Source organism: Salvia splendens, chromosome 15 (assembly GCF_004379255.2).
Source record: "Salvia splendens isolate huo1 chromosome 15, SspV2, whole genome shotgun sequence".
NCBI lineage: Eukaryota > Viridiplantae > Streptophyta > Magnoliopsida > Lamiales > Lamiaceae > Salvia > Salvia splendens.
Genome location: NC_056046.1, coordinates 24,467,231 through 24,536,134, shown reverse-complemented (window position 1 = coordinate 24,536,134; position 68,904 = coordinate 24,467,231). Strand labels below are relative to the sequence as shown.

At 40.0% G+C, this 68,904-nt stretch overlaps 2 protein-coding genes and 5 long non-coding RNA genes across 7 annotated transcripts in view; 4 read left to right on the top strand and 3 right to left on the bottom strand.

The window, feature by feature from the left end:
* The first annotated feature begins 10,064 nt into the window (after positions 1-10,064).
* LOC121767574 (endo-1,4-beta-xylanase 5-like) lies at positions 10,065-11,892 on the top strand. The gene is made up of 3 exons (XM_042163876.1): positions 10,065-10,219; positions 10,314-10,412; positions 10,724-11,892. Exons 1-3 carry the CDS (start codon positions 10,163-10,165, stop codon positions 11,861-11,863), a joined length of 1,296 nt encoding a protein of 431 aa, XP_042019810.1. The 5' UTR covers positions 10,065-10,162; the 3' UTR covers positions 11,864-11,892.
* A 3,556-nt stretch (positions 11,893-15,448) lies between these two features.
* LOC121767575 lies at positions 15,449-16,719 on the bottom strand. The gene is made up of 4 exons (XR_006043139.1): positions 16,633-16,719; positions 16,132-16,203; positions 15,723-15,829; positions 15,449-15,458 (listed from the first exon to the last, which is right to left on the bottom strand). It is a non-coding gene; the product is annotated as an uncharacterized LOC121767575 (long non-coding RNA).
* Positions 16,720-21,579: 4,860 nt separating this feature from the next.
* LOC121766906 (protein MID1-COMPLEMENTING ACTIVITY 1-like) lies at positions 21,580-37,605 on the bottom strand. Its single transcript, XM_042163137.1, has 2 exons — positions 37,198-37,605; positions 21,580-21,693 (listed from the first exon to the last, which is right to left on the bottom strand). Exons 1-2 carry the CDS (start codon positions 37,603-37,605, stop codon positions 21,580-21,582), a joined length of 522 nt encoding a protein of 173 aa, XP_042019071.1.
* An 8,767-nt stretch (positions 37,606-46,372) lies between these two features.
* LOC121767268 lies at positions 46,373-47,058 on the top strand. The gene is made up of 2 exons (XR_006043058.1): positions 46,373-46,511; positions 46,617-47,058. It is a non-coding gene; the product is annotated as an uncharacterized LOC121767268 (long non-coding RNA).
* A 6,506-nt stretch (positions 47,059-53,564) lies between these two features.
* On the bottom strand, positions 53,565-56,621 carry LOC121767310. The gene is made up of 3 exons (XR_006043071.1): positions 55,777-56,621; positions 54,157-54,224; positions 53,565-53,627 (listed from the first exon to the last, which is right to left on the bottom strand). It is a non-coding gene; the product is annotated as an uncharacterized LOC121767310 (long non-coding RNA).
* On the top strand, positions 54,961-55,775 carry LOC121767309. Its single transcript, XR_006043070.1, has 2 exons — positions 54,961-55,364; positions 55,457-55,775. It is a non-coding gene; the product is annotated as an uncharacterized LOC121767309 (long non-coding RNA).
* Positions 56,622-67,744: 11,123 nt separating the features above from the next.
* Positions 67,745-68,904, top strand: part of LOC121767907 — a 1,850-nt gene continuing 690 nt past the window's right edge. The window contains exons 1-4 of the long non-coding RNA XR_006043237.1: positions 67,745-67,866; positions 67,961-68,088; positions 68,167-68,511; positions 68,772-68,904. The exon at positions 68,772-68,904 is cut by the window's right edge and continues 690 nt beyond it. This is a non-coding gene — a long non-coding RNA (uncharacterized LOC121767907). The remainder of the gene's footprint in view (positions 67,867-67,960; positions 68,089-68,166; positions 68,512-68,771) is intronic.

Here is a 68,904-nt window from a genome sequence, read left to right as displayed (position 1 = left end):
ACTTTATTATATATATACATATAATAAGATCTTTCGTACATATATATATATATATATATTAATGAACCATTCATATATACTTATATATAATTATGATATATAACATCATAATATACTTATTTCAGAGGTAAGAGCGGAGGGTTATCAATACACCCGATTCTAATTCTTTAATCGAAACCGATCCATCAAGGTATCGTCTATTATATTAGAATCTATAACATTTAATATGAACTTGATCCTTATAATTAAACCGATAGACACATAGGTCATATAAGAATATAAATATTCTTACACGGAGAGCATCTGAGCGGAGTACTTGAGAGCATCCTTCAAATTGTTGGAATCCTGAAAAATGAAATTGAGAAACTAGGGTTTAAGTGAAAGGAGGAATGAGATGAAAGAATAAGAGAGATGCAAGTACGAGAGCGCGATGCATGTGGAATGCGTTCTGTTGCAGGCCGGCGATCCCAGCTGACAGCCATTTTTCTTCGTCTTCTACAACTCCGTCACTGATCATCGCTCTCTCACACACACACACACACACACACACGCACACGCACAACGCACACGCACACGCACTATGAAGGACAGATTATTCAACTAGTAGTAAAACTCTATTAAAACTTAAAACAAGGGAAAATAAATAAACAATCGAAATAATCAAAATAAGGAAATGCAGAGGTATAATAATTATAATTGCATCGTTTTTTACCATTTTGAAATTAATACTATAATTTTATTTAAAAAATCAGAAAATAATTAAAAATTACTACCTCCGTCTCATAATAAAAGTCACATTTTGCTATTTCAGTCTGTCTCAAAATAAGAGTCACATTTCACTTACATTTTATTTTATTATAAAACTAATATATATAAGTGGGACACATAATCCATTAACTTATTCAACTCACTTTTCTTTACACTTCTTAAAATTCTCGCCCACACTAAATGTGACTCCTAATATGGGACGGAGGTAGTATAAAATTATCTCACTTTCCAAAATATAATAGCTATATTACCTTTTTTCTCCTTTTATTTTTATAGAGTGAACTATAAAAATGGTCCCTGAACTATGGGTTTATCTCGTCAATGTCTCTAGATTTTAAAAATATCTCCAGTAGTCCCTGAACTAAGGGTTTATTTCAAAATTGGTCATTTTGCATTATTTTCTCCCAAAAATGTCCTTTTGGGTTGCTGGGCAATTTCGTCTTTTCACATTTATTACTTTTTCAATCTGATATTATTTTAATGAAGCACTAAATCTGATATTATTTCAAAATTATTTTTTTCTTCCCTTTGTTATTCTTCATTTTGTTTCACTTTTTAAATATCAGATTTAATTTTACAAAATTATATTTAAAATTTAGATTTTTAAATACCAATAAATTATTCTTAATTAAAATTATTAATTTTTTAATTTGTTTGCGTCACACTAAACAAATAACAACAATCAAAACTGTATAAATATTAAGGCTCGCAATGAATAAAAATGTGTATGTAGGGTTTAGATATTTTGGGAAAATTCTTTATATTAAGTGATGTGGTTTTGATGGTTTTATTTAGTTGATGAAATTGCTGATTACGCAATTAATAATAATATGGGTAATTTTTTAATCAGGTTTTATATAGATAATTGGTTATGGTTTTGATTTTCGTTTATATGACTGTTGATAAAGTACATGTTCATATGAATAAATGTCTAACTTTAATTTGAACAAATTTTATGTAATTTTGAAAAAATGAATAAAAAAATTAGTAAATATAAATCTAATTTTTATATACTAATTTTTTGGAGAATAAGGTACTAGTTGAAATATGAAGTAAATTTACTAAAAATAGAGTAAAAGAAGATATTTATGTGTCACGACCGAGGCCGATTAAGGATAATCTAATTCTGGGATACCGTGACTTGGGGGGATTGGGGAATGTAAGAAGAGGGGAAAGAAATTGGGGAAATTAAGAATAAATCCAAATCAGATAATCAAGATATATTAAAGGAAATAGTACTTAACACGCAAGAGGCACTCGATCATGCAGGCTCGAGTGACTGCTCATACGTATTCAAATTATCAGAGTTTTAACGAAATAAACGTTGTCTGCCTGAAGGCACAACGGAAGCCAAAGAACTCGGTTTCATGTATGAAGACATGAACCTCCAAGATTTTATTCTTGATAGGCTAACAACACTCACTCCACCCGTCGCGACTCAATCTGCACATTTAGAAATATATGCAGGGCTGAGTACAAAATTACTCAATGAACACGTTGCCGAAAAATACAAATATACATTTAAAAATATTGTCAAGCCATCATCACAGTAACACTCAGGGGATTTATTAAAAAGGCTTAAGCTTACTAAAATCTTTGTTCGACTGCGCAGTCTAAGTTCTTTCTGCTCTTTGCCATATCTGAACATCTTGTGCCGTAGAGATGGTGTTCTCCTACGGTCACCTTAACATTCATGTGCCGGGAAGGTGGCCACCTCCCACGGTCACCAGACCCGTCATTTGGCCATAGGTCTCGTCTCCTGTGTACACTAATCCGAGTAGGGACACCACCCTCACTTGAACCCGAATTCGATCCAAACGAAGAATCGAAGAACCGGATTTGAGGACAAATCCTTTCACAAAGAAGGAGAGGATGATGTGAATCTGGGTATTCACAATCATAGAATACAACTATGTCGAAGGCCATGGGTTGATTGGGGTCCGAGAAGAGGGTGGGGACATAATAAGGAGCCAAACCTAATGTGGAGGTCTTATTCAAACTGGAATTTTCCTATGAAGATAAAGTCCAAATGCTCTCCTCAGACCATCATTGTCTTCATCGTCGAAAGGGCTTCGCGTGAGTATCTTGCATGCCTCAATCGAAGCTTGAATGAGGAAGTTATGGTCGTTTTACAAAAGTCATGCAATGCAGAAAGAAACACGCGGCCGGGTGTTTTGCCAACCAGAAAACACCCGGTCGGGTGTTTTAGTCGCAAATCCGATTTTTTTCCGGAAACTTCACCCGAGCGGGTGAGATGAGCCGTGGGAAACACCCGGTCGGGTGTTTTGTCCGAGATGTGACTTTTTGACCAAGACTTATTTTATTTTGCTCATTTTTCACTTCTAGTATAAATACTACACTCGGGTTTGTTCTTAGCAGCTTGGAACTCATTTGTAAACAAACAAAGTCTCAACATTGAGCATCCTTCTCCATCTTTGAAGATTTATCAAAATCCTTTGTGGTTACACTTAATCTATTGTCGGGCTTAGATTAAATGTTAAGGTATGCAATTCTAGTTCTTGTGTTGCTAGTTTTGTGGAGCCATTAGATTTTTGATTTGGTGAAAGTTGTCTTGGGTTGTCTTCATTGGTTTGTAGAAAGTCCATAGGTTCCAAGCATCTATCTAAATCATAACACCTTCATCCTCTTCATTTTCCACCATTTTTATTGTTTCATTTCTTGTTGGGTTTGTTTGGGTTATTGAAATATTTACAAGACCAAGTCCGGGGCAAATATATGTGTCTTGAATCCTTAAGATTCATATTATTAGTCAAACAGATAGGCATCACACATAAAATATTTATGGCAAGACAACATCACTTGAAGTAAAAAACGAACATAAGTTCGAGTATTCATAAAATATCATTTCAAAAATAATTTGCATTTTATTCCACATTAGTATGTAGGATAGAAAAGTTCACCTTGTACGCTTTCCAAAATTATAGACTTTAGTTTCTCGCTTCTCGATAAGATTCTCTTCCCCTTTTATTTGTAAAAAAATCAAGCTAACTTCAGCCTCAGGGCATCCACAATGGGGCGCCCTAAGGCGCGCCACGTCAGCAGTTTTATCCGCCTACCCCCCACCTGCAATGGGGCGCCCTAAGGCGCGCCCTATGCATTTTATTTTATTTGAATATTTAAATAACAAAAAACTGGGAAAAAACTTTATTTCATATATAAAAATTAACACATTACAATACGAATTTAAAGAAATACGCAAACTCAACGACAGCGGTTACTGGCCCACACTTCTTCAATCATGTCGTTCATGAGTTGCGCATGGTCTTGTTGGTTGCGCGTGGTTCATTTTGGTATGTGAGATAGGTAGAAATGTGAGAGAGGAGCGAAACGAGAGAGGCGAGATGTTCGTATGAACAAGTGAATGAGAAACGAGGTTTTAATAGGAAAAAAAATAAAAAACGCGTGGCATCGTTCGCGACCATCGTCCGACAATCCCGCAATGGGGCGCCTGATGGCGCGGACGATGGCCTATCGTCCGCGCCCATCGTCCGCCGAGCCCACAATGGTGCAGACGGTAGGCCATCGTCCGTGTTTCAACCACGGACGATGCATCGTGCGTGGGCGTAGGGCGCGGACGATGGCGGGCACCCACAATGGGGCAGACGATGGCGCCCGCAGACGATGACACGCATCGGGCGTCCCATTGTGGATGCCCTCATAGATGCATTTACTTTACTATTATGCATTCTATCAAATTCTTCTTCTCCGATTAACTTGGTCTAAAAATTAAGAATTTACTTCGAGGTTTTAATTATTTTATTTCCCTAGTATAAGTTGGTGAACAATTTTTATGGTATGTCTTGTCTCTATTCTTATCTAACTTTGAATACCGGTTAACTTTACGAGTAGGGCATTTCTTTGTTATCACAACGAATACTAATTCATAATTATTTATTAATGAGCTAATTTTAATAATAATCATACTATAAAGTCTTGGGTCATTACATTCTACCCCTCTTAAAAGAAATTTCATCCCGAAATTTTGGGGGTGGCTTTTCTAAACAAACAACTCGGGGTATTGCTCCTTCATTTTCTCTTCTAGTTCCCACGTTGCTTCTTCTTGTCCATGGTGATTTTACATAACTTTCAATGTAGTTATTGATTTATTTCTTTGTAACATCCCCTATCCAACCATCTGCAAAACCATATCTTTAACTCATTTATATTTACAATTACAGCAGAAGTAACTTAGAATAATATTTAGTGCTAACATGTCACAACTAATAATTCGAAAGATCTTTCTCACTAACCGAGCTCAATGACCCGGCGAGGATGCAGCGCTGAGACATACATTAAGAAACATCGACCAATACTCTCTAATGTCGATTAACCTGTAGCATACTCAGCACTTCAGCCAAAAATCTCTTCAAGCAAGCTTAAATTCTCGTTTACATCTTGTTTGAAGCATGCTCTGTTTTTCTTTGTGATGATTCATCATATGCTCTATTTTTACCTTGTTTTATCTTAGTTACATGAAGAAGATGAAGTAGGAAGTAGTTAGAGATCCAGATCTGAGTCTTTGCATGCTTTTTGTTTTAACAGTTTTTTCTGCCACCTTAACCAGTTCAGGAAAAATGGTCTCCACTTACTTTTCTTGCTTTTTCTGCCTATTTTAGGAAAGTTTTCAGCATGATCTTTTAGTTGTAGGTGTTCTTAGGTGTTTTAGTTTAGATTTAAATGTTTGTTCATGTTTTAGTCGTTATGCATGTTTTTCGTACGTCGTTTGTCTTGTTGACCAGTTAGGTAGAGTACCCTATTTAGTCTTTCGAGTCCAGTAGATACTTAACCCACTTAATTTGTTTGATAGCAGCAAAAAATCCTCCCAAAACGTCCTTAGCACATGTTTAGCGTCTTCTTCCTAGTGGGATTCGACCCTTACTTCCCTATACTAACTAATAATATTTGTGGGTTAAGGTTTTGAAAGCAGCCTCAGATTGCGCATTCGACGACACGTAGATAGGTCTAGAGATTCTACATGGTCAGTTCATGTGTTTCCCATGCACATGCACGGACGCGGTTTGGTCAAGTCAGTCTGCTTGGTCTGTCTGCGATTTTACTTCATCTTATTTCTATCTAGCACGCATTCGAGAACCTGCCTCTTCAAACACGTGCAAAATCCAAGCTTAACAGCACGTGCGGTGAGCTCTTTCCATTTGCAAAAGAGGGTGGAGGAGACGACATGCAATGGATAATGATGGATCCGCGAATTTCTGATGTTAGTAAATGCTGGTAGAGAATAAAGACTACGACACTATGAATTTACGTGGTTCGATTTACTGAAGTAAATCTACGTCCACGGGAAGAAGGGAGGGCAAGATTGTATTGCTTGATCTGGGATTACAGCTTACAACACAGACTTGCTATATGCTATTTTATCTCTAGAGAGCTTAACCTTGTCTATCTGATCTAAGTCCTATTTATACATTGAACTAGGATCGTGGTTTGCAGCCCCACTAACAAGATCGTGGGTGAGCAATAACTGCTCAATAACTGCTTCGTACCACTAAATAGATCGTGGGTATAGGGGAGGTCGTGGAGGCCTTTCATGAGTCCACTAACTCCTAGTTCGGTCGAATGCTGAGACCGAACTGCTGGACTTTACCGATCAGCTCTTGCCGATCTGAGAGGAGAGCTTGACTGGTCGGCTTTTACCGAGCTGTAGGCTGAGTCCGAACTCTTTGGTCATGCCGAACTCTTTGGTGCCGAACAGATACTCTTTCTTGGGCTCTGGGCTGATGGGCCGTCACTGTTATTGGGCTTGCCATTAGGGTTTAGTTCGTACCCCATCAGATAATGTTGCGGCGATAGAGGTGATGAGATGGGAGAGGTTGAGGGGCGGAGGTTGTGGCAAGGAGGAGGGAAAGGTTGGATGGGATGCGCGCACCTAAATTTTTATCTTATAACCATGGGTGAGTTTTCAGCCTCTAGGAGGATGCCCATTGTGATCATTTACCCATAATTTGAGGAATTTATTACTCTCTCTGTGTGATCGTAGATCTTATATCTTGTTTGATTTAGATCTTTCCCAAAATGTGAATAATTTCTTAATTGGAAGAATTAAGGCATTAAAATGTTTGTATTTTGGAAAGAGTAAACTATATATGTAAATGGTCCTTTCGTGGTTCTTGGAAGAAATATCACGAAAAGTCTATGGACTTTTTTTTACTTGTTTAAGATACTTTTGCACTTTTATGAATTTTTTAAGAGTAAAATGCCTTTGAATTAATAAAAGATACTGTTTTCATTTTTGAATTAACTACATTGCCTTTTCGCAAATATTTTATTTTTCTCTCTTTAATTTTTGTTTTGGTCTCTCTTCTGCCCCTTATTTGTTCTTCTCCGTCTTCATATGTTCTCTCTCATTATATATTAGTACTTCACTTTGCAAAAGAAGTACCCCCTTCATCTCAAGTTAATAGACTCCTTGCTGCGTGAGCTTTACTTGCACCCCTACATGAACAACATTATAATGTGGGGTGCCATGTATTCTGATGGAGGGTGTTAATGAATACATATGGGTGGATGATTGATTGTTTTTATTTTGACAAACATTGCACGTAAATCCTACTTCTCCACTAAATATAATCCACATTTGACTTGGCGAAGGTTTTAAAAAATGTGAACAAAAGGAAATTGAGAAAGCTTAGTAGAATGTTAGTACTAATTTTATATTGAGTACTCCATCGTTGATTTTTCTGCACTTTTTTTATAAAAATGATACTAATAAATAGTTAAAGTGGAGAAAATGATATTAATAAATAGTTAAATGAAGAAAATTGTATCATTTTCTCCATTTTAACCATTTATTAGGGCATTAGCAATGGGGACCCGATCTCAAGGGCCGAGCGATGGGCCCTCCCATTGTGGAGAGGGAGCCGATGAACACACCCACTCGCCCCCGCCCAAGACCACCCCATCGCCTCAGCCGATGTGCCATCGGCTCCCATTGCGAGGCACCAGAGCCGATTTCAATTTTTTTTTATTAAATTTCTTCCCCTATTATAAATACCTCACAATCCCATTCATTTCCCATGATATGATTGAAGAACTATGGTCACGTAGGCACTAATGTTTTATTTTAGTTTTATTGAAATTTGCTTCTCGTTGTATTCTTTTTTCCAATATTGTAATACATCGAAGAATTAATTTATTAATGTATTTGAACTTAATTAAATTATTTAGACATTGATATTAAAAATAAAATAAAATAGTGATGACGTGGAAATGAGATGGGCTCTGAGATAGACTCTGGGATGGACTCTCATTGCAGGGTGATAGGCTTTGAGATGGGTCTGCTGGCGTGACAGGAAAAAATGGAAATAGACCCTGAGATGGGCTCCGAAGATAGGTGTCGTTGCTAATGCCCTTATCATTTTTATAAAACGAGTGCAGAAAAGTCAATGGGACTCCTAATGACGGACGGAGGAGTATTAGTTTTATAGTAATAAAATGTGAGTGTCTTGAGTTAGTGGAAAGTACGATTCATTTACGAAAAATGAAAAAAACAAAGTGGACAATATTTTGTGGACGGATCGAATGGCAAATATGGATAACATTTGATGGACGGAGGGTACTTTTTTATGAACAACTGCTTAAGATTCAAACTATGAAGAAAGTTGATACTCCCTCTGTCCGCGAATAGGAAATCCATTTTTGCATTTTAGTCCGTCCGTGAATAGGAGTTCCGATTCATTTTTACTATAAATGGTAGTTGAGTTGCACATTCCACTAACTCATTCTACTCACATTTCATTTAAAATTAATAACTATATACAAGTGAGACTCATATTCCATAAAAAAATTTCCACCCATTTTTTGGAATATTTCTTAAAAACTCGTGCCGCTAAGAAATGAGACTCTTAATAGCGGAAGGAGGGAGTACTTTTTTTGAGGAACAAATACATTCTGTAAAAAAATTTGATTACATCATTATTTTTTCAAGGAACAAATAGATTCTTTAAAAAAATTTGATTACATCATTATTTTTTCAATTATAACTCAAAACGAATGTCTATATACACAACTCTACACTCCGACCTGTTTTTGAAGAAAAAACATTATGCTAATAAGTTGTGTTTAATCCTCAGATTAATCTTTCACGAACTAAAAATCAGTTTTTTCTATAATTTCGTTGCATCATACTATTAGAAATTAAAATACAAGTTTATTAATTTATAATTTAAGAATAAACCAAAAGAGCAGTTAATTATTAACTTTTCCATTTAATGATTTATCATTTTTTAGTACTTACCATTTGTAATTATGGGAATGAGGATTCGATCCATTTTTCCCGTAATTATGTCATATTTATTTACCCATTCAAGAAAATATTGTACAATCATATTTAATTACAGTTACCACAATTTCAAGAACTATTCTATATATACATTTAAAATCAAGAATCCGAGATCTCCTCCTTGCCAATTTGAGCAACGCCTTACTCTCAATTACAGCTCTAATAATTATACTTACTCTATATAGTATATTTTAAAAAGTATCTATATATCTCCCAAACGTGATTAACTGCATTATTTAGTCAATTCAAATTAATTGTTTACTCACTTTTGGTCAAATTGCGAATAAATGTCTCTAGTTTATTTCTATACCTCCTAATAACTCTATTTAAACAGAAAATGTGGAGACAAAGATATTATTAAAAACAATGTTGTCACCAAAGCTCTTATGCAAATCTATTTTCTTCACCATTTTTACCATAATCATATTCTTCGGTACTAACTTATTTCGTTCTTTGTAGTATTACAAAAATAAACAAAATTTAGTAATAAACTGACACCTCTGCTCTAAAACAGGACATGAAGCTCATGCAGTGCCTTATGATTACACATACACAGCTGAGGCAAGTCCTGATTCTAAATTTTTAGAATGTGACAAAATTTAACTAATAGCAATTCTCATTAATTTTATTTTATTTTATTTTATTTTGAATTTTTGGTTTAGTGTTTGGCTAGACCTCTAAACCCTCAGTATAACGGAGGAGCAGTGGTGAATCCAGAATTTAACAAAGGATTGACGGGATGGTCGAGTTTTGGAGAATCAAAGATAGAGCATAAAGAGTCTAGTGATGGGAATAAATTCATTGTTGCTTCCACTAGAAACTTGTCTTATCATAGTTTTTCTCAAGTGTTTGATATAGATAAGGAGAAACTCTACACTTTTTCAGGTATATATACAGTATACACATTGTTGCTACAATAAATATATTTATTGTGGATTTAGGAGTATTTATAGTGAATATATTTATGCAGGTTGGTTTCAGGTAAGCCATGGGGAGGCTGAGATAGCAGCAGTTATAAAGACAAAAACAAGCTATGAAATTGTTGGTTGGGTTATTGCACAAAGTGGTTGCTGGTCTATGCTTAAGGGTGGTTTTATTGTCAATGTTTCTGGCCCTGCAGATCTCCATTTTCAGGTTTTGTCACACTATTTTATTTTTATTTTTGTCAAAAAATGAAATCATGATGATTACAATTCTCCTAATCCATCTCTTTTTAAATTTTTTTTAGAGCTACAATACAGCAGTTGATATTTGGGCAGATAGCATCTCATTGCAACCATTTTCAAAAGATGAGTGGAAATCTCATCAAGACCAAAGCATCCAAAAGGTGCAACATATTTTTCAATCAATTAATATTAATCGACAGAATCAATCCTGCAACTTAAAATTTTTTTACAAATGGCCGATGGTATTTTAACTTTGACATTTTTTATTGACGAAACGTGTATGAATTTATTCACATGGTACATATATATGCAAAAGTCAAAGACCAAATAGGACAGTAGTTTAAGTAGCTGAATGTTTTGTCTGCATAATTCTACTACTTACTTTCTATTTGTCACATCATACATGCGTCATCAATTTTGAAAACTGTGAAACTTTTGATAAACTTGGTGATTTTTCCGTCAATTTACCTAGGCGCGTAAGACAAGGGTACGACTGCAGGCAGTGGACCAACACGGCCAGCCTCTGGCCAACGCGACCTTCTCCATAAGACAGCAGCGATCCGCCTTCCCCTTCGGCTGCGCGATCAATGCAAACATCCTCCAAAACACGCCGTACCAAAACTGGTTCTTCTCCAGATTCCGGTACACCGTGTTTGAAAACGAGCTAAAATGGTACTCCAACGAGAGATCCCGCGGCGCGGAGGACTACTCCACCGCGGATGCCATGGTGAGCCTCACGAGATCCCGCGGCGTCGCGATCCGCGGCCACAATGTGTTTTGGGAGGACCCGCAGTACCAGCCGTGGTGGGCAGGCGGGCTCGCGCCCGGTGACCTGCGGACGGCCGTGGACCGCAGGATCAAATCGGTGATGGGCAGATACCGCGGGAAGTTCATCCACTGGGACGTCGTCAACGAGAACCTGCACTTCCGCTTGTTTGAGAGCAGGCTCGGCCCCGACGCTTCCAGAAGATTCTACCAGATCGCGAACAAAATCGACCCGATGGCAACACCGTTTCTCAACGACTACAACACCATCGAGGATAGCCGCGACGCGGCCTCCTCTCCTGCCAATTACTTGCGGAAGATCTCACAGCTGAGAGCGCAGGGGTATAAAGGTCCTTTGGGGATCGGATTGGAGGGCCATTTCCCGTCCTCCAATCTGAACCTGCCCTACCTTCGATCCGCCATCGATGCCCTTTCTTCCGCTAGGTTGCCCATCTGGGTTACGGAATTGGACGTCCAACCCGGGCCCAATCAGGCAACTTACTTGGAGCAGCTGCTGCGGGAGATTCACTCCCGCAGTAGTGTGCAGGGGATTCTGTTATGGTCCGCGTGGGGCCCGCAGGGATGCTATAGGATGTGTTTGACTGACAACAATTTCAGAAACCTGGCCACGGGTAATGTTGTGGACAAATTTAGATACACTTTAAGGCGCGTTGCGGATTCCGTCGGGACTGCGGATTCTGGTGGATTTTTTGAAGCTAAACTGTTCCACGGCGAATACGAAGTTAACATTACCGGAGATGGGTTTTCGGATTTCCGGACATTTGAAAGTCGCCCAAACGAGGAACTAGCGACGATGCAGTTCAAGCTTGATATCTCGGGATATTGAATATACTACTACTACTACTTTTGCTATAAGATGCAATAAATTTTATAAGTTTTAGGGTTGAAACTGGCCTTTACGATTCCATGCATGATGCTTATTTAGTTTTCTTGATTTTGAATTTCTATTTGTAAATGATAAAGTTGGAAATTGAGATGACTTATACCGAAGAATGTCAAAATTAATATATAAAGGCTATAAAACACATCCTAAAAAAAGGAAGAGAAAAGTAAAAATGTAGGACATGCATATAAGAGCATCCACAATAATGGACGAGCAACCGGCGAGCCGCTCGTCCGTCGCGCTCGTCCACTATTGCAATCGGCGAGCGTGCGACGGACGAGCCAGACGAACGAGAGGTCGTCCGTCGGATAATGTGGTCGTCCGTCCTCTAGTCCGTTCGCTCGTCCGCTATTGTGGGTGCTCGACGGACGAGAGTATTTTTTTTCAAAACTCTATATATATGGCTCGTTGCACTTTGTTTCATTTGCACCACGGACGAGCGACCGACTAACGCATGTATTATCATGCACAACATGATCGTCGAAAATGAAGGCCTAAAACAAAAATATATCATATCGTCGGACATCGGCAAACTATACAGATTCAAGGCATAACATGAACTTTGTTTGAATTGTTTTTTGGTTTGGGATGGTTTTTTTGTAAACTATGTATTTTTTTAAATTTAAATATGTATGTTTTTAAAAAAAATAAAATGGTTGCATTTTCTCCGTATTCGTGTCGAAATTTTAATTCTGTATTTGTGAATTTGTTTATTGGGATGTCCTAGTACTTGTCCACTATTGTGCAGTGAGATGTCCTAGCGATGTGACAGTGTAGTGGGATGTCCTAGTGACGTAGCAGGAGATGTTTATGGGATGTCCTAGTGCTTGTCTGCCGGGATATCCGCCCTATTGTGGACGCTCTAAAGGAGAGCAGTAGCTGTGAAAAGAGCAGCAAAGAGTGGACGAGTCGGGAGCTGCTCCTGCTCTTCTTGCTCAAGTATATTTCATTTAGTGGAATATCTACTTCCGCTTTTCGTTTTAATAGTGATCAAGCCGAGGCTCTAAAGCAACGAAAGGAGCTTAGGCATGCGAGGATGGAATGGGGAGTTTGAAGAGAGAGAAGACACGTGGCATCACATGATTGCACAAAAATAGTGGATATTAAAAAGAAAAAGTTTTTATAAAGTGCAGATGTACCTTAAATGAGTAAAACTTAAAGGCCAGGTGTTGGTTGACGGGAAAGTAAAGTTGACAAGGAAATTGATTTCTAAGAAAATGAATCTCAGGAATATGATTCCTAATAACTTTACTTTCTAGTGTTCGGTAAATATCAAGATTTTATATTTTATATTTGATTTAAACACCAAACCTAAAATATAGTACTACTTATTATTTTTTATAATATTTTATATTTATAAAAAATAATAATATAATTTTTAATAAATTATTAATTACAAATGATAATAATTATATTATTATATTTATTATTATATTATTATCATTATAGTTACATGGAGTATCATAATCATAAATAATTATAATAATAAATATAATTATTATTATCATAATTATAATATTTACGGATATTATAATTAAATAAATTTATAATTTAAAATTGCACTACAATTTTATTGATTAATTATTAATTTATAAAATAATAAGTATTATTTATTATTATTATTATTGTATAATTATATTTTATTTATTTAATAAATTATTAATTATTATTATGATAATAACAATTATATATAAATATTATAATATATATGATCAATTTAATTATAGTTATTTATTATAATGAAATTAAGTATATGATTTATAATTATAAATTATTTTTAAAACATTGTATTTAATAATAATTATTATTATATTGCATTAAATATGTAAGAATACTAATACTAGGAAAAATAATACATAAGAAAAGCTAAGATTTGGAAAGTTGTACTAATTTTCCTTGTTCTCGTGATTCTGATTACTTTCACAGTTTGATTAAAAATTGAAATAAACACAAGAATTTAAAATATAAGGAATCAGATTACTTTTCAAAACATAATCCTGGCAATCAAACATGGCCAAAGTCGAAAGATTTTCCATGATATTTTTTTTAGGGACGCAAATTATGTAGTTCACTTTTTTGGATAAATTATTGGTAAAAACAACAATGATTTTGGTCTAGTAGTGTTTTCATTAGTTATCTCTCAAACCAAATGCACATTTGCGTCCTTTAATCTTGTGTAGTTGTCAACATAGCATTTTATGTAAATTATTTATATTTGCTCTTAATAAGAATGTCTAAAGGAGTTTTAATCTATGATGATGACATAAACCATCAAGAGCATTCTCTTAACCATCTATTCATTTCACTAGAATCTCATATTACTTTTTATTGTATCCCTTATTCAAGAGACATCATCCAACACCCCATTCATTCTTTAATTATCATTTTCCTTCACTATTCATGAATCCCACTATTTTATTTCTTCAATTTAAAAATACAAACAACATTTCATTAATAAAACTTTATCAAAAATCAAATATTATATTACAAATTTACTAAAAAAAATAAAAACCACATAATTAAATACTTAATATTTACATTAAAAATTACATAATTTAATTTTTAGAGAGAAAAATGAGTAAGAAATAGTTTTTTTAATTATGTGATGAATTTATAGATGATTTTGGGATGAATTTAATGATAAAAATAAAATGGAAAACAAACGGTAATAGAATGGTAATATTTGGGAATTGGAAATTTTTTATTAATTATGAATTTTTTCTGATTTATTTTTAATAAAATAAGCTAAGGAACAGGCCGTGTCAACCCACTACACCGAGAAGCCCCACGGGACGAGAGACCCGCAATGGCATCCCTTAACCATCCCGCCTTGGCCGCACAAGTCCGAGCTGGTTAAGGGATGTCGTTGTTGATGCTCTAAAATTTCACGTTCACACGTGAAAGGGTATTTTACCGATTATCATAATCTGGGCTTTTTCAAAAATTCTCTTTGTATGATTACAAATTTATGGAGAATCAATCTTGGAATGCTATATTCCATGTTTCCAACTAAAACAACACACATAATAAAACAAACGACAAACATAAAACAATGTGGTATAATAGCAAAACCATATAGTAAACTCTTGATGAAAAAAATTTGTCCTAATTAACATCAAACTGTAGCTGCTATAATTTCCATGACCTGAAAGAATTATGGCTGTAAATTATAACTATACAGAATGGTGAAAACAAGAACATCTAGAAAAAAAAATCCAAATTTCTACTCATATATGGCTGCAAATTCCACTTCTATCATACTATGAGGTTCTGATTCATACAAGTTTTAACCTTCATACAACCACACGACGCTTCCATTTTCCTCGTCTAGTATTCTATGTATTGTATAGCCGGTGGGTTTGTTTCCGTAGTCTTGACATCTGGAAGTTTTGATCAATGATGAGGTTGATCTAATCCTAGAGATGACTATGCGTCTCCAAAAATTTTGATCAATGAATTGCTACCTTTAACTACGCAAGCCTCAACTTCTCGCCATTCTTGGACGACGGCGCAGCCGCAGCACATCAGCTAAGCCTCCCTGCAGAATGCATGTACTTTTGTGAACATAGGCGAAAAAAGTCATTGGTGGGGGCTAGATTTTACGAATTTTCAGTTCAACATGTCGATAAGCCAATTTCACACAAACTACCGGCAAAAAATTTAAAAAAGTATATAAAACTCCTCCTGCAGCTCAAAGTCTTAATGTTCGGGAATCTTCTCCCTACTTTATAATCGGACCTAAGTGTTGAATTCTTCAGGCACGGTAAAAAAAAATCGCGATGCTAGGCAAGAGAGAATTTACCTTGATGTTGAGTATTTTGCGGAGTTTCCTTCTGATGCAACAAGTGTAGCAGCAGCATGACAATATTAAAGAATACGCCAACAGGTCGTTGCATGTCTCTGCAGCAGCTGCAGATCAAAAGCATTATTACGCAAAGGCGGGAACTGAAACTAACAATTCATGTAAGCAGTTATTGGTGAGTTTAAGATGATTGGTCAGCTCAATTAGTTAGATGTGTAATCGAGTGAAGCTGAGTCGCATAGTGTTAAGTTCAAGCTTTACTCGTGTATTTCGGAACAGTGCTCAGGTTTTATTTATCGAATACTTATTCTTCTTATTTTGTTATAAACATAAAACTACTAGATATTTAATATATTTGCTACAGTTTAGAATACTAAAAGTGTATAACAGATCGATACAAGCAACTTACATATGTGTCTATTAGCTGCCACTGAAGCAATTCTCGACAGTGTGCCACAAGGAAAAAATAAGGTTTTCATGCCTGCAGATTCCGAAAGCTAACTTAGCATACATATGAGAATAAGAATGAACCTCTAGCGGATTTTTTTTCAGCGAAGATACGAAAAGGCAATATTTAAGCAAAACAAATAGCATATGAAAGAGCACCAAACGTCTCGTCAACTGAGATACACCTCAAAATATACCAAGTAACAACACACTACAAATTTACAAAGTGGTTTTCAGGAGAGGTACTAAGAAAATAAGAATCACCCCATCGCATTTCTCAAATTATGATAATTTTGAAAAAATGTGATAAATGCATAGTTTCCTAAAAATTCCAGACCTTCACTCATCCAATTACTTAATCATATTTCAATTGCAATGCACTAAATTCATGATTCCGTACGGATTTGGCAATGAGCAAAAGCAAAACACATGCGACTACCACAAGCGGAAGAGGAGTAACTACAAAGAAGAGGTTCTGAACAGCAGCCCAGTAAATCTGAATGCCATTCGCCAGGTGAACCTTTATATGACAGCAACTCATGTGTTGAGGAAACGGAAGATGCGTTCCTGTAAAACAGGAACAGACATATGGGTAAAATTATCGAACTTTCATATATAACAACTTGCTGAAATGCAAATTAAGGTCTTAGCTGAAGAATATGAATGCTGGTTTATGCAAGATTAGGGAATATATGTCAATATCCATCGTGCTACTTGCATCTCATATTGCTAAACTAATCGCTGATACTATTTATGAAAAAACACATTAATGAACTAGGCAAAGACATAATTACAGACATCAAATGAGAATTCAAATTTGTCAGGACAGAAAAGCAACCTTGAAGGTGGTGGATTTCTGCTGTTATTAGAGTAACTACGTTTCTTCTCACTGTTGACATCCGAATGAGCCTTCTGTTGGATATGGGAATCAATAATAGTGCTACGGCACTTTTATATTTGGAGAGTAAATATGATATGGATATATTTCACTAAATAGTGAATATGATCTTTTTTCATTTTTTTTTAAAATGGTAGAGATTACAATGATATTTATAGATACATATATGACCCTTCATGAATGTACATGACTCTTCATGAAGGTATATGACTCTTCATCAAGATTCATAACTGCAAATTACTTTTTCAACACCTCCTCTTAATTTGCAATCTTGAGCATATCACGAGACTTCTCAAATTTCTCCACTGGAACTGCTTTAGTGAGGAAATCTGCAAGCTGCTCTTTTGTTCCAACAAATTCCAAACTGATTTCTTCTTTATTCACCATATCTCGGATGAAATGATGACGCAACTCAATATGCTTTGATCTTGAATGGAACACAGGATTTTTTGTCATTGCTATTGCTGACATATTGTCACAGTAGATTGTTGTAGCTTCTTTCTGACCTTGCTGCAAATCTTCTAGTAACCGTCTCAACCAAATACCTTCACAAGTAGCATCTGAAGCGGCTATGTACTCCGCTTCGGCAGATGATAATGCCACTGTCTTTTGCTTCTTTGAGCTCCATGAAACTATATTAGTTCCAAGAGAAAATAAGTAGCCCGAAGTGCTCTTTCGGTCATCCAAAGAACCTCCCCAGTCACTGTCTGTATAGCCAATCAGTTTCAAATCAATTTCTTTCACATATTTGATGCCCATCCTCTTTGTTCCTTGCAAATATCTCATTATCCTTTTGGCTGCTGCAAAATGAAGTTTAGTTGATTCATTTAAAAATCTTGAGAGCATACCCACAGCTTGGACAATATCCGGCCTCGTGTTGGTGAGGTAGATAAGCGAACCAACAAGACTTCTAAAGAGTTGTGCATCAACTTTTTCAGACCCATCATCTTTCTTCAATTTATCATTCGTTGCCATCGGTGAGAAAACTGGATTACAGTTCTCCATATGAAATTTCTTCAAGAGATCTTCAATGTACTTTTCTTGTGATATGACTATTTCTCCTCCAGATTGCTTCACTTGGATTCCAAGAAAATACTTCATGATTCCCAAATCCGTCATTTCAAATTCCTTCATCATTCTTTTCTTGAAATCTGCTATCATCTGCATGTTAGTACCCATATAGATAAGATCATCTACATAGATGCAAACAATTATGATATCATGATTTTCTTTCTTCACATATAAAGAAGGCTCATTGGGACTTCGATGAAAATGCTCTTTGAGAAAGTATCCATCAATTTTGCTATTCCAAGCTCTTGGAGCTTATTTATGCCCATATAGAGCTTTCTTCAACCTGTACACCTTTGTTTCTTCTCCTTCAACACAAAAACCTTGAGGTTGTTCAACAAACACCTCTTCCTCTAGTTCTCCGTTTAGAAAAGCCGACTTGACATCGAGTTGAAATACATGAAGCTTGAGTTGTGCTGCAAGTGCAAGTACAACACGAATAGTTTCCATTCTCACAACTGGTGCAAAAGTTTCTGTGAAGTCAATTCCCGGTTGTTGCGAGTATCCCTTCGCAACTAGTCTAGCTTTATGCTTTTGAATGCTTCCATCTTCTTGATATTTTGTTTTATATATCCATTTCAATCCAATGACATCTTTATGCCTTGGTCTATCGACCAACTCCCAAGTGTTGTTCTTTTCTATCATGGCAATTTCTTCCTCCATAGCTTTTCTCCAAATATCTTCGCAATTAGCAACTTCAAAATTTTCAGGCTCACTAGTATAGAGAGCAAATTCCGATACCTCATATATTTCTCGTAATGAACGAGTCTTTCTTATTGGAGATTCTGAACTTGAATCTGCAATATGATCAGGAGGAATTTGTACAGTAGGATTTGGACTTTGAGGTGGAGGAACGCCATGCTCTGTTTCATCTTCTACATTTGATGATTCATAAAAATCATTTTGAGATAGATGCTCGGCTGATTTCCCTTCCCAATTCCATAATGTTGTTTCATCAAAGATAGCATCTCTTGCAACCACGAGCTTTTGAATGATTGGATGGTAGAGACGATAGCCTTTTGACTCGTCACTGTAACCGACAAAAATCAGTTTCTCACTTTTCTCATCAAATTTATCTCTATTTGGAGTAGAGATATGAGAGTATGCAATGCTCCCAAAAATCTTCAAGTGATCGACAACAGGCTTTTTCTTGTGCCAAGCTTCAAATGGTGTTTGGTTCAAAACAACTTTTGTAGGACATAAGTTCAGAATGTAGATAGCTGTATGAATAGCTTCAGCCCAAAAAATCTTTGGTAGTTTTTTTTCAATCATCATGCTTCTGGCCATTTCGACGATTGTGCGATTCTTTCGCTCGGCCACTCCATTTTGTTGGGGACTCCTCCGAATAGTGAGCTGCCTGTGAATACCATTATTCTTGCAATAATCCATGAATGGTGTGAATATAAACTCACCTCCACGATCAGTTCGGAGTGTCTTTATTTGATGATTGACTTGCTTTGCTACAAGGATTTTGAACTTGAGGAATGCAGAGAATGCCTCGGATTTTTCATTTAGAAAATGGATCCACATCATCCTTGTGAAATCATCAACAAATAAAATAAAGTACCTTTTTCCTCCGAGAGAAAGTGTTCTTGAAGGACCCCAAATGTCTGCATGAATGAGTTCCAAGGGTTGCTTAGCTCTCCATGAAGTTTTCGGGAATGGGAATCGATGCATTTTCCCATAGATACATCCTTCACATACTTGAGTTTTTGATTCAATCTCGAGAAGGCCAATCACCATATTATTTTTCTTTAGAAGTTGCAATCCGTTCCAATTGAGATGTCTATATCTCAAATGCCATATTTGAGATTGATCAACGCTTTCTCCAGCAAGAGCCACCTTTTCTTCTAATGGCATGATTAAGGGAAACACCCTGTTTGAACTCATTGGCACGGTAATAATAGAGGAACTGGTTTTCTTATCAAATATGTTGCATTCTCCATCTTCAAACACGACGGAATAACCTCTTTGTGTAAGTTGTCCGACACTTAGAAGGTTGCTTGTTAAATTTGGAACATAAAGCACATCGCTTATAAATTTTTTGTTACCTCCTTTGGTGTGAACAATAATGGTTCCCTTTCCTTCGCAACGATGGATTTTCCCATCACCAAGCCTTACTTTCGAGGTGAAATCTTGATCGAGTTCGACAAAGATTTTTCTATTCCCTGTCATGTGACTGCTACATCCGCTGTCCATGTACCATTTCTCTTGTGATTGATGTTGGGAAATCATACAAGAGAAGAGTTGTTCACCTTCATCTTTTGAAAAATGTACTTCATTTGTCTTCCCTTCTTTCTTTTGATGGTAGTAATCTCTGTTAGAATGATTTGGATTTCTGCATTTTTTGCACTTAAAATAACACTCATTTGTGTTATGATTAGTCTTTTTGCAAATTTTGCAATAAAGACTAGAATACCTAGATTGATCTCCTCCTCTTCCTTGGAATGATCCACCCTTATTTTGAGATATATGCTTTGATATGTGTCCTTTGAAAGAATTTCCTCTGCTTTGTCGTTGTTTTTGGTTCGAGAAATTCATCGACCCAAATGCTTGCTCTAGAGGCTGATTTGAAAACCTTCCAATTCTTTCTTCATGCACTTGAAGAGAGCATGTGAGATCATGTAGAGTATATGTTGATAAATCCTTAGACTCTTCGATAGCGGCAACAATGTAATCATATTTTGGTGGAAGACTTCGAAGGACTTTCTGAACAATTTTCTTTTCTTCAATTATTTCTCCAAGACTTCTAATTTGATTCACGATCTCTGCAACTCGAGTAAGATAGATTTGCATGGTTTCGCCATCTTTCTTTGATAAATTATCAAACTCTCTCCAAAGAGATTGTAGTTTGATAGAAGTTACTTTGTCATTGCCGTGAAATCCTTCCTTCAATATATACCAGGCCTCTTTGGATCGTTTGACACCATGGATTCTTGGATATATAGATTTGCTTAGCCCTTGTTGAATGAATCTCAATGCACTTGCATCTTTCTTCACATTTTTCTTAAAGTCATTTTGTTGATTTTGACTCCATGCTTCTGTATCAGTTTGTTGTTGTGGTGGTTCTGAAAATCCATCTTCCACAACATCCCATAGATCTTGAGATAAAAATATAGTCTCCATTTGATTACTCTAGTAGTCGAAGTGCTCTCCTTCGAATATCGGAACTTGATTTGGGGTATAAGAAAACATGGAATTGCTTGATGCCATGTTTAATAATAAGGCTCTTGATACCACTTTGTTGGATATGGGAATCAATAATAGTGCTACGGCACTTTTATATTTGGAGAGTAAATATGATATGGATATATTTCACTAAATAGTGAATATGATCTTTTTTCATTTTTTTTTAAAATGGTAGAGATTACAATGATATTTATAGATACATATATGACCCTTCATGAATGTACATGACTCTTCATGAAGATTCATAACTGCAAATTACTTTTTCAACACCTTCTCCACCTTCGATTCTTTCTCAAGCGAACTTTTTTCTTGCAAAGAAGTTGCTGCAACAGTTTCAGTAACTTCTAGCAGATGCTGGATTACTCCACACTGGCCAACGTCCAAATTAGCTTGTGAATGTTGCAGTTGTAATTGGAGCTTCTGGTTTTCCTCATCAATGGGCATATTTGGGTAGGAATCATATTTTATTTATAAATAGTAGTGTAAGCTACTTTCTCTCCTTAAAGCTGATTAACGGCCGATAACTGCCAGATACTTTTAAGTACAATATTACGTGTCGTTGTTGTATATAAACTATCCTAACAAATAATGTTGGGAAGGCATCTGTTTCTCAAAGTGACATCTCAACCATAACCAACTGTTGGATTTCCAAATGCAGCAGAAAGTTTGGTAAAGAGTCGGACCATAACCAAAGACAGTGAAATAAAACTGATCTATCACTATCAAAGATTTGTACATGGCACCAGCACACAGCAAGATTAAAAAACAAAATGGACCAAATCATGTAGTAAATTCCCAAAAAATACCCATCAAAGCTTTTTATATACCCCACATTATTACCAAAGATAACTCACCAAACACACACACACATATATACAATAAAATTCAGCCTTTTTGACATAACCTTGCAAGAAACATAAATGTAGCATAAAATCCAGACAATAACAACATAGAAACAATCATAACACTGATCAAATAATGTCACGACCGCACATCCTAAGGATAGGAAGCACGGGAAAAATCGTGACTAGTGGGGGAACTAAGAAGCGGGGAAGAAGGGGGAAAAATCAACTCAAGGCAATACAACATGACAATCAAAGACGAAATGCCGTTTAAGTCAACTAACGTTTCAATCCTGAAGTTTACAAAATGAAAGATAACAGAGTGCGACCATAAAGGAAGTAACAGAGTTCAACAGTTCAAAGAAAATAACAGAAATTCTGAAAACATTGAGTAGCGGAAGCAAATTTTGAGAGTGTAGCTACTACTACGTATGAAGACATAATAGTAACCGGAACAGTGATTTGATACGTTCTTGGATCATCGCTCAACATCCTCCGCCTCCCGACCTCGCTCAACCTGCACATAGGGAAAACATATGCAGGGGCTGAGTACTTGGTGCACCCAGTGAACTCATGCCCAAAAACATTCACCGTTAAGATATGTCAAGCCATCATCGAGTGAATCCCGGGTTTTACTTTTAAAAGGCCGAGAGACACTAAAGTTCATTTCCTTAAAAAGTGTCCGCGCGGACCAACATCATCCTCCATCATATACCATATCTGAACCATCATGTGAAACGAGACTGTGGCCACAATCTCGATCACTGGACCGGCCGACCTAGGGGACGGCTCACGATCCCCATCAGTGCACTAGTCTAAGTAGGGCGTAGACCCTAGTTAGACCCGAATTCGTTAACCATCAAAGTCTAGCAGAGTTTCATTCTAGTAGACAATCAGATAGGCAGTTTCAAAACATAAACACGGCATGACATACTTATAGAAACATCCTTATAACATCGTAAGCATATTGATTCAAAATAAACGTTAAAGAATAAAGCCCACCTCAAAAGCTTAAGATTTCCGTAAAATTCCTCGTTCCGACTTTTAGCGTGCGTGCGAACCACCTTTTCGGAAAACACATAAAATTCATATCAACCTCTGTAACGACGATAATTAGAATGCATGCACTCTAATTAAAATCTTTTAATTCTCTTTCTCGATTTTCGCACATTTTCGGTTATTCGGTGGCCGCCCAAGGCGTCGCGTGCGACGCCGGTCGGCCGCTTACGCTCGTTCTTTCCTCCGTTGGCTCCTCGTATTTCCATAACGTCGAAAATAATTTTTATAAATTACTTACGCGCATACTTTAATTTTCGTAATTATTTACCGTTGAAAAAAGTATTACTTCATACTTAGGTAAATTATTCATCTTCAAAAAAGTCTTCCGGAAATTACTGAAATAATTTCCCCCGATTAAATTTTAATTATCGGCCCAAGCGATTAAATTTCTTAGCCACCTTATTCCTCCAAAATTACATAGTGAGCCCCATCAAATTAGTGAGCCCATCAATTTATTTAGACTTCCATTTTTAAAAGGCCCAGCAATGAAATAAACTATTCCAAGGCCCAAATTAAAAACACATGGCCCAGATTTAAATCTCCCTCTCTAACATCTTTCTCTCTCTCCGTCTCCTCTCTCTCTCGGCCACCACACAACAGCCGCCGCCGCCGTCGCCCTCTCCGGCTCGACGACGTCACTGCTGGAATAGTCGGCGGGTCGTGAAGCCACCGTTGCCTTGCCGCCTCCACTCGTCGCCGTCGCAGGGTCGCCGGGAAGCTGCTGCCGCGGAGGGACTTCGCACGGCGTCGCTGCCAGCTGGAGTCACCGGCCGCTGCTGCCTCCCGTCGCGTTGCTGCTGCCGCCGTCGCCACCGGGAGCCGTCATCCGCACCGGGAACGTCGAGTGCGGCTGTCCGCCGCTGCCCGTCGCCGGCGGCGACTTCTCCTCCTCCGAAACCACTCCGAACCTGCCCGAAAATACCCCGCAAAGGCTCGCAACACGTGTTATTAACATAAAGCTAAGTTCTTTCTAAGCTTCGGCTAAGTACGACGATCGTTTGGAAGGTTCTACGTTGAATTCTACTTAGTTTGATTATGGAAGAAAAGCTATGGAACAAGGATGTATATCATGTATGCAAGGCTAGTAAACGACTCATGCTTTGAGGATGGAAGAAATGGTATACCTCAAGAGCTTAAATTTGATGGTGGTTGAACAAAAATGGTGGAACCAACTCCTTCTTCTCTCTCCTTCCTCTCGGCTATCTCTCGCCGCTTTTCTTCTCCTTCTTCTCTATTCTTTTTTGCCAAGTGAAAGTGGTGAGTGGGTTAGAGGGGTTTGAGGAGGGTGTAGGTATTGATGAGGGAAGTGGAGAGGTGGAAAAACCGATCGGTCATCATGGGGGAAAGAAACCGTCGATGTGGGGGGAAAGAAGGAGGAAAGAAAAGGAAACTTTGGGCTAGTTAGCTTAGGTCCATTTTGGGCTTCCATAAATTAATTCTAATTGGGCTAAAAATCATCAAATAAAATACAAGCCCAAGTAGAAAAACTACCACTTGATGGATTTAAAGAGTTATTAAAATTCAAGTTATTTCATATTTAATTGGACTTCAAATTTATTTTGGAAAGTCCAAAATAAATTCATACATTTATATATATATTTCGTATTTTCCTTCATCAATTAAAATTCACGGTCCTTTATTAAATTTTGTTATCTCGTTCTTCATAACCAAAAATTTAAAGTACGAGAAATCGTACATAATTTATATTTGGTGTTGTTCCAAATATAATATTCATTCAACCGTTCCTTGCTTTACGCGCGTCGTTATCCATAAAACATATATTTCTTTCCGTTTAATTCATTCGTCTTGCTAAAGAATAGCAATTTCATCATCGAACTTTCAACGAGACCTTAAATGTGTCTCCCAACGTTCAAAAAGAAAACACATTCCTTTTTCCCATAACACATCTATCGAGAAGCATAGCGTTTCGAAATAATTTTATCAATTATTCCATTACATAAAAGTAAATTTCAAACTTAAGGTACGGGTGTTACATTCTACCCACCTTAACAGAAATTTCGTCCCGAAATTTACTCATTTCTAACGAAAAGTTCCGGGTACTTCTCTTTCATTTTATCCTCGAGTTCCCAAGTAGCCTCCTCGTGGCTATGGTGTTTCCAAAGTACTTTCACGGACACGATCGATTTATTCCTCAACTCTTGCACTTTCTTGTCCAGAATAGCTTCGGGCTTCTCCTCGTAACTCAAGTCAGGATTAAAAATCATTTCCTCCTGATGAACCACGTGCTTAGGATCGAACACGTACTTTCGTAGCTGTGACACATGGAAAACATTATGCACAGTCCCAAAACTTGGTGGTAGTGCCAACTTATACGCTACGGGTCCCACCTTCTCAAGGATTTCGTAAGGCCCTACGTATCGTGGCTTCAACTTCCCCTTTACACCGAACCTCGTTATCCCCTTCGATGGAGATACCCTCAAAAACACCTTATCTCCCGTATTGAACTGTAAATCGGTACGCCGGACATCAGCATACGACTTCTGTCGGTCTTGAGCTTCTTTTATCCTTTGTCGGATTTGTCGCACAATCTCAATCATCTCCTCGACCAAATCTGGCCCGAGTATTCTTCTTTCACCAACCTCATCCCAGTAGAGTGGTGATCTACACTTCCTCCCATACAATGCTTCATATGGGGCCATATTTATTGTCGCCTGGAAACTATTGTTGTAGGCAAACTCGATCAAAGGTAGTACTATTTCCCAATTTTCTCCTCTGTCGAGCACCACAGCTCTTAGCATGTCCTCAAGAGTTTGAATCGTTCTCTCGGACTGTCCATCGGTTTGTGGATGGAAAGCAGTACTAAAATTCAGTCGTGTACCAAGCTCCCGTTGCAGACTTATCCAAAACCTTGAAGTAAACCTTGTATCCCGGTCTGACGTGATCATTACTGGCACTCCATGTAGCTGAATGATTTCTTTCACATAAATCCGAGCTAGCTTGTCGGATCCATGAGTTATAGGGATAGGTATAAAATGCGCACTCTTGGTGAGGCGGTCTATGATTACCCAAATGGCCGTATTCCCTTGCCGGGTCTTTGGTAAGCCTGTCACAAAATCCATAGCGATATGTTCCCATTTCCACTCCAGGATCTCCAACGGTTGCAACTTCCCATAGGGTCGTTGATGTAAAGCTTTTACTTGTTGACATGCCAAACATCTCTCTACAAACGAAGCTATGTCCCTCTTCATTCCATCCCACCAAAATGATCCCTTCAAGTCCTGGTACATCTTCGTACTTCCAGGATGGGCGGTGTATGGAGTCTCGTGTGCTTCGGTTAAAATTTCGTTTCGAAGTCCTTCGTCGCCTGACACACATAGTCTCCCCTCGTAGGTGAGAGCATTATCAGCCTCTTCTCGAAACTTCTCTTGTTCGCCCTTCCTCACCCTCAGTCGAATTTTCTCCAAATTTTCATCGTTGCGTTGCCCTTCTATTATCCTTGTTCGTAGATCGGATGCAATTACCAAGGTGGCAATCTTTCCCTTCACGGTCTCCGGTGCTCTTACTACTTCCAATCGCATCCTGCTTAAATCGCGAATCAACTCCGCTTCCTGAGTGAGAAAAGTAGCCAACTGCGGTTGAGCTTTCCTGCTCAAAGCATCCGCCACCACGTTTGCTTTACCCGGATGATAGTTAATACCACAATCATAATCCTTGACTAGCTCGAGCCATCTGTGTTGCCTCATGTTCAAATCTTTCTGCTCAAAGAAGTACTTCAGACTCTTATGGTCGGTAAAAATCTCACACCGAACTCCATAGAGGTGGTGCCTCCAAATCTTCAATGCGTGCACAACAGCCGCTAGTTCTAAGTCATGAGTAGGGTAGTTCAACTCGTGTGGCCTCAACTGCCGCGAAGCGTAGGCAATCACCTTACCATTCTGCATCAGAACACACCCCAGTCCAATCTTCGATGCATCAGTGTAAACCACATAGTCTACTCCCAGTTCCGGCACGGCTAGAACAGGTGCGGTGGTCAATTTCTCTTTCAACAACTGGAAGCTAGCCTCACACTCCGGTGTCCAATTGACCTTGGTCCCCTTCTTCAATTGTTGAGTCATTGGTCTTGCGATTTTAGAAAATCCTTCAATAAATCTTCGGTAGTATCCCGCCAGACCAAGGAAACTCCGAATCTCGTTTGGGGTCTTTGGCGCCTTCCATTGTTGTACGGCCTCCACCTTTGCGGGGTCAACTCGAATCCCTTCGGCTGTCACAACATGCCCCAAAAAATTCACTTCCTTTAGCCAGAATTCACACTTACTGAACTTGGCGTATAACTTCTCTGTTCGGAGTGTTTCCAGTGTGATCCTTAGATCCTCCTCATGTTCCTTTTCATCCTTCGAGTAAACTAGCACATCATCTATGAATACCAGGACGAACTTGTCCAAGTATGGATGGAATACTCGATTCATTAAGTCCATAAATACCGCCGGTGCATTTGTCAGTCCAAACGACATTACTACAAACTCGTAATGCCCATACCTCGTTCGGAAAGTCGTCTTGGGTATGTCCTCCCTTCGTACCCTCAACCGATGATATCCCGACCTTAAATCCATCTTCGAAAATACTCCTGCTCCCCTGAGTTGGTCGAACAGGTCGTCTATTCTCGGTAGAGGATACTTATTCTTGAGAGTCAACTTGTTCAATTCCCGATAGTCTATGCACATTCTCAGTGTCCCGTCTTTCTTCTTCACAAACAGCACCGGTGCTCCCCACGGCGACACACTCAGGTCGGATATAAACCCAAGTCACAGTATAATTCTTGTAGCTGGATTTTGAGTTCTTCCAACTCCTTCGCGCCATCCTATAGGGTGCTTTCGACAATGGTGCGGCTCCCCCACCTTCCCGCCGCAATCCTTGTTCCACGCCATGCACCCCCGGCCAGATCACTCCCAACGTTCAAAAAGAAAACACATTCCTTTTTCCCATAACACATCTATCGAGAAGCATAGCGTTTCGAAATAATTTTATCAATTATTCCATTACATAAAAGTAAATTTCAAACTTAAGGTACGGGTGTTACATTCTACCCACCTTAACAGAAATTTCGTCCCGAAATTTACTCATTTCTAACGAAAAGTTCCGGGTACTTCTCTTTCATTTTATCCTCGAGTTCCCAAGTAGCCTCCTCGTGGCTATGGTGTTTCCAAAGTACTTTCACGGACACGATCGATTTATTCCTCAACTCTTGCACTTTCTTGTCCAGAATAGCTTCGGGCTTCTCCTCGTAACTCAAGTCAGGATTAAAAATCATTTCCTCCTGATGAACCACGTGCTTAGGATCGAACACGTACTTTCGTAACTGTGACACATGGAAAACATTATGCACAGTCCCAAAACTTGGTGGTAGTGCCAACTTATACGCTACGGGTCCCACCTTCTCAAGGATTTCGTAAGGCCCTACGTAACGCGGCTTCAACTTCCCCTTTACACCAAACCTCGTTATCCCCTTCGATGGAGATACCCTCAAAAACACCTTATCTCCCGTATTGAACTGTAAATCGGTAACGCCGGACATCAGCATACGACTTCTGTCGGTCTTGAGCTTCTTTTATCCTTTGTCGGATTTGTCGCACAATCTCAATCATCTCCTCGACCAAATCTGGCCCGAGTATTCTTCTTTCACCAACCTCATCCCAGTAGAGTGGTGATCTACACTTCCTCCCATACAATGCTTCATATGGGGCCATATTTATTGTCGCCTGGAAACTATTGTTGTAGGCAAACTCGATCAAAGGTAGTACTATTTCCCAATTTTCTCCTCTGTCGAGCACCACAGCTCTTAGCATGTCCTCAAGAGTTTGAATCGTTCTCCTCGGACTGTCCATCGGTTTGTGGATGGAAAGCAGTACTAAAATTCAGTCGTGTACCAAGCTCCCGTTGCAGACTTATCCAAAACCTTGAAGTAAACCTTGTATCCCGGTCTGACGTGATCGTTACTGGCACCCCATGTAGCCGAATGATTTCTTTCACATAAATCCGAGCCAGTTTGTCGGATCCATGAGTTATAGGGATAGGTATAAAATGCGCACTCTTGGTGAGGCGGTCTATGATTACCCAAATGGCCGTATTCCCTTGCCGGGTCTTTGGTAAGCCTGTCACAAAATCCATAGCGATATGTTCCCATTTCCACTCCAGGATCTCCAACGGTTGCAACTTCCCATAGGGTCGTTGATGTAAAGCTTTTACTTGTTGACATGCCAAACATCTCTCTACAAACGAAGCTATGTCCCTCTTCATTCCATCCCACCAAAATGATCCCTTCAAGTCCTGGTACATCTTCGTACTTCCAGGATGGGCGGTGTATGGAGTCTCGTGTGCTTCGGTTAAAATTTCGTTTCGAAGTCCTTCGTCGCCTGACACACATAGTCTCCCCTCGTAGGTGAGAGCATTATCAGCCTCTTCTCGAAACTTCTCTTGTTCGCCCTTCCTCACCCTCAGTCGAATTTTCTCCAAATTTTCATCGTTGCGTTGCCCTTCTATTATCCTTGTTCGTAGATCGGATGCAATTACCAAGGTGGCAATCTTTCCCTTCACGGTCTCCGGTGCTCTTACTACTTCCAATCGCATCCTGCTTAAATCGCGAATCAACTCCGCTTCCTGAGTGAGAAAAGTAGCCAACTGCGGTTGAGCTTTCCTGCTCAAAGCATCCGCCACCACGTTTGCTTTACCCGGATGATAGTTAATACCACAATCATAATCCTTGACTAGCTCGAGCCATCTGTGTTGCCTCATGTTCAAATCTTTCTGCTCAAAGAAGTACTTCAGACTCTTATGGTCGGTAAAATCTCACACCGAACTCCATAGAGATGGTGCCTCCAAATCTTCAATGCGTGCACAACAACCGCTAGTTCTAAGTCATGAGTAGGGTAATTACACTCGTGTGGCCTCAACTGCCGCGAAGCGTAGGCAATCACCTTACCATTCTGCATCAGAACACACCCCAGTCCAATCTTCGATGCATCAGTGTAAACCACATAGTCTACTCCCAGTTCCGGCACGGCTAGAACAGGTGCGGTGGTCAATTTCTCTTTCAACAACTGGAAGCTAGCCTCACACTCCGGTGTCCAATTGACCTTGGTCCCCTTCTTCAATTGTTGAGTCATTGGTCTTGCGATTTTAGAAAATCCTTCAATAAATCTTCGGTAGTATCCCGCCAGACCAAGGAAACTCCGAATCTCGTTTGGGGTCTTTGGCGCCTTCCATTGTTGTACGGCCTCCACCTTTGCGGGGTCAACTCGAATCCCTTCGGCTGTCACAACATGCCCCAAAAAATTCACTTCCTTTAGCCAGAATTCACACTTACTGAACTTGGCGTATAACTTCTCTGTTCGGAGTGTTTCCAGTGTGATCCTTAGATCCTCCTCATGTTCCTTTTCATCCTTCGAGTAAACTAGCACATCATCTATGAATACCAGGACGAACTTGTCCAAGTATGGATGGAATACTCGATTCATTAAGTCCATAAATACCGCCGGTGCATTTGTCAGTCCAAACGACATTACTACAAACTCGTAATGCCCATACCTCGTTCGGAAAGTCGTCTTGGGTATGTCCTCCCTTCGTACCCTCAACCGATGATATCCCGACCTTAAATCCATCTTCGAAAATACTCCTGCTCCCCTGAGTTGGTCGAACAGGTCGTCTATTCTCGGTAGAGGATACTTATTCTTGAGAGTCAACTTGTTCAATTCCCGATAGTCTATGCACATTCTCAGTGTCCCGTCTTTCTTCTTCACAAACAGCACCGGTGCTCCCCACGGCGACACACTCGGTCGGATAAAACCCAAGTCCAGTAATTCTTGTAGCTGGATTTTGAGTTCTTCCAACTCCTTCGGCGCCATCCTATAGGGTGCTTTCGACACTGGTGCGGCTCCTGGTTCCAGATCGAAGTAAACTCCAACTGTCGGTCAGGCGGAGGGCCTGCCAACGCATCGGGAAATACGTCGGGAAACTCACGTACCACTGCCACATCTTCAACTTTCCTCTCTTTCTTGTCATGTCCTTGTAGATACACGAGATAGGCCGGACGCCCCTTCCTAATCATCGTGGTTGCTTGAAGTGCCGATATCACACAAGTTCGTTGATTCATCGAAATTCCGTGGAAGGTAGAGGGCTCCTTCCCCGGGGTTTGTAATGAGATTTGCCTCTCTTGGCATCGGATAGTGGCATAGTTTTCAGCTAGCCAGTCCATCCCCAGAATAATGTCCACATTATCCATCGGCATAACGTGCAAGTTGTGCGCCACTAAACTGAGTTCTCCCACCATGAGTTCTATGTTCGAGCAAGATTGTGAAATTTCTACAAGGCCTCCTACCGGTGAGTTCACATTCATCTCATGTTCAAGTTCATCAACAGGCAGTCTTAAAGCATTCACGCAGGAGTGCGATATAAAAGAGTGCGACGCACCCGTATCAAACAGAATAACAACAGGCATGTCAAGTAATGTTCCCATACCTGCCAGATTATCTTGCTTTGGCTCTCCCTGTGGGGCTCTTGCTTGATTGCGTCCCAGGGCATAGGCCCTAGCTTGAGTCGGGTATGGCTGGCGACGCTGCTGCTGCTGCGGAGGTGGTGTAGGATTCCCTCGAGGTCCGTTCAGCGTTCCCCCACCTCCAGTATTGTTGTTGCTCGGGCACTCTTTGGCGAAGTGTCCGACTCCACCACACTTGTAGCACACGTTGGTCCCGACTCTGCACTCTCCCATGTGGTTCTTCTGACATTTGGCACAAGGAGGTGCTCTCTGACGGAAATCTCCACTTTGGAATGGAGCAGTTTGCTTTCCTCTTCCCTGGGAAGAGTTTGGGGTACTCTGGAACCTCTTGTTGTCGAAGGGTGCGCGGTTCCCGTCCCATTTCCTCTTATCCCGGAAATTTTGCTGTGAGGTCGGCGGTGTTAGAGTAGTGGGTGTAACCGTCCTTTCCCGTGGCATCGCTTCCTCCACGTCCAATGCACGAGATAATGACTCAGCATACGAGAGTCTGCCACGGCATGCCAAAGCCATCATGATTTCGTGCCTCAACCGGCACAAAACTTCTCCGCCATCTTCTCGTCGGTGTTTACTTGCTCGGGTGCATATCGAGACATGTCACATAGGGCACGGTCATATTCTGTCACAGTCATCCGACCCTGCTCTAAATTGTAGAACTCGGCCTCCTTTGCCTTACGGTAGCTCCTTGGAATGTATTTGTCATACAGTTCCTCCTTAAAGTCTTCCCACGTTAGGGTGTCTAACTGTTCCTGTGTCATTGTCCGTTGCTTAGTCTCCCACCAGAATTCTGCGGACTCGGTGAGCTGATAAGTCACGCACGATAGACGCTCCTGGTCAGTGCACCTCAAGAACTTAAAGATGCGTTCTATGGCCCGAATCCAGGTCTCGGCCTTGGTTGGATCTCCCATTCCATCGAACACGGGAGGACGTTCCTTTCGGAACTCTTCTCGATGTTCCGTTCTGGCTGTGGCGGTGGTGGAGGTGGTGGTGGTGGTTGTCCTTCAGGACCCACACTGCTTTGGGTCTCGTTGCTTGCCTCATTCTCGTGGTGAACTGCGGCACGTCGGGGAGGCATTCTGTTCAACACATGCATTAGTATAAAAACCAACTTTACCATCACCACTCCACACAACCTTTCCAAAGCGATAACACAACTTTCCATACACAACATGGTAAAACGAACACAACGATAAAACAACGGAAGCTTAATTATCTTAAAACCAACAAGTACGTGTTTCACAAGGTCTTTGAAACAGGGAAGGAAAAACAACGGCAAAAGAAACTACTACATAGTTCGTCAAAGCAAAACATTCGGAACTAACAAAACAGTAAAAGAACACTACTCCTCGGGAGCTCTCTCATAATTCGCCCCTTCCTCGCTATTAACTTCAACCTCTCTCACAAGGGGCTCTTCTTCGGTGTCTTCCTCATCCTCCATGGGATCCTCCTCGTCTTCAAGGGGATCTTCTTCCTCTTCCTCATCACTCTCCCGCACATCAGTAGCGTCATCGATATGCTCATCAACCACAAGGACTTCCGTCGCAGGAGGTGCGGAGGTGCGCATCCCAAGTCTTTTTTTCTTGGGGCAGTTCGGTTGCGACGTCTCACTCTCGTATCGACCCCCGCTGTAGGGACTGCGGCTCGATGAGGACGCCTCCTTCCTAGGAGGAGCATAGGGTGGCGGTCCACCACGAGCATCGACCAGTGCTTCCAAGAGAACCTTCACAAAACCATGCATGTCTGCCTGCATGCTGTAGTCGGGAAGCTTATGCCAGATGTATGACCGTGAAGCCTCGTCGGCCCACCTATTCCAAGGTGCAGGTAGTCCATCAACCAATCTCTTGATTCCCTCATAGTGCCTCACTCCACAGCCATGAGCATCCCGCCATAAGGTCAAGTAATCGGTGACATAAGATATCAAAGGGGCCCTCGCGTCCCTCTCGAACTCGCGATACACTTCCACCGCCCGCAATCTATTCTTGACGTACCTTCCCCTTAGCGGTGCGTGGATCGTGATCACCATCTACATAAAAGTAAGTTCCCTTAGCAACCAATCGTAGAAAAAGAATAAGCGAGGTAGAAAGAAACAAAACGCGTAGAGAACGTCATACGTGTTACCGTGGATATACCTGTCAATTTCCATAGGAAAAAGTCATAAAAATTTCTTTTCTTTTTAAGTTATCATCTAAGGATAGATGTTTCGTATTTTATAAACGTGGTACTTTTACAATTTCGTCTATCCTTCAACCTAACGCTAATCGCGCTTCACAAGGTTTTTACTCGTCTCGTCATCTCATCATTCCTTGGGAATTCACGCCCTTTTCGCGCCCATTCATTCTATCACTTCTATTATGCTTCGTTTCCTTCTTTCATGTTGAGCGCGGTGAGACGGAGTGTTGAGTGTTAAGCGAATACTCTTTTAGTCTAGCGAAACGAGTCTAGACTAGATTGAATAAATGACTCTCGGTCCAGAGCGGAAGGAAAAACACGCTCTGATACCATTCTGTCATGACCGCACTTCCTAAGGATAGGAAGCACGGGAAAAATCGTGACTAGTGGGGGAACTAAGAAGCGGGGAAGAAGGGGGAAAAATCAACTCAAGGCAATACAACATGACAATCAAAGACGAAATGCCATTTAAGTCAACTAACGTTTCAATCCTGAAGTTTACAAAATGAAAGATAACAGAGTGCGACCATAAAGGAAGTAACAGAGTTCAACAGTTCAAAGAAAATAACAGAAATTCTGAAAACATTGAGTAGCGGAAGCAAATTTTGAGAGTGTAGCTACTACTACGTATGAAGACATAATAGTAACCGGAACAGTGATTTGATACGTTCTTGGATCATCGCTCAACATCCTCCGCCTCCCGACCTCGCTCAACCTGCACATAGGGAAAACATATGCAGGGGCTGAGTACTTGGTGCACCCAGTGAACTCATGCCCAAAAACATTCACCTTTAAGATATGTCAAGCCATCATCGAGTGAATCCCGGGTTTTACTTTTAAAAGGCCGAGAGACACTAAAGTTCATTTCCTTAAAAAGTGTCCGCGCGGACCAACATCATCCTCCATCATATACCATATCTGAACCATCATGTGAAACGAGACTGTGGCCACAATCTCGATCACTGGACCGGCCGACCTAGGGGACGGCTCACGATCCTCATCAGTGCACTAGTCTAAGTAGGGCGTAGACCCTAGTTAGACCCGAATTCGTTAACCATCAAAGTCTAGTAGAGTTTCATTCTAGTAGACAATCAGATAGGCAGTTTCAAAACATAAACACGGCATGACATACTTATAGAAACATCCTTATAACATCGTAAGCATATTGATTCAAAATAAACGTTAAAGAATAAAGCCCACCTCAAAAGCTTAGGATTTCCGTAAAATTCCTCGTTCCGACTTTTAGCGTGCGTGCGAACCTCCTTTTCGGAAAACACATAAAATTCATATCAACCTCTGTAACGACGATAATTAGAATGCATGCACTCTAATTAAAATCTTTTAATTCTCTTTCTCGATTTTCGCACATTTTCGGTTATTCGGTGGCCGCCCAAGGCGTCGCGTGCGACGCCGGTCGGCCGCTTACGCTCGTTCTTTCCTCCGTTGGCTCCTCGTATTTCCATAACGTCGAAAATAATTTTTATAAATTACTTACGCGCATACTTTAATTTCCGTAATTATTTACCGTTGAAAAAAGTATTACTTCATACTTAGGTAAATTATTCATCTTCAAAAAAGTCTTCCGGAAATTACTGAAATAATTTCCCCCGATTAAATTTTAATTATCGGCCCAAGCGATTAAATTTCTTAGCCACCTTATTCCTCCAAAATTACATAGTGAGCCCCATCAAATTAGTGAGCCCATCAATTTATTTAGACTTCCATTTTTAAAAGGCCCAACAACGAAATAAACTATTCCAAGGCCCAAATTAAAAACACATGGCCCAGATTTAAATCTCCCTCTCTAACATCTTTCTCTCTCTCCGTCTCCTCTCTCTCTCGGCCACCACACAACAGCCGCCGCCGCCGTCGCCCTCTCCGGCTCGACGACGTCGCTGCTGGAATAATCGGCGGGTCGTGAAGCCACCGTTGCCTTGCCGCCTCCACTCGTCGCCGTCGCAGGGTCGCCGGGAAGCTGCTGCCGCGGAGGGACTTCGCACGGCGTCGCTGCCAGCTGGAGTCACCGGCCGCTGCTGCCTCCCGTCGCGTTGCTGCTGCCGCCGTCGCCACCGGGAGCCGTCATCTGCACCGGGAACGTCGAGGGCGGCTGTCCGCCGCTGCCCGTCGCCGGCGGCGACTTCTCCTCCTCCGAAACCACTCCGAACCTGCCTGAAAACACCCCGCAAAGGCTCGCAACACGTGTTATTAACATAAAGCTAAGTTCTTTCTAAGCTTCGGCTAAGTACGACGATCGTTTGGAAGGTTCTACGTTGAATTCTACTTAGTTTGATTATGGAAGAAAAGCTATGGAACAAGGATGTATATCATGTATGCAAGGCTAGTAAACGACTCATGCTTTGAGGATGGAAGAAATGGTATACCTCAAGAGCTTAAATTTGATGGTGGTTGAACAAAAATGATGGAACCAACTCCTTCTTCTCCCTCCTTCCTCTCGGCTATCTCTCGCCGCTTTTCTTCTCCTTCTTCTCTCTTCTTTTTTGCCAAGTGAAAGTGGTGAGTGGGTTAGAGGGGTTTGAGGAGGGTGTAGGTATTGATGAGGGAAGTGGAGAGGTGGAAAAACCGATCGGTCATCATGGGGGAAAGAAACCGTCGACGTGGGGGGGAAAGAAGGAGGAAAGAAAAGGAAACTTTGGGCTAGTTAGCTTAGGTCCATTTTGGGCTTCCATAAATTAATTCTAATTGGGCTAAAAATCATCAAATAAAATACAAGCCCAAGTAGAAAAACTACCACTTGATGGATTTAAAGAGTTATTAAAATTCAAGTTATTTCATATTTAATTGGACTTCAAATTTATTTTGGAAAGTCCAAAATAAATTCATACATTTATATAAATATTTCGTATTTTCCTTCATCAATTAAAATTCACGGTCCTTTATTAAATTTTGTTATCTCGTTCTTCATAACCAAAAATTTAAAGTACGAGAAATCGTACATAATTTATATTTGGTGTTGTTCCAAATATAATATTCATTCAACCGTTCCTTGCTTTACGCCCGTCGTTATCCATAAAACATATATTTCTTTCCGTTTAATTCATTCGTCTTGCTAAAGAATAGCAATTTCATCATCGACCCTTTCAACGAGACCTTAAACGTGTCTCCCAACGTTCAAAAAGAAAACACATTCCTTTTTCCCATAACACATCTATCGAGAAGCATAGCGTTTCGAAATAATTTTATCAATTATTCCGTTACATAAAAGTAAATTTCAAACTTAAGGTACGGGTGTTACAAATAATCAACTGACAACTCATATGAAAAAAAGGAAAGTGGTACCCGAACTTGAGCATTATCAACGAGGGTAATGAGGGGTATGATCTTCAAATATTGATCAATCTCATTCTGAGCCTTCCTGAACTGATAGACAATGTTCCATCCCATAGCCTGCAGATAGAAGTAACTCCTATCCTGGCAACTGTTAACCAAAATGTAGGACCTCCTCAATGCATCCTCGAGCTGCTCCAACGGCTCTCGAGTTTCTGGATACTTCTTCATCTCCGAAATCTTGAGACACTCCAGCAAGTTCCCAATCAGCTTGAGATGCCGAGCAAATTGCCTGCAGTTCTGCTTGTTCATTCTTGCTGTGTTTGCGGCCTTCACTAACATTCCAATCAGCTTCACCGCGTCGAATCCGGCTAGTTGGGCTACGTTTGCTATCGCCCCAAAATGCTCCCATGAAGACATTCTTGGTAATGATATTAGACACATTTCAAAAGACTCTGTGTAATAATAATCAAGCCCAAGAATCACACAAATCACTGGAATTTTCAGCTGTTTTGGCCTCAAACTGTCACGACCACATCTTACTAGTGATAGTGAGCGTGGCTATATCGTGACTAAATTAAACTTGATGATAGCATGAAGTAAGCATAGATGGTGAATCAAGTTCAAACAAGAGTTTCAATGCCAAAGTGGTACATGGCCAATCAAAATCGGAGTACGATAACTAGGTCTGAGAAATCCTAGTACAAAATTATTAGTGCAGCGGAAGAGACCAAGACAAAGAAGTATGTGTGAAGACACACTTCTTTGGACATCCTAGTGCTACTTATTATTTGTCATTGCTCAACACCTTCGCCCCTCGTCCACGTTCAACTTGCACGTTAGAAAAGAAACATGCAGGGCTGAGTACTTGATATACTCAATGGGCACATTGCCGAAACATAATTTTCATAAAAGTTTTGTCAGCCACAGTTGAGTGAACACGGGTTTTTAACTTAAAAGGCCCGAGTCACTAAAATTTATTTTCATTCATAAAGGCGATTTGCAATCTAAGTTCATCATAAATACCCTATCTGAAACGTATGTGAACCGGGAATGTGGCCACATTCCACGACGGTCACTGGACCGGCTAACTCAAAAGCTAGCTCACGGTCCCCATATGTGTACACTAGTCCGAGTAGGGTTTGTGGCCCTGCTGGGACTCAAATTCGATTAAACATAATTGGCATAGCCAAGCAGATAGGTATTCCATAAAATATAAAAGGCATGACAAAACATAAATAGTAGTATAATTTTCACATAATCATGCTACAAAGACAATTTCACGTTTTAGTAGAAATGTCCACCTCGTTCGCTTAAACTCCTTAACTTGATTTTCCTCACTCCACCTTTACTCGCAGAGATAGTCTTTTGAAAGTAAACAACGTACTAATAAGACTCGAGAAATTCATATACTTATAGGAATGCATGCCGTTAATTAATTCTTTTATTCTTCATTCACATGCGAGGGGTTTTCATAACTTGCCTATTAATTAATTTGGGAAATTTAATTAAGTCGTTTCCCTTTTCTTGCGTCTAGAAAAAAAATTTTCCGCCAATTAAAAGTCAGCACATTTCTTAAACAACTTTGGCCCAACATTTAAGTTAGGCAGCCTATTCCTCCCTGGCCCAAAATAATGAATCCTCTTGGCCCAAATGGCTTCTTCACACTCTATCGGTACTCCATCCTCTTCCCCAATTTCACTATCACCCATTCTCCATAATAAAACCCCACTTGATGAGAAAATAAGCGGCGCCTCCCATCCTCTCTCATTTTCCTCCGTCGCCGGCCAGATTCGCCGGATCTCCGCCAGCATCGTATACTCCCTCCTTCACCGATTCCTATCCCACTCTCTCTTCCTCTAATTCTCCTTCAAAATTTTAAATCTGAAATTCCTAGCTCGGACAAAACCCAGAGGCATCGCCTCCCCCACACACACAGCTCCGACTGCCTCTGTGACTTCCTCTGTTCTCTAGAACGGAGTCGATCATCTCAGCTCCCTCCGTCGAGCAGCGGTCCTTCCCGCGGCCGTGTCCGCCGGCATCCAGTACTAAGTCTCGATTTAAATTCTTAGTTTACATTTTAGTCTAGATTCCCAAAAAAATTCTAATTTTTCTTGTTGTACATGTGTGGGCACCGAGAAAAGTTTGTACTGGTCTATGATTGAATATTAGCATGGTAGAGGTTCATCCAGGTACTATGTTAAGAGCACACTTCTCTTAACGAAGAAACCTTGCAGACGACGAACGCAACACACCAATTTCCGGCGCCCCGAACAGAGGGGTCGGCGGCTGAACTCGAGACTGGCGCGGAGAAGCTCCTCCATCTGCAGTGTTTAGGGTTGTTTAGAGTATTGCACAAGTAATGTGGGCAAAATAATTCTTCATTAATTGATTGTCGAATTAATGACAAGCCCTATTTATAATATTCTAGACCCTAGGGTTGGTTCGACCTAATCCTATACGTCGGGAAAGAACCAACAAAGAAAACTCGACGGAGCTTATAAAACGCTCGACCCATTACGTGTTCAAAATAAGGAAATGCGAAACAATAATAAAATAACTTAAAACAAATTACTCAAGGCAAAAATAAAATAAACGTAATGCAGCTCTCTCTCTGGCATTCCGTCGAGCAGCTGGTCCGCTACTTGGAGACGAAGTCGTGGTAGCGCTCCGGCTGCTTGATCTCCTTTCTCGGCCTCAACTTCCTCCTCGTGTCTTCCTTGATAACTTCCTCTGATTGTTTCTCCAGCTCCCCAATGGGAGACGTTTCCTCCTCGTTCTCTGATGACGATGAAGTCTGCGTAGGGGACGGCGCAGCTGTGTTTTCAATCATATCATTCTCCTTTGCTCGTGAGTCTGATGAGTTCGTAACAACTCCCCCTTCCTTGGAAACTTCCTTGTCCGCAAGGGAGAGTGTAGGATAACGTTTCATCATTTCTGCCAACGGCTCCCAAGATGGTGAATCCGAGCCGTCCGACCACCGTACTAACACATGCTCCACCGCTGCACCCTTGTGCCATAATATTTTCGAATCTAATATAGCCACTGGCTGGACTACAGGCATGTTTCCGACGAACTGCTCTGGAAGGGGCACGATAGGGTCATCTTTAACGTAGGCGCGCAGAAGACTCACGTGGAATACGTCATGGATGCGACTGCCCTCTGGCAATCGTAGTTTGTACGCCACTGGTCCTATCCTCTCCACTATCTCGAAAGGACCGTAAAAGCGCTTAGCGAGCTTGGCTGAAATGGGTCTCGCTACTGAGTGTTGGCGATACGGCTGCAACTTCAACCAGACAAAACTACCTGCGTCAAATTCAATGTGGCGACGATGGCGATTTGCCGATGCCGTCATCCGCTGTTGTGCGCGTGATAGGTTATTGCGCAACTCTATGAGAAGCTGACCGCGCTGCTTGATCAATTCCGCCACGCTAGGCGGCGTTTGTGCCAACGGAACCGACGCTACCAACAACGGAGGCTCCCTTCCGTACAACGCTCTGAAAGGGGAGGTGCCAAAGCCTGCATGGTGGAAGCAATTGAGAGCTAGCTCGGCCCAAGGAAGGAAATTCGACCATGTTGACGGCCTATCCGAAGTGAACGCCCGTAAGTATTGCTCCAGGCACTTGTTACGGATCTCGGTTTGACCGTCGGATTGAGGGTGGTAGGCAGTAGTAAAGTTCAATTTAGTCCCGCTGAGGCGCAGTATTTCCTCCCAAATTGCATTTAGAAACACCGAGTCCCTGTCTGAAACCAAAGTCTTTGGAAACCCGTGGTGTCGGACAACGGTGTTAACGAATAAGTGGGCCACTCGGAGGGCGTCGAAACGGGTGGGAAGTGCAGCGAAGTGGGCGTACTTGGATAGTCTATCGACCACCACCATAATAGTGGTATACCCTCGTGACTGTGGGAGGCCTGTGATAAAGTCCATTGAGACGTCGTCCCAAACCTGTGATGGGACAGGCAAGGGCTGCAGAAGACCAGCAGGCTTTTGCGTCGAGTATTTGGTGGCCTGACACACCGCGCACGCGTCAACAAAGTCCCGGACTTCCTTTCGCATCTTCGGCCAGTAGAAACCTGCTGCCAATAGTCGGAAGGTTCGCTCATGCCCCGGGTGACCCGCCAAGGGCGTACTATGATGTTCCTCCAACAACAAACGCTTGAAATTGGATTTATGGCTCACCAAAATCCTCCTATGAAAATAGATCAGTCCATCCACCAAGGAAAAATGAGGAGGTGCCTAGTTAATTTTTAAATTAATGTTTTTAAAAAAAATAAAAATAAAAAAAAATGAGGAGGTGCCTCCCCAGATTTAATTTGGGTCGTGAGATTTACCAATTCAGGATGAGTCTCTGTTTCCTGTCTCAAAGCCTCCAGAAACTTAGGGATCGGATGGGCAACTGCTGTTAAGCAAGCTGCGTCAGCCGCCTGGTCCGCCATTACTGATTCTCCATCATCCCCCACGCCCTTCACCTGCTGCAGAGGTTCGGGTTCCTCCCGTTGGGACAACGCATCCGCTGCCTGATTTAACGCTCCTTTCTTGTACTCGATGCGGAAATTGTATCCATCAACTTCCAGACATATAACTGCTGGTCGGGAGTTTGGACAACCTGTTGCAATAGCTCTTTCAAACTCTTCTGATCGCTGCGAATTACAAATTCCCGGCCCAATAGGTACTGTCGCCACTTTTGGACGGCCTCAACAATTGCATAAAGCTCCTTATGGTAAGTGGAAGCGACTCTGCGACGGGGGCCCAGTTTTCGACTGAAATAGGCAATTGGGTTGCCTTCTTGAATCAAAACCGCCCCTATCCCCATGTCCGAGGCATCCGTTTCTACATAGAAAGTCTTGGTGAAATCCGGGAGACGCAAAACTGGGGTCGATGTCATGGCTGATTTCAAGGCTTCGAAAGCATCCATAGCTGCCTGTGTCCATATAAAAGCTTCCTTCTTGAGTAATTCAGTAAGTGGTGTCGCGATCATGGCGTAGTTTGCGACAAATCGTCGGTAGTATCCTGTGAGACCCAAGAATCCCCGTAGCTGTCTCATATTCCGTGGGAGTGGCCATGCTGTCATCGCCTCAATCATCCGGGGGTCTGCCTTCAACGTGCCGTCTGTAATCAAGTGTCTCAAGTACTCAACAGTCGTGCAGCAGAACAAACACTTAGACAATTTGACATATAATTTATTAGCGCTAAGGAGCGATAGTACCTGTGACAGATGCGCGCAATGGGAATCCAGTGTGGGACTGTACACCAATATGTCGTCAAAGAAAACGATGACGAATCGCCGTAGGAGAGGCTGGAAGATAGTATTCATTGCCGCTTGGAATGTAGACGGGGCGTTTGTAAGCCCGAAAGGCATAACCAAGAACTCGAAGTGGCCATCATGAGTTCTGAAAGCAGTCTTAAAGATATAGGCCTCGTGCATTCTGATCTGATGGTATCCTGAGCGTAAATCAAGCTTCGTGAAAAATTTCGCCTCTCCCAATTCATCAAAAAGTTCATCCGCGGTGGGAATGGGAAAATGATCGGGTACCGTTGCCATGTTTAAAGCGCGGTAATCAATGCAGAAGCGAAACGTACCATCCTTCTTCCGGATTAACAACACCGGTGAGGAGAAAGGGCTCTGGCTACGCTGGATTATGCCCTGAGATAACATTTCCTTCACCTGGCGTTCGATTTCATTCTTTTGGAAGTACGGGTAACGGTACGGTCTCACATTGATCGGTTTCGAGCCCGGTAGCAGATGTACTCTGTGGTCAAAAGGTCTAGGCGGAGGCATACCGATAGGTAAATCAAACACTCCCTTGTGGGTCTCGAGGACTCGGTGGCATTCCTCGGGCAGGTCCGCGGGGAATTCCTGGTCCGAGGAAGAGCTGAACGTCGCCCCCTCGGTCGGGTCTAGAGCTATAATCTCATGAAATTCATGCTCCGATGAAAACGACGCCAGCAGAGCTAGGGACTGCAGCGAAATCTGTTGTGGACCCGGTAAACTGCCCTGTAAGACCACCGATTTGTTATCTCGTTGAAACTCCAATGTTTTACCTACAAAATCCGCTGATATCCGGCCTAGCGACTCCAACCAATCCATGCCGAGTATCACATCCCAGCCATGAACATCGAGGATGTGCAAATCTGTTAAAAACTCGGTTCCCTGAATTGACAGCTTCGTGCGTCTCGAAATATGTGAGCAGATTAGTGATGCTCCATTCCCCACATACACGCGGAAAGGGCGGATACGTGATAACTACAGCTGCAAAGACTCTGTGAATCGGGAATGGAGGAAATTATGCGTGCTCCCCGTATCAATCAAAATTCGCACGCGTGTGATCCCGAGGTCCCCAATGACTTGGAAAGGAACTGAACGACTTCCTCCCGTAAGAGAATGTAGATGGGATATATCCTCTGTAATCAACTCCTCATCCTGTGGCTGACCCTCCTGTACCTGGCTCGATTCTTCCACTCTTCATCCCCAACATAACAAAGCAATCTGGTCGCGCAAACGTGACCCGGCGCGTACTTCTCCGGGCAGTGCCAACATAATCCCTTGCGTGAGCGCTCCGATTTCTCAGCATTAGATACACGAATCGGAGTAAAACGTGGATGTACCAGCTCCTGGGATTGCTTGGTAGTCTTCGGCATTTGAGAAGAGCTCCCATCCGGTGCGGAGGACGGCAGGGTCGGCTGTCTGGTATCCTTACTCGGCCACTGCCGCCGTTGTGCCGACGAGGACTGCTGGTACCTGTGATCTTGATTGGCTTCCAAACGCAAGGCCAACGCCATGGCCTCGGCTAATGATTGCGGTTGTTGAAGCTCCACCTTCTCCTGAATTGGCATTTTTAAGCCCTCGATGAATACTGGAATCAAAATGTAGTCCGACACCCCTTCAACTCTGTTCAAATACTTCTCGAAAGTGTCATGGTATTCTGCGACGGACCCTGTCTGCACTAGTTTGGCTAAAGGGCCAATATAATTCCGGAAACTCTGTGGATCGAACCTGTGGCGGATATCCTCCAAGAATTCAGCCCATGTGACGTAACGATTATTGTTTCTGTAGTTAAATATCCATTCAGCGGCCGGGGGATCGAAGAGCATGACCACGTAGTGGAGACGATCCTCGTCGGGCATCATGATGTGATCAAAATAATACTCCACTCGCGAAATCCAATTTGTGGCGTCTGATCCGTCGAAGTGCGGAGCACGCATTTTTACCCCGTGATGTGACTCTGGCCCAAAGTTCAAGTGAGAACGATCCCTAGCCATCGGTGGGTCCCAACAAGACGCGTGACGACGATGATCGCGCCATCCGCGTTGACGTGTCGCTGGTGGGTCCCAGTTTGAAGTGCGACGTGGCTGATACGGAACAATTCGATTGTCACCAACTCCCTCGTGTTGCCAGTCACCCCCTCGCCGCCAATCATCGCGGCGTGAGGCGCCACCCCGACGGCCACCCCGCGCACACCTCCTATCATGAGACCCTAGCAATCGGTGAAGAGGGTTCGAGTCACGTTGCCCCCAATCACCATCCCTGTACTCCGCATATTCCCGATCATCCGAATCGTAATCATCGTCAGGGGGTTCGGCCACACGATTCGATGGAAACTCCAGACTGTCCACGCGAACCTCCAATTGATCAAATCGTGCCATGATCCGATCAAAACCCTGGGTGAGCGGGTCGATCGCCCCCGTATCCGTCCCCTGGTGAGCGGCGGCCGATTGATCTCCCCTCGGCGGAGGCCGGGGGTGAACGCCGGTGTCACGCCGGTACCCCACCGACTGTTGTCGTGGCGGTCCCAACACTAATTCTTGTGCGTTCCCCCCGGTAAGGACGGGCGGTGAACGCTGAACTTCGTCGATTGTATCCATGAGTTCGAGATGAAGCACCAGTTGTTAAGAGCACACTTCTCTTAACGAAGAAACCTTGCAGACGACGAACGCAACACACCAATTTCCGGCGCCCCGAACAGAGGGGTCGGCGGCTGAACTCGAGACTGGCGCGGAGAACTCCTCCGTCGGCAGTGTTTAGGGTTGTTTAGAGTATTGCACAAGTAATGTGGGCAAAATAATTCTTCATTAATTGATTGTCGAATTAATGACAAGCCCTATTTATAATATTCTAGACCCTAGGGTTGGTTCGACCTAATCCTATACGTCGGGAAAGAACCAACAAAGAAAACCCGACGGAGCTTATAAAACGCTCGACCCATTAAGTGTTCAAAATAAGGAAATGCGAAACAATAATAAAATAACTTAAAACAAATTACTCAAGGCAAAAATAAAATAAACGTAATGCAGCTCTCTCTCTGGCATTCCGTCGAGCAGCTGGTCCGCTACTTGGAGACGAAGTCGTGGTAGCGCTCCGGCTGCTTGATCTCCTTTCTCGGCCTCAACTTCCTCCTCGTGTCTTCCTTGATAACTTCCTCTGATTGTTTCTCCAGCTCCCCAATGGGAGACGTTTCCTCCTCGTTCTCTGATGACAATGAAGTCTGCGTCGGGGACGGCGCAGCTGTGTTTTCAATCATATCATTCTCCTTTGCTCGTGAGTCTGATGAGTTCGTAACATACTAGCATGATTAATACTGTTGTTGAAGCTTTGTTTCTAAAAGAAAGGCTAACTCATGAAATCTTAGTCGAAACAATGTCTTGCATATGGGGATTAGGACTTAGCATGATGTGCTAGATGTTCTAAAGATGAAAATGGATGTATGCAGGTGGATATGGTGATTACCTGCTGGAAGGTAGGAACTACCTTGATTTTCATTTCTAAATCCTCAAAGATTACTCACTTACTCTGAAATTCCTAGTTGCAAGGTTAGGGAAAAGGGGTGAGCTTGAGCTTTACCATAAGGTACTTGTGGAAATGGGAGAAATGGTGTTACCTATGGAGAGTAGGATTTGCCTGCAAGAACTCTGCAGTAACTCTACTCCAAGCTCTCTAACTCTCAAACTTACTATTGTGGCTGAAATTTCAAAGTATGTGGGAGGGGAATTTGATGAGTATGAAGGGGTTTTCTTTATAGGAAAAACCTTGGTGTACTTGGGAGGAATTTATGGGGCTGATCCTCATTCTGAAATTTCAAAGTATGTGGGAGGAATTTATGGGGCTGATCCTCATCTTGTTTGATCCTCCTTGCAGCCTTTTACTTAAGAGGCTTGGTGTTATTTGTGGTACTAGGTGTTTGACTAATAAAACGTTCTTGTTCTTACATGGCCTCTTAGTACTTTAGTTAATAACTCCTTTTATTTGAAAGTTGCAGGAAGCTCATAGGGAGGAGGCAAGGCTGTTGGGAGTAGGAGATGCTGCAGGCAGCATTGACTTACCTTCTTGGTAAGTCCTTGGCCTCCTATGGAAAAGGGGTTGTCTTTTTCCCTTAAAGGTAGTTCTTTTCTTTACTCCTCTTGTCTCTTTGTTGAAAGTTTGTTTTATTCGCAGGTGAGGGAAGCTTGGCTGCCACTTAGCTGTCTCGGGACGTGGGCTCGCTGCCCTGGGCCGGCGGCTGATCGGTAAGGGAGGGCCGCAGTGGAGTGTGACGTGGCACTACTAGAAAATTGGCTTGTAATGACACTTAAAATTGTCACTAGAAAATTACTGTGCTGACACTTCATCTATAATGGCACTTATGCAAGTGCAGCACCGGGTACCTGTAGTAAGAGGTAGTGTGTAGATAGTACATCTATGATGGCACTTTTTATGTTGAAGTGCAGTAACAGTATATTATAAAGTGCAGTGAAAAGCTAGTATGTAGATAGTACATCTATGCTGGCACTTTTTATAAAGTGTGATAAAAAAAGTGTAGTGAGAAGCAATTTTTCTAGTAGTGTGGGCTCGAAAAAAGGAGGACCAAAGTGTAGTAAAAAGGATTTTTGTTTCCTTAGCTCTTTGGCCCATTCGTGGATATTTGTAAGAGAGTAGTAGCCCCACATTCTTTTCTTTTTATTCATAATTCACATGTGAGATGATCGTATGGTTTACAAATATTAGTTGGGATGTATGGGGACGCTTCCGTTCGGGGAGAACAATTCCACGTTCTTGTACGCCTTCGTTTTATCTCCATAACCCACAATGATTGTTTGAGTTTGCTCGTTTCTCTTAAATTTTTATTTTTGCAAACTAATAACATTAAGTATAACAACAAGTTCCATTTATTTCAACGAAACAAGATAGCGACAGTTTTTCTAGTTCGACAAAACTTAAGGAAAAAGGACATCTAAAAGAGCGGGTATTACACAAACTCTCAAGAATTCAACTGTATTTCACATGAATTTGCTCTCTGTTGGTAAAAATCATATCTTTATGCAACTTCCACTAAACAATCTTGATTCTGGCTGCAACAACACCCAAAAAAAGAGGCAATTTAGACAACAATTTCCAAGACACATTCATTGAAGGAGAAATGGCAAAATCCATTCCCCACAATGTGGCTTTATTTTCTCTTACAAAAGAAAAAGGTCAAAAAAAACAAACAAAAGCTACAAAATGAAGAATGTTTGACTCAATAATCCCTTTAATTAACTGAAATTAAAAAAAAAAACTAAAAAACTCACCTTAAAAGATCCAACAGAAATTCCGGAGCTACACACATTGTTGAGCATTGTGAGTGAGAGGAAAAAGAAGCAAGAGAAGTAAAAACAGAGTAGAGATATATAATGGGCGTCAATGTATACATACACATGCAATTAGTGTAGTGAGTATTTGTAGAAAGGATTGAAATTGACGGTCGCGGCTGCGGTGTTGCTTGTCGGGAAGCAGATTGGTATGAATGTATTTTCTTTTTATGTTTTCCGATACTAAATACTCCAATTAGTGTATCATAATCAGCATTAAATGAGGATATTAATCATGATATAGACAAAGCTCATTTTTAGGTTACATTCCAATATTTTTCATCCACTCATTAATATAGACAAAAATTAATGAGGTCTGTAAAGAATCAAAATTAATAAGGTATAAAAGAGAACAAAATTATTTTATTAAGGATAATCTGACTGGCCATAAAAGGATATTTTTATAAATTTATAGAAAAGTAACGGTAATAACTTAATTTTGTCATTAATCATACATTGTATTAAATAATTTAAATAATAAGAAGTAAAAATGAAACTAATAATAAAAGAGAGAAATGAAAAGGCCATACAAATCAAAATGTCATTAAAAATTTATATATTCACACCTCCACTACAAGTGTATACTCAAGTTTATTTGAATAATAGTTATTTAATTGTATGATTTTAATCTAATGTCACAATTTATAATAATTATCAAATTAATAATGAATAATTATATGCTAATGGATAGCAATTCAATCACTAAACTATGATATCTTAGGAAACTATAATTTATCAATAAATTTTAGGATAAATATATAGTTCTACATCTTAATATTATTGAATTATATCATGATTCAGTTGTGATAATATCATATAGTACTATCATAGTTTTTTTTATCATCAATTGAATTGAACTATGTGTAATGTAAATAAACAAAAATAAAAAATTATAAATTAAAGGGAAATTTTTTTTCAATAATTCTTATTAGGTGTATTATATAGGAGCATCTTTTTGTTATCTCTCTAGCTATTTTATTTTAAGTAAAAACGTATTTTAATATTATAGGGTATAATGGACTATTTGATGCTTTTTAGGTGAATTTGTTACACTGAATCACTATTAAATAGTACATCAATTTATTGTTAATGTTTTAATTTTATGCTAATCAGAATATGGTTGTTTAGCATCAATTTTAAGTTAACAGGAGTTTTAGAACATCCGCAATGGCGGACTTCGCCGCGGAATTGCCACGGATGTGCCGGAATTCCGTGGCGGACGTCCGCCATTAGGCACGAATGGCGCGGATACGGAATTGAGCTGAGGACGTCGCAGGTTCGCGGCCTTCCGCGGAATTCCGATTTATTTATTTTTTTAATGGATTTTTTCCATATTCGCGTCGAAATTTTAATTCCGTAAATTCTTTACTTCCGGAAAGTGGTTAATTTATGAATTTGTGAATTTTTTTTAATGTGGGAATTCCGCAACTGTGCAGTGGGAAGTCCGTATGACGTGGCAGAGCAGTGAGAAGTCCTTATGACGTGACAGAGCAGTGGGAAGTCCTTATGATGTGGCAGTGGGAATTCCGCCAGGACATCCGCACCACTGCGGATGCCCTTAGTATATGAGACTCACGCAGTCACGCACAACAAAAATATTGATTTTAGCGAAAGTGAATTGTCAATACTCATCGGCATCGGCATGTTTTGGTTGTTATGATTCCTTAAATTTTAAATTTTTATATTTGTTTGGATTTTTAATTAAACTGAAAAAGTAATCAGAATCCTGAAAACAAAGAAAGTAGTACAACTTTCCATGATTTTGAATAATAACTTTTCTTAGATATTCTCTCAATGTTAGGATTCTTACATATTCTGATATTTAATGGAGTATAGTATAATTTTTATTATTATTATTATTAATTAATTTTTTAAAAAAATTAAAATTTTAAATGACTATAATTATAATTATAATAGTAATGACTATATTATTATATTATTATTTATAATTGTATTATAATAATAATAATAATAATTAATATTTTATTAAATAATTAATCAATGGAGTTAGTAGTGAAATATTAATTTAACTATAATATCAATAAATAGCTATAATTAAAAATATATATTTTTATATTTGTTATTATGATGGATAATACAAATATGAATTATTCATCATAATAATAAATATAATAATATAATTACTTTGTAACTAATAATTTATTAAGAAAGTATTCATATATTATTATCAATAATATTATTATATTTTATTGATAAAAAATAGTTACTACAATATATTTTTAGTTTAGTGTTTAAATCAAATATGAAATTTAAAATATTGATATTTTTCAAACACGGGAAAGTAAAGTTGTTTTGAATCATATTCTCGGGATTCGTTTTCTCATGAATCATTTTCCTTGCCAATTTTACTTTTTCGTCAACCAAACATGACAGTTGAGTATTTTACTATTAGAGTATTTTACTATTAGTGAAAGTATCTCCAATTGTTTACATAAATTTAAATTTATTTATTTAAATATTATTTAAAATAGTGATTTTACTCCAACATGTTACCTTAAATTCAAACTCAAAAGAATTATACCTTTACTTTTTATAAATTTTTATTTATTGCTATATTTTTTTATAAATTATACATTAAATACACAACACTTTGCAAATAACTTATAAGGTGTATAAATTAAATAATACAGTATATTAAAATATAATTATTAATATATTTATATATTAAATATATTATTTATTGAATAGAAATTACACAACTTGAAAATTCAAATACATTAAAAATTATCAGAGTTGGCAATTTTCGACACGACATGAAAACCCAACACTAATACGCACGAAGTGAGGGCACCCGCAACGCGGCCCAAAACGGGCTCGGTCTCGTCCCGGCGGAACGAGCCAGCCCCCCCCCACCCACACACCTACACACACACGTAGCACGCTGGTGTAGGTGTGTGACGCCCACTGCCGGCCCGCGTGTGGGCATCGTGTTTCAGAGATTTTTTTATTTTAGAAAAAAGTAGCATTTATATTTCCCTTTTTTTGCAATTTATATATTTTTCTTATTTTTTTATATTCCCACAATCACCTATAAATATCCTATTTTCACATCATTTTTCTCCCACCAAAACACTCTCTACATCTTATTTCTCTCATTTTCCTCCGCATCTCATTGTCCAAAAATGTCCGGTGAAGGTAGTGGAGGAGGCAACGACAACGAAAAAGTGGTCAGAGATCGAGGAGAGGAACGAGGTAAATCACGACAAGCGAACACCGCTTTATTAGCCATTTTCTATTCGGCCATTATGGTCGACACTACCCGTATGACGCCGGTCCAATTAAGCGCACATATCGAAGCACTTGAGTTTCTTAGGGTTGAATTGGGATTGCGCCAACACCGTCGAAATAGTAGTTATAAGGATTTGCAATGTGTAATTTTTAAATTTGCAGGATTTTAATTATGTATTTTTCAATTATGCATAACGTATGTTAAATGAAATGTTTTTTATTTAGTTCTATTTTTATTTATTAGTCAATTTTATTTATTTTTTTTTAAATCAGAAACTGCAAAATTTAAAAAAAATCCACATCCCCAAAAAAACTTGCCGTTTTTACCTTTTTTAACTCTCCAAACCCTGACAGGTAGATATGTGTATGATGTTCACCCGGTTCCAGCTTAATGGACATGAAGGGGTTGGCAGCGGAAGCGTGCATGAATTTACCGATCACATAAATTTGATCTATTTAGCAGATTATTTAGACAAATTCTATTCGCGTAATTATCACATGTATCATGCTCATAACTTGAATTAAAACATGCTTTAGCTTATAAAATCCCTAAAACATACGGAATTAGCCAATTTACCTTGTTGATTCAATCAAGAATCGATGATGGCTTGCGTCTTCTCCACGTGAAAATCTTCAGTACTCGACCTCAGACCTTCTGACTGGTGTCTCAGACTATACGCTGATATTTGTGTGGGCAAATCTCACCAACGTACTAGGACTTGAATAACACGAAGACAGAACTCAGCTCACGGAGGAGGCGAAATTTCGAACTCTCTCTTTCTCTTTCTCTGAGGGGGACGAAAATTCTCAACAATTATAATTGTGTTTTCTGTCTCCTTTATTCTCCTATTTATATTAAGTCACATATTGGGCACAGTCAGGGATCTAAGGAAGAATTTGGAACATGCCTCACCCAATTAGCTTTTTACTAATTAAATTGAACCCTCAATTTAATATAAGCTTATATTGAAATATTACAAGCAGCCACTACAGAAGTAATATTGCACTGCCTTCCAAATCCGAAATTACAAGTATTCCGGGTTTCCTTTAATTGCATTTAATTTATTTCCTGCGCTTAAGATAGAAACATCCATTAATTAATTATTGTCTGCTATGGACTTAATTAATTAACAAATTTTAATCTCCAAGAGTGGACTTAGCAAGAAACTCTTATTTATTATTCATAGGGTAATTAAACTCCAAATAGCTAGGTTCCGAATAATAAAACCTTGTTTCGAGCTCCTCTTGTGGATGCTATCAAACGAGACTCTCCTCGCGCACGATTCAACGTAATAGCAATCCTAGCACCGCTAGATAATGATCGCCACTACCCAATATACCTGGATCGTTGGGTGACGAAAACACCTTTGGTAAGTCAAAGTAGTAGATACTCAATATCGTATGCTCAATGCTAACGTACATTGATTAAGAAATTAATTATCAAGACCTCGTCTTTCAGTAGATAGCATAAAGAATCGTCTTGCTGTTAGATCCATTCAGTGCTATACCACACCAACGTCATCTTATTTCAATAAGGCTTAGAAATAATCGGACTGACATTGCAACCTTTCACGATAGGTAGTCTAGGCCTATCTAGGTTGTGAAATTCTTATTTTTCTTTGTTTAGAACTGACCGTGTTATCTTAAATTGGACGACGCCCACAACCGGTCTACTAAAACAAAGACTTAGATTTTGTTACGTTTGCTTATACATTTAAATATGCAATAAACAACCATTAAATGTAAAACATAACAACATTATGACAAAAAATAATCAGTTGCATTTATTGGAAAATAACAATTAGAGTTTTACAGTATCCAATCACTCGAAAGGTGATTTCTAGTATACAAAACCCTAACAGGACATTCCAACATCTCTCACCTGGTTGAATGGTTGATATCTAAGCTCCTATCCAGTTGGGTCACATCCTCTGCTCTCTCCGAGCCTCCCACTTGAACAGATGGTTGATACAATGGCGTCGTTTCACCCGGCCGGGTGACACCTAGTCCAATTGACACCTCTCTTAGCTCTATCTTACCGTCCTTAAGAAAACCATATTCATGCCTCGGACCTTATTGAGTTTTGCACATTCTCCCTCCTTATTGTTTTGGATGAGGACGACTAAACTATATTGCAATGGACGTGTCATCGCTTTCGTTCTGACTCAAATCCTTTAGCGGGTCTGACACATGATGTGTCTCACGTGTATTTGCACTGTGAACATTTTTTGAATTAGCTTAAAATTTTGGACATAAAATAGTATTAGGCCAAAAAGGTTTACTTGTCACGACCGCATTTTCTAAGGATAGAAAACACGGTTGATCGCGACTAGTGGAGGGTTAAAGAAGCGGGGAAGAAAGGGGAAGAAAGGGGAAAAACATCAAAACTCGACCATAGCTCCAAACAAATGGGAATAGCTCGAAATAAAATCAGAGTTTTGAACAAAATAGACTTGAGTATTTTAAGATGCACAACGGAAGCAAACGAACGCGGTTCCATGTATGAAGACATGAACCTCCGAGAGTCAAAATCTGACTGAATTAAATGTCTTGTCTCAATAGCACTTCCTCCACCACTTCGCTGCTCAACCTGCACATTTAGAAATATATGCAGGGCTGAGTACAAAAAGTACTCAATGAACACATTGCCGAAAATTACACATATACATTTGAAAATATTGTCAAGCCATCATCACAGTAACACTCGGGGTGTTGTTGAAAAGACCCGAGCTTACTAAACATTCACATTGGACTGCAGTCCCTTTTTCCGGTACTTAGCCATATCTGATCACATTGTGCCGTCGAGATGGTGTTCTCGCACGGTCACCTTCTCTGCCCATCATGTCAGAGGATTCCATGTACCGGGAAGGTGGCCACCTTCCACGGTCATCTTCTCTGTCGTTCACGGTCAGAGGTTCCAAGTAGGGACACCACCCTACCAGGACTCAAAATCGAATCGATTCACATATATCATAATTCATAATTCACTTGGCCTTAGCCAAACAGATAGGCATCATACACAAAACATTTATGGCAAGACAACATCTTTAAAAATCATGAACATGTGTTCGAGTTTTCATAGAATACGATTTGTATTTTTTTAGTATAAGAAAGCTCACCTTGATCGTTTAGTTCCCTTAACTTGAATCTTTCGTTCCGACTCCACCCTTAACTCACGGAGATAGCCCTTTTGAGAACAAACAACGTACTTAATAAGACTCGAGAAATTCACATACTTATAGGAATGCATGCCCCTACTTTATTTCTTTTATCATTTGTTCACCGTTAGAAAATTTTAGAAACTTGCATATTAATTAAATTGGAAAATTTAATTAATAGCACTTCTTTATTAAACTTAATTATTTTTGTGACTTGAGAACGTCGTTTCCCTCTTTCTTTCCATTTCCTTAGCGGCCGCCCGAGGCGTCGATTGCGACGCCGGTCGGTCGCTTATGCCCAAAATTTCTCCGTTGGCTCCTCGTATTTTCAACCACGATGTCGAATTAAAATCCCAAAATTATATAAGCGTTTAACCGAATTATCGCAAGTATTTCCCCTCGCAATTATATTTATTTTGAAACTTGGGGTAAATTATTCATACTTCAAAATTATTTCGGAATTTAATTAAATAATTTCCTCACGATTAATTATCAGCCCAAAGATTTATTTAAAAAGCCCAAAACTTAATTATTTCCCTACCTTATATCCCCAATTTAATTAAGAAGCCCCAACAAAATAAAAAGAGCCCAAACAAAGCATTTAATTAATAAGGCCCAATTCTTTTAAAACAAAAGGCCCCCAAATTCTTTTTAAAACAAATGGCCCAAATTCTTTTTAAAACAAACAAATGGCCCAAATTTCTTAAAAATTAACAAGCCCCATTTTTAACTCCCACATCCCCCCCCCCCCACGTATCACTCTTCATCTCTCTCTCAATCACTATTCATCTTCTTCCCCCAAACTGCACAAAATAGAAAAAAAACCCTTCTCTAAATTTAGAGTTTCAGCTCCCTCCCCTCCATCATCTTCTCCTTTCCTCTCTCCCCCCCTTTCTCGGTTCTTCCTCTTCCTCTCCCGGAGCAGCCTCCCTCTCATGCCTCTCTCTCTCTCTATTCTCCGGCGAAGAGGTTGCCACTTTGACGGAAATCTCGGAGTCCGCCGTCGTGCGGGCCCTCGCGCCGTCCTCTACTTCACGCCACGAGCAGCAGCTCCTACCGCCGTCGTCCCGTTGCGGATCCGCCCCAGCCGCCGTCGCGGGTCCGCCCCAGCCGCCGTCGCCGAGGATCTCCCCCCCTTCCAGCCGCCGACGCCGATTTCGACAAGCAAGGTAAGGGTACTTCATTCTATTTCCATTTTAATTATTTTCCTAAAGATCTGACCTTTGATCTAAAAGTTTGGTGTGTAATTTGCAATTTGTAGAGATTGTGAAATTATCCTCGGCAGTGAGTGGTGCGGGCTGCCGGAGCTGTTGACGGATCTTCGGCAGAAGTGTGCTCCCAAGATAAACTTCTCTAACCTTTTGATTATTATTGAATTTATTTTGGGTTTTCACGTTTTTGGATCTACTTAACGTTTTTGGATCTATTTTAGTATTTCTTGAAATTTGGAAGACTTGAAGGTGAAACATACTATTAGACTAGACTAGGTGTTGTAAATTCCAAATTTGGGCAGATTCTAACTTTGAAATTGTATATACATGCTTGTACATAGATGAAAGAAAAGAAAGGCTTGATGTTTACCTTTTGATGTGGAAACAAAAGTGTCATTGGATCCTGGACTTGATCCTACAATTATTAGCAACTCTTCATCCTCGTACTCCTCTATTCTATGTAGTATTTTTGGGATGTTTGATTATGATGGGTGGCTGTATTTGGAAACGTTGGGGGTGTATTATTTGTATACTTGTTGGATTCGGTCAACTTGCTATACAAGTGGGAGGACTCTTAAATGCTCAAATCTTTATCAATATTTAATTTTGATCTTCTAATCTCTCAATGCATATATTTGAGTGTTTCCTTGGGTTGATTCAATGGCCAAGAAGCCTCTTGCAATTTGATTGAGAATTTGAGGCCGTGATCTTCTATATTTTTACATTAAATGATATCCTCCCAAGATTATGATTGGATGGGAAGATAAATCTCCTCCGTCCAAATCCACTCAAATCTACTATTAGATTTCATTTGATTTCTTTTGCCATCCAATTAATGGAGCATTTAATGCTATGGGAAAAAAATCCGATCCTCTGAATCTACCCTCTTTTTATTTATTTATTTTATTTATTTATTTTATTTATTTATTTAAGTAATTGTTTATTTATTTATTCACTTGTTTATTAAATTTTGGTGTATGTATAATCGTTTCAAGTTCGTGGCTTTGGTGTAGAAAAACAAATAACATCCATAGTATTCCCTGATGATGTACCAGACTTTCTTGGAGTGCGAGCACGACCGTTGAACGGGCTGCGTGAACTTTTCTCTAATTGTAATAGATAAAGATTTGATAAATTTTTATAATAGTAATTTAGCGGACTTCGGAGATATGTCGGACATTATAAATTTTTATTTGGTGTTACTTTTTTTTTTACTTGAAATATTCGTTCGATAACGAAGCAACGATTATTTATAATTCCAAGATCAATTATTATTCATGAAAATGGCAGATTTCGAATACTACAACAATCACTTATTATTTATCTTTAGGCTAATAATAATAATAAGGTACGAAAGTTCGGGTTGTTACATTACTAGCTATTAAACCATACAACTAATTGAAATACTTCACTCATCTCATTCAAGATGACCATATTCTTGAATGACTCAAGTCATGAATTTAGGTAGAGTAATTAAGTGTGATAAAGTAGAGTGGAAAAAGTGATTGAATATTTTAATGAAGATATAGAAGAGAGAAATTTATTTTTAAATATATTGATGGAGACAAATCAAAAAGTAAGAGTGATCATCTTGAATGAGACGGAGAGGGTAAGAATTTTTTACATGAATTTTAAGCTTGCAAAAACTACCAAGAGAGCATCCGCAGTAGTGCGGACTAACCAATAGCCTAGCACTAGGACTAACCAAAAACACATTCTGCCACGTTACTAGGACTAATCACTGCACTGCCACAACACTAGGACTAACCACTGCACATTTTGTGAATTTTAAACCAAATGCACAAAATTACAAATACGGAATTAAAATTTTGACACGATTACGAAGAACATGCAACCATTTTATTTCAAAAAAAATATATACATATTTCAAAAAACAATACATAGTTAAAAAAAAAACAACCATCTCAAAGCTTCACCACACGCGGCCCCCCGTCTCACTCTTCGGAGTCCCCTTGGCCAGTCCCGGCGGCATCGGAATCCCCATATGCTCCCCCAGAGGCTTCCCAACGGCACCCCTGGCGGGGGGTGCAATCCCCAAACCGCGCCTCATATCATGGATGAGGCTCTGCAGATAATCCTTGTGTAAGGGGTCTATTGCCGCCTTCCACTCCTATATGACCTCGAACAAGTTCCTCTGCTGTTGCATGCGCGCGAGGTTAGTGAGAGCGTGACTGGGCTCGGCACTGGGAGCTGCAGATTGGACCTCCAGGGACCCGCTGGAGCCTTCCCTAGACATCCGCATTGCCGTATTTTGCCCAACTGGGCGACAGCGGCGGGGAGCTACTGGTGGAGGGGTCTCTTTGGCATCATCGGGGAGGTCGTGGGAACCGACACTGCTGCTGTAATCGCCGGCAATGTTGATCTTCGTCCGCTTCAGCCAGCCATCTGCAGCCCCAGCTCAAAATTTGGGGGACTCCATCAACACTTCATAAGCCTCCCAGTACTTAAACTGGCCGTGCTTTCTAGGCTCTGGGAACTGCTAGTACGACAACCTTTTCACATCCTTCATGGTCATGCCGTTAGTTATCGTTACCGTGTTGTTGTCGTAGATGCCGACAAATCTGGAGACGACGACCTTTATCTGTTCCCATTGTTTCTGGAGCTCCTAAGACGTGTGATACTTCGCACCCCTCGGCTTATTTCTCGTACGCCTAGGAGATGCGAGCCCACATCCTGTCGATGGTCTGATTGTTCGACCGAATGGGGTCTTCACACACGTTGACCCAGGCCTTTGCCATAGCCACGCACTCTTCCGGAGTCCAGACGGTCCTCCGCCCATCCTCCTCGTCCCCCGTCTGCGAGGACTTGCCCGCCACCCCCTTGCCCTTGCCCCTGCCCCTGCCCTTCTTCTTCGACCTTGCCCCTGCCGAAGCACTCCGACGCCCTACTACCGGTTCTGTCTCTGTGGGAATATCCTTGATCGGAGAAAGATCCAACTCCTCCAGCGAGAAAGTCTCGATACCAGTGAACTGAGTCTCTGGTGGAGTAGAGACCTGGGAACCACCTGTCAAAAAATACAAAGTGGGTCGATAGACATTGCCCCCAACCCCCAAGCGATTTGGGAACCCCCGATCTATTGCCTCTGGCAGCTGCAGCCTGCAGGCATGCCCTGCAGACCCATCTCGGGCATTCCCGGCATCATCCCGCCATCCCCGCCATTCCAGGCATCATCCCCCCCATCCCGACACTCATACCGGGCATACCGCCAGTCATCCCCGGCATCCCGACAATCATCCCAGCCATCCCGGGCATCATCCCCATCCACGGGTACATCCCGAAGTACCAGGGATATCCACCCATACCCATACCCATTCTGGGCATCATCCCTGCCATCCCGGGCATCTCGCCGGCGTTCCCGCCGCGGTTCCCCCACCTCCAATGGGGAACGTCGACGTCGACGTTCCCCGTTGGTGGTTGGGGAACCGCGGTCGACGTCGGTGATTCGCTCGTCGCGGGTGAGTCACTGTCGTGCTCCATTTTATATTCAATAGGAATGGGAGTGTGTAGAGACAAACTCGTTAATACAAGTGGTCAAATGAAGAATATTGCAACGAGCCGTATATATAGAGTTGAAATTAAAATAAAATCGAAATATAGCGATTGCTCGCCGATCGCGTCTGCGCAATAGCGGACGAGCGATCGGCTAATGCCACCCCATCGCGTACGAACACTTGTCCGCCCCGTTCGTTCGTATTGCTTTCGCCGACTCCAATAGAGGATGAACGTGATGCCCGAGCCACTAGCCGGTCGCTAGGGCGTGTGTTCGTCCGCTATTGCGGAGGCTCTGAACTTTGCACGGGGCGCCAATTTTCCAGAAATCGATGAGATGACAAATTTGATTCGGCGTGGCATATCGGAATGTTAATTCACCGGTCTTATCATCAAAAGACATATTTTAGAACTCTTTCCCCCAATTTTTTTCTCAAACCCATCTATTCCTTCTCATTTATGCGATTAAAAACTCGCACCACACCATTGCCCTCCAATCATATCCTCATATCAATCTTTGCCATGCTATATCCAACAAGAATCTAATTATCATCTTGGGTCTAGTTTCTTTTAGGATTGGTGATCGTTGTTGGGGATTGTCTCTGTGTTTAACTATGTATGGCTTCACTACCACACTAGGAGTAAATAAATGTATAGAAAAATTGGAGGAATAGTGCGAAACCAGATTAAAGACATGTATACTGAAGAAGATGAAGACTTTCTTTTAAAAAGATTATTATCATAAAAAGTATGTCGTTTTAATGTGTATAATTGTTGGTTCATCTTCACGTCATTTATTATTGCCATTGGACATGTCAAGTCATTTTTTATTTGCTAAAATTTGTTGCTGGCGGTGGGAAATTGTCACCTTCACAACGTTCATGGTATTAATCATAGAATAGATATGATATATTATACACTAATAACACTTTATAAAAATGGTAATATTTGATTTTGTTTTAAGGTAATCTTGCAAAATAAAATCTGACTTTAAATTCCATGGGCAATTTTGTCCGATTTTTTATGCGAGACATTTAAATTAAAATTATAAATTTGTGTTTTTTGCAACTCCCTTGAGTTCAGATAAATGCTAAAATGAGTACACGATAAAATCAGAAAATCAATATTTACAGGAAAATACAGGGTAGAGGTGGTATCGTGTCATGTCGACTTTACCATTAATTATTTAATTTTGAAGGTCGATGGATTAGTAGTATTAGGAGTACTTCATTCGTTCCTTCATGAGCTATTTTTTCATTTCGTAGTTGACTCATTTCTGTATATGATACTCCCTTTTGTCTCTCTCTAGTAGAGGCGTTTCTTTTCGACACGAGATTTAAGAAATTGTGTTAAAAGTGAGTTAGGTGAATGAAAAATAAAGTAGGAAAGGAAAAAGGTAGAGAGATGGAGAAAAAATAAAGTAAGAGAGAGTAAAATAAAAGAGAAGAAAAGTTGGTGATTGTTACCAAAACAGGAAATGACTCAGCTATAGAGGGATGTAGGGAGTAGTAATTATTAACTCATTTGTTCTTTCCTATTTCATTCTCTCTTACGTTATTAGCTCTACTTTATTCATTTTTCTACTTTATATTGTATCTATATTTTTCTGTCATACATTATCTATTTTATTATTTATCCATTTTAACACATTATACACAGAGACAGAATTAGAAATATAAATTAGCCGGTGCTAAAATTTAATAAAAAATAATATTATTTAAAATAATAATAATAATAATAATAATAAAACTAATTTATTGATATACTATACCGTTTGATTTATTGTTTCATTCAATTTCTTTTTTAAAATAAAAATATGCAATCAAATTTAGAAAACCTAATATTTTATTTGAAATCCGAAATCAAATTTAGAAAACCTAATATTTTATTTGAAATCCGAAAACAAGTGATCAAGTAGTAAAAAGTTAAGTTAAAATATATATTACAATCAAAATATATCTATAAAAGGAATATTAGAATAAAAACTAATGTATCTATAAAAGAAATATTAAAATAAAAAGTTAAGTTAAGATGTATTTTATTTAGGTATGTTTTAATTGGATTTTAGGTTTTTTTAAATAACCAAAAATAATTCAAATTACAAAATCTATGAAATTGATGATTAGATCATGTTTGTACTTAAAATATTTTATCTATGACATTTTAAATTAAAAGCAAGAATATTGAAAATATAGTGTGTGCAAGAAATAAAATTTGGACAATTTGGTAACAAGTGTCCCACTCATGATTAAAAAGGAAAATAAAATGGGAAGAAAAAAAAGTAAATTAAAAGAAGAAATCAAAATTGTGAAAAAGAATTTATGCTCGGCTTCATAGCATGTGGGATTTTAATTGTTGGGTTTTGCTGATTATGTTTTTAATTGTTTAAACTTGGGCTTGTTTTATTATCATAATATTCAATAAAAACAACCCAATAATTATTATATAAAATTTAAGGCTCAATAGAAAATTAATACTCCTACATGAGTTCAAGCCCATTTTCCTTCATCTTCTTCCCCAAATCTGGGGGGCTCAGCTTCTCAACTTTGAACATTTCGCATTCGGTGTCGTGGCGCTGGGGCGCCGGGGCGGAGGGCGACCATGGGTAAGCAGGTTCTGGGACCGGCCAAGCCCCTGCTGGAGCGGTGGCTTGGCCGCTGGTACTTCCGTCCCTGATTATATATCTAACTTTTAAACTTTGTGTCAAAAAGAAGTGCTTCAACTATGAAGGAATGGACGTAGTAGAAGATAATGATAGATGTTCTAAAACTAAATTGGGTGGAATACAATTTATAAACCATGGGCCTGCTTCAGGCCCAATAATTCGCTCAGGAAGTTGTAATGTCTTCGGCTTCATAATAGGATTTCGTAAAATGGTGGTGATATTAGTAATTAAATCCGCAAGCCCGGTCGAGCAGGTATAGTCGGATTGCGCTAATAGATTATGTACCGCTGCTACGCCTTCTGAACATAATAGATTATGTCAAAAATGGCAATTGCGAGTTGATTAAAAAACATTGATTGAAAGAAAATTTAAAATTTAAAATGTTATTTCAATTCAGATACTTTGCAGTCACTGTTATAAATATTTTTATGTGAAAAATATTTTAAAGTATTTATATAATTTGAATAAGTAAATGTAGGATATTGGTCATATTCGTCAACACGTAAAAATTGATTGAAAACGTAATTATGTTGAGATAAAGTACTAATAGTAGTACGTAGTATTGGGATTAGTTTAAAAAATAACTAATTTTAAAGTTACAATATACTGCCACGTGGCACTTTAAAGTTACAATATAGTGTCACGTGGCACGTAAGATGCAATAATGTAAATACAAATATGCAATATATATTTGTGGAAGTTGGAGATGGATTTACGCAGATTGTATTTTGCTTATAGACAGATTGCATTTTTTATTGTTGAGTTTTACATTATATATATAGATGAATTGCATTTATATATAGTTTATTTTGCATTATAGACAATTTATATTTCAATTGCAAAACCAATATAAAATGCAATCTGCTTATAACTAAAATGCAATCTGCATAAATCCATCTACAACCTCCATAAATGTATATTGCATGTTTGTGTTTATAACGTTGCACGTTGCGTGCCACGTGGCAGCACAAAGTTGAAAATACGATGTGACTCTAATTAAGGATGCGCCATAGTACTCCCCAGTAGTACTTAAATAAAAGAAAAAGGGAGAACGAGATGTCCCAAAATGATGCTACATAGGTAGGCATGCACAAGGGTCGTAAACCGCCGGTTCCGGGCCCGAACCGGCGGTTCAAGGGTCGAGAAAATGCCGAACCTGAACCCGCCCGCCTAGCTCCCGGCGGTTCCGGTTCAGGTTCAAAAAACCGGCGGGTTACGCGGCGGTTCAAAACCGCCGGTTTTCGGCTTGAACCGCCGGTTCCGGGCCGGTTCGGCGGTTCGACGAATTTTTTTTTTTTTTTTTTTGCATTTTTCAAATTTTCAATTTTAATCAAATTAATTTACACTTTTCAAGTTTGTTTTTGTATGCAATGTGAGTAAATAAAATTGAAAAAAATACGGCTAAAGTTGCAATTTTATTGAAATTGCATGTTTACAAATTACACGTGACAAGTTACAACAATTACAAATTGAAAACATATGGCGGTCTTGAAGTCTTAAACAAAATTTAAATACACGTGACAAGAAATGACGTTGAAGTTCTTAAACGTATAAGTGTATTATATATATACTCTTAACCGGCGAAGAAGATCTTTCTACATAACTAAATTAAGGACACCTTTAGCAATTCAACTTTAAATGTTGAGTTTCGTCTAACAATCAACAATTATAGTAGAATTGTCAAAAGTTTCCCTCATTTAGCCGTATAGAGAAATATACTTCATCGACTAGAGTATATACAAATACAATTATGTAATTGTATTTGCATATTTTTAAAGTAGGAATTAATGGGAAAAAAAAGAAATAAAAGAAAAAGGACTTGAGCTCAACTTAAATTAAAAAATTTAAGTTGAGGTGTCTACGTATCCCAATTGCTCATTTGCATTAGGGAATCAAAGTCCACGTAGTTCTCTTACCTTACTTACCTATTTGGCTTGGCCGGCGACGGTTGACGGTTGGCCTAATCTTCATCCCCGGTGAATTCATCTTGTGATCCCTCTTGACGATCATTCCAATCATTTTCTTGTTCTCGGACGTCAGCTTTGGCCCAATCATCAAGTAACATCACGGCTTCCATATTTTTCGCCGAGAGCTTACTTCGTGATTCATCCAAAACGTGCGAGCCAACACTAAAAGCGGACTCGACGGCGACGGTGGAAGCCGGAACAGAAAAAATCTCCTTGGCCATTGAAGCAAGGATGGGAAAATCTTTGTCGTGGGTTCCCCACCAATCGAGGACGTCGATTTGGGCGGGAGGAGTAGGACCTTCATCACCAAAGGAAAAGAGTGATTCAAAATATAAATCTAATTCACTGACCATACCTGAGGACCTTCCGCCGGTGCTGTAGTTGTATAGGTCGGCTAGTTGGGATTGCGCGTCGGGGTCATCATAATCGGCTTGAAATGCAAAGCCATAGTTATGTTGTGGAGGAGGTGGTCTTCTGACTTGGTGAGTGGTGTTATACTTGGTTTCATATTCGGTGTAGAGAGAGCGCAAGTTATACTCGAGGTTTTGTTGCACAACTGACCGGTCCGGGAGGTTTATTTGAAAGGTTTCTGAGAGGTCGACTCCAAATTTGTCACTGGTATCCGATTTGATTGCTTGAAGGGGACCAAGATCAATTGAACTCAAATTGTTATAATAAAAATCTAAAATTCTAGAGGTACCTGCTAATTTCCATTTTGGATCCAATACCTTTGCAATCAAAAACACGTTAGGAATCTCACTGAAATACTTGAGCCATTTTTCAATCATATAATACAAAACGCACATTAACTCGGGAGAAGAGGAAGCATTTTTCATTGCAGTTTTAAAACCAAGGGATATGTACATGCAATGCTCCAAAACACGAACAGCAGTGCAATAATAAACACCCGACAATTCAACAGTAGCATTTTTGAAATATTTGAACAATTTAAATAAAGCCAAACTGTTATCCCAACAACTATGCGAAAGATATAAATCACGGTAGGGGTTAGTTCTATAAAAATCACATAAAGCATCTTTATGTGTCAAGGTAGAATTCAGACAATCATATGTCGAATTCCATCTATGAGACACATCCATAGTAAAATTCGTGTACCTGACATTCTTTTGATGGCAATATTTCTTCCATGCTTTGCCAATACCTGACTTTTGATGGATTAATCTAACTGCATTTCTAATAGGAGAGACATGCTTTTGCCATAATTCAAGCGCATCATGTACACATAAATTTAAAATATGGCAAATGCATCTTTGATGAAAATACTTACCTCCAATTACCGGTGTACAAGCCGCAATCAAATCGGCAATACTTGCGGTGTTGGCAGTTGCATTATCAAAACCAATAGAAAATATCTTGTTGCATAACTGAAACTCATTCAACACTTGTATAATCAAAGAAGCAATTTCGGGTGCAGTGTGTGGACTTTCAAATTCTCTAAAACCAATTAAACGCTTGTTCAAAGTCCAACTGTTGTCCACAAAGTGAACCGTAATACCCATGTATGAATGACGGTTAAAACAATCCGTCCAAACATCTGAGCAAATGTTCACCCTGTGGCCCATGTTAACTAAATAACGTGATAATTCTACCTTTTTCTCCAAGCACTGCCGAACGGTAGATCGTTGCACGGTCATTCGACCTATTCTTTTGATTGCTACATTCAACCCACTTTGCATAGTAACCTCAAAACTTTTGTCATCAAAAACATTAAAGGGCATATGCTTCATAGCCGCCCATCTAGTCATTGTATCATCAAAATTCTTTTTATCATATTTAAATAGAGGCGCACCTGACGAACCCGAGCCGGCGGGTTGGAAGTTTAGTTGGCTTTGGGTAGAGGCAGTGCCGCATTCTACCGGATGCTTTGCCACTAAATGGCGACGGAGGGTGCCATATCCACCACCGGCGGACCATTTGCACACTTTATCGCAATAGTTGCAGTAAACATGAAAGTCCGAAGTCTCTTCTTGAGAGTTCGGATCGTGAGAACTTGGAATCACCACCGCCACCTTCTTGTAGTGTTTGATAAAAATGTCCGATTTCAAAGCTTTTGCCGTGTTAGTGGGTGCAGGGGGAGGCATCTCCTCATTTCCGCCGGTGCTAGAAGGAATACGAGAATGCGATCTATCCTCGTTGTTGTCCGAGTCCGACGATATAGTAACGTCGAACTCCTCATCTTGTTGGGAACGACCTCCCCTACCCCCACCTTGTTGCATTTCAGCAAGTAGCATGGCGGTCCTATGATTTTTTTCCATCTACAAATATTATGTAAGTAGAAGTTAAAAGTATGAACGCAAAAAAAAAAAAAATTAATGAAATTTTGTGCATGTGAATTGGAAAACAAATTTTTCATTACTTACTTGCATGCGTTCGGCTGCCAATCGGGAAACCTCTTCCATAACATCTCGACGACTAGTCGTCGAGATTTTGAGGGACGCGTAGTGCTTTGATCTTGGGCTATTCCCTTGCCCCGATCACCACGTCCCGATCCACCACGAGAAGAAGACATATTGAATATATTGATAAATGAAAAGTAATATTGACTTGGAATGAAATATGTATAAAGTATAAAAGAAGTGGTAAATTATGAGCACAACAAATATAGTAGTGAGCAGAAAGTGTAGAATTAAACTTGCGCAATTAGAGAGAATGAGGAAAGAATAGAGAAATGGAGATTGAGAATGAAATCCTTGTTAACACAAGAATGGGGTAAGGAAATATGAAGGAGAAGTGGGGTATTTATAGGAGTAAAATTGGAAGAAATAAAAAAAAAAAATTCAAATTTCAAATTTTCGGCCGAACCGCCGGTTTACCGCCTGAACCGGCGGTTCAACCACAAAACCGACGGTTTTTCCACAAAACCGGCGGGTTGGTCCACGGTTTTCCGACACAAACTGCCGGTTTCTGACCTCACCTAGCCCCTACGCCTAAAAAGCTTCCGGAACCGGCGGAAACCGGTCGGAACCGCCGGTTCAAACCGGCGGTTTTCGCCCAAAACCGGCGAACCGCCGGTTCATACCAATCCCTACTTTGAACCCCTACGAACCCTATGCCGTTCGACCCTTTGAACCGGCGGTTCGAACCGCCGGTTTTGAACCGCCGGTTCAGGTTCAATATATTGCCGAACCTGAACCGGCCCTTCCGACCCTGCGACCCTTCTGCCGGTTCAACCCGCCGGTTCCGGGCCCGGTTCATGAACCGGCGGTTCCGAACCGCCGGTTAACCGCCGGGCCGGGTCGGTTTGTGCATGCCTACTACATAGGTATGTTCACTTTTCTATTTGATAAATCTTGAGAAATGAAATCAGAGCCTAATAATTCTTGTGTTGTGGCCCACATAAATCAAAATCAACCAGTGTATTAACTATGTCCCACTAGGAATTATATTTGGTCTGGCACATATTTTAAGAAAAGTAAAAAATACGGAATAATAAGTTAGAAAAGTTAGTGGAACATGACCCTCATTTTTTTATATTGGTTTTATAATAAAATATGAGTGTATTGAGTTAGTGAAATATGAACCTACTTATCATTTTTGGTAAAAATAAAATATGAATCTTATTATGAGATGAACCAAAATTATAAAATGTTATTCTTTTACTTATAAACTTTTGATAAGTATCATTTTCTAGGTCAAGGAAGGTAATTATTGGGCTATAGAATGTATTTTCGCATGAAAGGTCGGAAAAGACCAAATCTTCAGTCCCAAACTACTATTTTATTGTAAACCTACATCATCAAAAGGTAAGGGTACAGTTATAAAGTCACTCCAAATCTATATACAAACTCTAATACAGATAGCAAAAACCACAAATTTTGAAAGAAATGATATTTGCTCTAATTAGCATGAATAGTGCGGGTCCAAGGCTCCGTAGAAATGAACTCTTGGGAAACAAACACCATGAAATGCCTAGAAATGAACTCATAATCTCAGGGCGTGTTCACTTTGGCATAATTCCAATTCGGCGAAATCGAAGATTTGAATTCCTCCCGGTTTTGAAGCAGATTTGGGAGTATATATATGGAATGACTGTTTTGTTCATCTTGCAAGAATTGAGCTCAATTATTTAACAAACAGTAGAGAACGGTCATATGTTTGACCTAAATGTATTTGTTAAATGACGAAATTACCCCCAATCCCCAATTTCCCCCCAATTTCACCCGGGAAGCAAATTTCTTTGATTTTCCCCCAAAAATTCAGCGTGAATCATGTATTTCGGTTCAACTACCTTGCCATTTAATGGCGACGAGGCAAAGTGAACACTTCATAATTTTCTCTTCGAAGTGTGAATATCCAGGTATGACATTGAATCGCCTCTTTGAGGGCTAATACAAATTATTGAACTCTGTGGTGTCCATTATAAAGTGGTTGATCACAGTTTATTTATGTAGTTGTTGTCATCAATGTCTCAAGTAATTCGCAATGGGATATTGTATCTGAACTCAGGGCTATTGTATCCTTCTTCGTCTAGTTTCGGAACTCAGGGCTATTGTATCCTTCTTCGGCAGCTCTGCACATGGTTAGTATCCTTCTTCGTCTAGTTTCAGAACTCAGGGCTATTGTATCTGGAACTAACGGTCCATCTTCCTCAAAATAGGGATCTCTGAGGCAGAAGTACCGAAAGGGCGACCGGAGTCGGCGTTTGTGGAATGCCCGGGAAGAAGAGGTATTGGCTGCTTCTTTATTGGAACTTACTGCACGTGGATGGAAATCGGACAATGGTTTCAGGACCGGCTATCTCCAACGCATCGAAGACGACCTTCGTAAGGAATTTCCCAATACCTACCTGAAGGGTACGCCCCATGTTGTCTCGAAGATCTCTGCTTGGAAGGCCAACTTCAATAGTCTCCGGAACATGCTTCCAAGGACTGGCGTAGGCTTCAATCCAGACGGCACCCATAAGATCGACTGCAGTGACGAGCAATGGGAATAGATTGTGGCTGTAAGTGTTATCTATTCAATCATGGTTTTGATTTGTATTTCATGCGCATTTGATATATGTTATGGTTGTCGTTTGTGGGTGGTCTTGAGTTGTTGAGAAATTCATCATGCCCATTTTAGCTTTGAGTTATTCATTATTTGTTGCCAACTGCCTTCCAAACCTGCCCAGTGTGTACATATGTTGTAAGCTGATAAGAATGCCAAGTTTATGCGCCACAAATCATGGCCGTTGTATGATGTTTGGACTCAAATATTTGGCAGAGATCGCTCTACTGGTGCTGTTAGTGAAGACATTGCTGATGGCGCAAATGCAGTGAGGACGGAGAATGCAGCTCGGTAAGATCATCCCAATGATGATCCATCGAACGACTACGTTGTCAACCTTGACGATTTG

What these genes read in the sequence shown, in the direction of transcription:
- LOC121767574 (XM_042163876.1), top strand. Translation starts at nt 10,163, where the DNA reads ATGCTTAAGGGTGGTTTTATTGTCAATGTTTCTGGCCCTGCAGATCTC. An exon ending in CTGCAGATCTCCATTTTCAG is followed by an intron (nt 10,220 to 10,313) that starts GTTTTGTCACAC and finishes AATTTTTTTTAG; the next exon opens with AGCTACAATACAGCAGTTGA. An exon ending in AAGACCAAAGCATCCAAAAG is followed by an intron (nt 10,413 to 10,723) that starts GTGCAACATATT and finishes CAATTTACCTAG; the next exon opens with GCGCGTAAGACAAGGGTACG.
- LOC121766906 (XM_042163137.1), bottom strand. Translation starts at nt 37,605, where the DNA reads ATGTCTTCATGGGAGCATTTTGGGGCGATAGCAAACGTAGCCCAACTA. An exon ending in TTGATAATGCTCAAGTTCGG is followed by an intron (nt 21,694 to 37,197) that starts GTACCACTTTCC and finishes GACGTTGGCCAG; the next exon opens with TGTGGAGTAATCCAGCATCT.